Source organism: Lycium ferocissimum, chromosome 8, assembly GCF_029784015.1.
Source record: "Lycium ferocissimum isolate CSIRO_LF1 chromosome 8, AGI_CSIRO_Lferr_CH_V1, whole genome shotgun sequence".
Taxonomy (NCBI): domain Eukaryota; kingdom Viridiplantae; phylum Streptophyta; class Magnoliopsida; order Solanales; family Solanaceae; genus Lycium; species Lycium ferocissimum.
In genome coordinates, this window is record NC_081349.1 from 37,306,934 (window position 1) to 37,373,088 (window position 66,155).

The 66,155-nt window shown below is 34.4% G+C and overlaps 4 protein-coding genes across 4 annotated transcripts; 2 read left to right on the top strand and 2 right to left on the bottom strand.

Moving 5' to 3' along the window:
* The first annotated feature begins 3,207 nt into the window (after positions 1–3,207).
* Positions 3,208–4,802, top strand: LOC132066895 (large ribosomal subunit protein eL29z-like). Its single transcript, XM_059460091.1, has 2 exons — positions 3,208–3,342; positions 4,572–4,802. The coding sequence occupies exons 1-2, from the start codon at positions 3,241–3,243 to the stop codon at positions 4,650–4,652; spliced, it is 183 nt and encodes a 60-aa protein (XP_059316074.1). The 5' UTR covers positions 3,208–3,240; the 3' UTR covers positions 4,653–4,802.
* A 1,497-nt stretch (positions 4,803–6,299) lies between these two features.
* LOC132068308 (dihydrolipoyl dehydrogenase 2, chloroplastic-like) lies at positions 6,300–15,277 on the bottom strand. Its single transcript, XM_059461868.1, has 15 exons — positions 14,840–15,277; positions 12,312–12,458; positions 11,476–11,610; positions 11,249–11,366; positions 11,021–11,145; positions 10,559–10,684; positions 10,399–10,479; positions 9,254–9,316; positions 9,098–9,172; positions 8,946–9,024; positions 8,741–8,841; positions 7,806–7,919; positions 7,296–7,409; positions 7,052–7,123; positions 6,300–6,766 (listed from the first exon to the last, which is right to left on the bottom strand). Exons 1-15 carry the CDS (start codon positions 15,161–15,163, stop codon positions 6,719–6,721), a joined length of 1,722 nt encoding a protein of 573 aa, XP_059317851.1. The 5' UTR covers positions 15,164–15,277; the 3' UTR covers positions 6,300–6,718.
* A 12,259-nt stretch (positions 15,278–27,536) lies between these two features.
* LOC132068309 (scarecrow-like protein 30) lies at positions 27,537–35,835 on the bottom strand. The gene is given in 3 exon segments (XM_059461869.1): positions 27,537–28,499; positions 28,502–30,223; positions 35,798–35,835. Coding segments are annotated over 2 exon segments (2,367 nt in total). The 5' UTR covers positions 30,219–30,223; positions 35,798–35,835; the 3' UTR covers positions 27,537–27,849.
* On the top strand, positions 30,700–33,081 carry LOC132066316 (uncharacterized). Its single transcript, XM_059459647.1, has 6 exons — positions 30,700–31,039; positions 31,082–31,365; positions 31,738–31,885; positions 32,146–32,387; positions 32,480–32,575; positions 32,800–33,081. The coding sequence occupies exons 1-6, from the start codon at positions 30,700–30,702 to the stop codon at positions 33,079–33,081; spliced, it is 1,392 nt and encodes a 463-aa protein (XP_059315630.1).
* Positions 35,836–66,155: the final 30,320 nt, after the last annotated feature.

The window sequence follows — 66,155 nt, forward strand, 5'->3', positions numbered from 1 at the left end:
TATATCATCTAATCTTTAAAGTTTGGTTGAGAAATAGGCGACTAGCTCAAATATATATCAGAGTTAGAACCCTTTTGTGAATGATGATAAAAATTCATTAATCAGAACTAACAAAAGGGTGTCTTTGAAAAGCTCAATGTAATTATTAGGAGAGACAAATAATTAAGATTATCTTATATTAATTGTACTCACATTAGATTTTAGCTTACAGTGAACCTTGAATTGAACTAGAGTTACGCCCACTTAAATATTTGACGAATCATTGATGGAGTATTTTTATTGGTATTAAATTAAATTATGTCATTCTTGTGAGACGTGAAGGAAGAAGCTATCGTAAACAGAATCAGAGTAAAATGTCTGTAATGTCTGAATTTATGCAATTCATCAACATTTTATTTTTTAATTTTATGACATCGGTATTTGCATTATGTGTATGATGGAAGTTTTCCTATTGTTGATTTTGCTAAAAATATAATCGACATTAATCATTTTAAAGGACTTAAATTAAAAAAAATTATTTTATAATTCAAATACATTATTTAATGCTATTTCTTTTATTTTTTGAATTGTATACTTATTAATATATTTGCGCGTGCTCTAAAACTATTCCATTAAAATACGACTAAATATTGATTAATTTTGAAAGGGTCATTTGCACTTTCGCCACTGTTTTATGTTGCTCTTTAATTTTGGATTAATTACGTGATAGAGCAAACATATACTCTTATTTACCCTAAGTAGCTAGAGTTTTTAAAAATTACGGATCCGCAATCTTCTCCACCCCTCCCCTTGTTCATCGTCTAATCTTCTCCATTAAAGAATATTTCCCTTTTTTTTTTCTTTCTATCTCCTCCTCTCATCTCTTTCTATCAAGAAAAACAAATTAAGAGACCCACATAAAATAGTAGATGGTGTTCGCGGTGAAAAAAGTTAATTTCCGCGAGGTACTGATTTTTGTGTCTTGTTTTTTATACGGTACTTGACTGTAACAATGGTTTGATGATGAAAACTGGAAAGGGAGGTTCTGGTCTGACTGTATTTGATTGTATTTTTGGGCAAAACTAGATGTATTTGACTAATTTCCATTCAATTTTAAAATGTATTTGATTGTTTTTTCCTCAGATCTGAGTGTATTAGTCTGGCCAGATACATTCGAATACATTCAACCTTGCGACGTCATGCGGCAACCTTGCTAATCGGAGCTCAAATGCATTCAAATACAATCACGACAAAAGGATAGATCAATAAATAAATACACTAAAATACACAGCTCCGTCGTGTATTCAAATGCACAGGAATACAATCACTTTTTAATACACATGTATTCAAAGAAATTAAGGTTGCATGTATTCAAATACACACGACATCAAATAAGGTTGGATACAACTGAACAATGTATTCAGATACACTCAAATGCAGCTAATTGCCCTAAACTCAAAGGCGGACCCAGGATTTTAAGACGGCGGGGGCACTATTATCTTAACATAAACGCCAACAAAATTTTTAATGACGATTGAGGGATAATACTGTGTCGGACCGGTCACTAATAGCGTAGCAGTGGCGAAAATATAAGTATATAGGTCAAATATGTGTAATAAATAAAATTTAACACAAATGAAGCAAATGAAAGAAACGAAATCGATGGCTAAAAATTTGTGCAACATGTGTTGACAATGCAGGTTCGAATCGAGACGAGCTCATTTAACGCTTATTGTTTTCCTAAAAATAGGCTCAAAAAAATAATTAAAAGCGACATTCGGTAGGGGTGGGCGTTTGGGCCATCGGATTGAATATGAAATTTTTGGTTTGGATATTCGGTTTTCGGATTGAAGAAATTATAATCCAAATCAATCCAAATAAGTTCGGATTGGATTGGATATTTTAAGTTCGATTTTGGATATTTTTGGATATTTCGACTCTTGAGACTTGTGCAAACTTATTAGGAATGAAATTCATGTGTTAGTTCCACATAGGTAAATTCAAATCTTAATTGCTCAGTAAAAAAAGCCTTCCAGTTCAAGTTAGGATTCACAAATCCAAGTCATGTCCAACATAATAAATCCATACTAAATAAAAGCATTATGGAAAAGTGGAAATGAACAAAATAAAATCTAAGTAGTCATCTGGAAAAATAACAAAGAACATTGCCTTGGGTGACACTGACGTGAGACTTTTGAGACTTGAGAAGTAAGAAAACCCTATATTATATTTGATTTAGTAGAGAATTGTATATTGGATTTAATATTTTAATGGGTAGGGCCTTAAGTACTAATCTATTGGACCTTTAGAAACTAGACTTATTAGTACATATGATATATGTAGGTCTAGATAAAAAGTCTAAAAATTTGGATTTTCGGATATCCAAAAATCCATAGTATTAAATCCATATCCAATCCGAAATCCATAAATTTTAAAAATAAAATCCGAAGTCCAATCCATAATCCAAACCAAATATTTAAAAAGTTCGAATTTCGGGTTGGCCCAAATTGTGTCCACCCCTAACATTGGGTTCGATCCGGGGTGACATGTAAGGGAAGCAACAGTTGCAATCAACGTGCCCCAAAGACACTTTCGTTTGTTAGAGTGCACAATTAAATATATACTAATTTCTCAAGGTATATACACATATATATACATAATTTTTTCCGAAGGGTGGGACTGCACGTGCACTCCCACCTTCCATGTAGATCCACCTCTGCCTAAACTAGCTACGAAATGTAAATACATAATTTTTTTCCCTTTATAACAATAATTTTTTCACGAGCCATATGTTTATACTTTCACATCATAATATCTCACAAATTATAATCCGCGTCCTTGAAGAACTCTTGCTTATAAGTTCGAATTTAAAAGGAAACGTGCAATTTCTTCTATTTTCCCCCATATTTTTACGATTGGGCTCACTCATGGATTAAAAAAGCCCAAAGGCCCAATCAGAGACAAGACAATCAAGCCTTTCCTTTCAACTCAGACGTTTATATAAACCAAACTAAAAACCCTAAATCCATTCTGATAATCACTTCAGAAAACCCTAACGCCGTCACAAGGTATCCCAATCTCTTTCTCCTCTTTTTCATACATTATTATTTAAAGTAAAAAACTGTTATTCTGTTCTTAATTTGTTGGATATTGCTTTTTTCTTACCTTGGTGCATTTTTTTGACTGAAAAATTGTTATTTTGTAACTAAATTTAATTGGCGCCCTTGTTTGCAGTTTGGTTTGTGAGAAGGAAGAAGAAAAATGGCAAAGTCAAAGAATCACACAGCACACAATCAGAGTTACAAGGCCCATAGAAATGGGATCAAGAAACCCAAGTCACACCGTCACAGCTCCACCAAAGGGGTATGTAAAAAATATACCCCACTTTTTTAACAATTTTTATTTACTATTTTTATTTTGTTCAAATTTCACATTTTTATGTCCAAACGCTCACTTTAATATTTAGTTTTCACTATTTTGTTATGTATTACTTAGCAACTTATAATACTCTAGGTGTAATTTTAGAATATCTAAATGTTAATAATAGAAAAAGAATAAACTCAACTTTTCAGTATATCCATCGATACCCGATTGCGTAAATGTGTCAAAACGGTTATTTTTTTTGGGAAAATTATGCTTTATGTCTAATGGGAGAAATTTGCTACCGGTTTAGCCCGAATTTGTGTACAAACAGCTTTTATACACTTTTATACACGTTGATACATTATGTATAATGCTTTCCCCCCCAAGTACAATGTTGTATAATATTGTATAGACTGAAAATATCGCCATGTGACCTAATATATTATGTTAGGCTGTATAGTTTTGGATTTTTTTTTTTTTTATAAACTTTATTTACTGATTTTGCTTATGGTGATAATTTTCCGTTGATTGCAATTTATTTGGCATCTTTAGCTATTGAGTGTCAATGGCTGAATTGAGAAAATGAATTTATTCTTGTTTTAAGAATCACATTTAGATACTTGAAAATTATGCCAAAGTACTATAAGATGGAAGTCTCTTCATAACAAAATAGTGAAAAATACAATTTAAGATGTTGAATAATTTTATGACTTTATTATGATGTATGGTATGTAGAACAAAATAGGGAAAGATTTAGTTTATAATGTTGAATATTTTGGGAATTATTATGATGTATGGATATGTAGCACAAAATAGTGAAAGATATAGTTTATGATGTTGAATAATTTTGGGATTTATTTTGATGTCTGGATATGTAGCTCAATATAGTGAAAAATTACAGTATAAGATGATGAATAATTTTGGGAATTATTATGATTTATGGATATGTAGCATAGAATAGTGAAAGATATATAGTTTATGATGTTGAATATTTTGGGATTTGTTATGATCTATGGATATGTAAGTGTTTTTTGGTTCATATTCTAAGATTGTTATTGTTTGGGTATGAATAATTTTGGGAATTATTATGATGTATGGATATGTAGCATAGAATAGTGAAAGATATATAGTTTATGATGCTGAATAATTTTCTGATTTGTTATGATCTATGGATATGTAAGTGTTTTTTGTTCGTATTCTAAGATTGTTATTGTTTGGGTAAAATGCAGATGGATCCCAAATTCTTGAGGAACCAGAGGTATGCTAGGAAGCACAACAAGCAGGGTGGGGGATCTGCTAAGGAAGAGTAGAATGTTCTAGCAGTAATAGGGTTTTCTAGCTTTCTGTTTATTGCTGGCACTGTTATCCAAATTTGAGTTTTTAATTTTGTTTGTTATGCGAATATAGTGGCTACTATGGAAACCAGTTTTACTGTTTAACGAATGCCTCTTTGCAATTCATTTTATTATTAGTCACCAAGTCCTATTTGTTTCTGTGTTCAATCTCGTTATCCTCATTTGGATGTGTTTTGCTTAGTTATATCACAGTGATGAAATGCTCTAATTGGCAAAACACGAAGAAAAACACTAGCTGGTAATTTAGATGTGATGAGTATCAGCCTTGTGCAGTGAACAAAGGGAGATGAGGTGAGTGACTGAGAGAATTGCTGTGTCTGTTGAAATTGTTTGCAGTGTGATTATTTGTGGAGTTTGTGTGAGGGTGGTGTGTGCTTGTGACTGAACTGTTGCCTGTGTAAAATCTGAATCTCTCTGTAAGATTAGTGAACTCAGTGATTAATTGTGCGAATCTGCGTGGGAAGACCCGTTCGTGCTGATTGAATTCCGCTCTGTGAGTGTGATCAGGTGCATTCGTTTATGTGCAGTTTATAGCGTGAATATCTACCGACTCGAGTTATTTCAGTTCTCTGAGACTAGGCAAAAGATGCATGTGGATCATATTTTGCGTGAGAGAATTTGTTTAAATATTGTTAAATGTTTTCAGGCATATTTTATTATCATGGAACTGTAATTCCTCAACCAACTCAGAGGTCAATAACTTCCATGTTCACTTTGATCTCTAATATGCAGAAATGAGGATGAGATTGGTACAATCTCGAAGTATTCTTTTGGCTTTTTTCATGTCCCTGATTATGATTTCGTTGATGACTATAGTGATAGCTTACTCTCTTTGCTGGTACAAACTCGTTGCATCTTGTGTATGTACTTTACAACTTACTAATGCTTAAATTCTGTGTGACCAGAAGCAGTTCTTCCAATCCCCAGTTAATTTAGCTTATGGGGATGTTGACGTAACTATTTTTTGCTTAAGAAGTTTGTTAATTTACTTGCTTCATGAGCAGCCTGTTCTGCAAATTCTCAATCAAATGAATGGTACTAGCTTGAAGAAAGGGTATAACATTAACCATTAGAATCAAGTTTTTTGCTATATTACATGCTAAGATTGGGGCGAAAGGAAGGAGAAAATTACACTGACAAAATCAGGTCTACTTTTTCTATGCAAATCAATGGAAGGGAGTGTTTAATTAGTCACCCCAGAAGTTCGATGAACTAATTCACCAAGTCACGTTTGCGATGTGATAACATTTCAAGTGATACGTTTTTAGTTTTTCTTTCTTTAGCCTCGTTAACGGCTAATGAAAAAAGAAAAGAGAGTAAGGGTAAGAATATTTACATCGTTTCTAACAATGGCAAGCTATAATTACCTAGATAGTTGTAGCTTTGGAAAGTAGAGAGGTATTTCAGGGAATTTAACCGATTTTATCTCAAGGATTTTGGTAAATTAATGGCATGTCTCTGCAAGTTTTCTATATTTCGTTCTACATGTTATGCTTAAGAAAGATTCAAAAACATAACTTGCTGATGCTCTTTTTAACGTTTAATCTGTATCATTTAGAAATGAAAATGATGCAAAAGAGTCTTCAGTATACATGTTGCAAGTTGGTGCCAATCTTTCAGTAATTTACTGGACCTTCACTTGAGAAGGAAAGATGGGAAAGCAATCCCCAATTACACAGACTATCAATACAAAGCATAAACCAAATACAGGCAGAGCCAATGAGCCTCGTCTATTCAGTAATCACAATACAGTTCATCTTCATATATAGCGTAAAAATTATATGAGAAGAAAGGCTTCTGGGTGCAGCAATAGTTCGAAAGTTGATGTGCACTTCACCACACTATCACCCAAGGCCTCAATAAAACACCCTGGGATCAGTATGGAAAGCCATTTGCCACTTGCTTGAGTTGCAGCAAGTCATCCAAATCTATCCTTGTAACATCTCAATGCTCTTTTTGAAGATGAGCTCTAACAAGATCGGTAATGCAGTAGTTTCCTCAGAACTTCTAGGCTTTGGAATTTAGACAGCAACTGGTTCACTAAGTGACCGAAGGTCGTGACTTGTTACCTGGTGGAAAATGTTCCCAATTCCTTTAGCTAGTGTCAGCAAAAAGTTTGTAAAATTAGCAAATTCACAACTAGTCTGATTTACTTCTTTGCCTAGTCTATCCTATAATGTCAATACACATTATGCGGGGGAGTAGGGGTGTTGGAAGCAAGAGCAAGCAAATCTTATGTGCCTAAATAACCAGAGTTTTTATGGAGAATGAAAGGCTTGGGAAAGGGCATCATTTTAGACGTGCCAAGGCGGTAGTTCCCAGGAACAAAGAGATCAGATTTTAAGACGGGTTACCTTAGCTGATTTGAATAGTTCATCAAGGACTTCAGACAATGTTGGATGTGCATGCACCGCAAACTTTATATCCTGCCAGGTATCAGAACAAAAAAATAATGAATGTTCTGCTGTTTTTTCTCTCAACACTTCAACAGTATCTCTTCCTCTCGGGAAAAGAGAAAACTAAAGTATGTTATTATGTGAGTTTGAAGGAGGAAGAAATTTATAAACTTGAGATAAATAGCATTGCGTAATGAATAACCTGAATGGACGTTCCCAATGCCATGGCGTTAGATGCTTCATGAATGAGGTCAGCAGCATGCAAACCAAAGATATGAACTCCAAGAATCTCCCCGTTGTCTGGTCTGTATATCAACTGTACCAAAGAAGCAGTGAAGTAGTTAGGACATCTTTGACCCAAACACAATTGTATATGGCAGATTAATGACATATGGATCCACAAGTCAGATCGTATATTTAACCAGATATCCAGCCATATGAACTCAACATTTGATGAATGCATGAATCTCAAGCATTTTGGTTTCTGATGTTTGAAATGCAATTGATTGATTAGTATTAGGCTATTAGATAACTGATGAAATGAAAACACTATCCAAGAGCCTGCAGAATTTTGCTTAGTGATATGATGTAAAAGGAAAAAGGAGCAAGATAAGTAGGAAATTAGAATCATAAATTGGCCATCTACAGAGAGAATCCATTGGGAGCTAGAAGATTGTGTTACTTCAAAAAAGAGATACAAGAGAAGTAGAACCTTTGCAATTCCTTCCCCTTCATTTTCTGCCAGCGCCTTTGTGTTTGCCTTAAAGCTTGTTTTTGCAATGCTTATCTCAAATCCCTCCTTTTCAGCTTTCTCTCGAGCTTGTGGCTGCAAAAAAGCAGAATTCAGTTAACGAAAAAACTAATTAAAAGCAGTTTGTTACCATAATTCACCCCATCGACCATGGAAAGAATGATTTGTGAGCATGCTGAGGTATTTAAATTTGTGAGCATGCTGAGGTATTTAATATCCTATAATTGTTACTAAACATCCATAGACGAAATAGAAGCAATTCATGAAGGCAAGTTTGTGAAGGAACTTGAACATAATGAGAGTATTATCAACAGACAGACCGCAATATCTAAGTGGTCAGAGAATTAAATGTCGAAACGAGCTAACAAACGAGAAAAGTGTTTTTTGGTAAATTGAAAGACCACATCCTGAAGAAGAAAGGTTCAAGTTATGGTGTTTCGTTTACCTGTAATGACATAGCAACTATTTGTGCAGCATATATGCAAGTATAAAATGCACTTTTCTCTAAAAATCAAGCTAAACTGTATTCATGCGATCCATTTTTGGTGTAAAGAAGAACATGTAAATGATGCAAAATCTGTGATAGATCTCATAGAGTCCCTGTAAGAATCTGTGATAGATCTCATAGAGTCCCTGTAAGGATAGGAAGGGTCATACTATTCCTTTTTGCCATGTAATACTTGCACAGCACAGCCGTAGTGATACATCAACAAAATTCTTACCTTTTCAAAAGAACACTTTTCCCATTTAAATGGTTGAATTCACATTCAATTCCCCCAATGGAGAAAAATGGACTCCAATATGTCTACTCAATATCACAAGCCTTTGATATGAAATGAGTATTAGAAATAATGTCCCTCAGTGCAAAGCGGTCCAGAAAGAAGTTTAGTTTTCACCTCTGTCAAGCCCACCATGCTGATTTCAGGATGAGTAAAACAAGCAGCTGGAATGCTCAAATGGTTAAGCACGTGATCTCTTCCAGAGACTTGTTCGACAACTATTTCATAAGAAAAGGTCATAGTGAGTTGTAACATGATATTGATTTTGAAGGAAAACGTTTGACTTGTATAGAAGATACTAGTAACCTAATTCCATACGCACCAGATATTCCCTGAGCACTGGCTGCATGAGCAAGCATCATTTTACCATTTGCATCACCTATGCAGTAAAGGTGAGGGACCTAGTGGTAAAAATATTATTAGAACAACATTAACAGCCATGAAGCATATGACAATAGGGTCGTTCCAACAGACCAATTTTCCATCAGCATCAAGAACTCTCATGCGCTCATCAATAGGAATAAAACCTCGTTCTGTCAACACGTTAATCTGCAAAAGTTGACCATTAGAATGCACAAAATCCTGACATAAGATGTAGACTATTGCACAGGTTTTTATGCAAATACATACATTTTCCAGGCCTAGACCTTCCGTGAAGGGAGCTCTACCAGTTGCAATCAGAGCTGCATCAACCTATAAAAAGAAAACAGTGGTCACTCACTCGTGAATTCACAAACTGCAGATTAATAAAATATCAAATTCCATTTAGGTCCTCAGGATTTATGAAGAATAGTGGTCACCAAATGATTGAAAACAGCCCAAACCAAATGAATGATTTTGGATTTAAGGACGAGCCATTAACACTAGGTCTGTCACACAGAGGTCAACAGGCAAGATTCCTATTCTGGCCAAGTTAAGGGGCAATAGGTCGGTCAAATCCTAAGCACAGAGTGCACTTTTAAGCTCTAAACCATTCTTGTTTAGGTGTGATGATTTAATATAAGAATAAGTGAGCCATACAAGTGGACGTGCCCTCGGAGTTACTGAACAGTGATTTGGACTCAGATATGGAAGGAGTTAGGCTGCTGAAAATATGGTGCTTAGATACATTTAAGCTTGAGGTTAGTCATTTTGTTTCCCTAAATAATTAGGCCCTAGTAGTTACCATTTCAACCAATGATAAAAAGGACAGGGTGGTGCAATGTAGGAAACCTACTGACACAAACATCATTGGTTGACTCATTTCATCTAATGTTACTAGTCATATTTATTAGCGTCTAGCCGCAGGATCTCTCATTTCATCCAATGATACTAGTCATATTTATTAGCGTAGGATCTCTGGCATGCGTACCAGCTTTTGCACTCCTCAGCTCTCTATGGCTAGGAGGCACAATATCTGAAATGCTATATTTTCTTTTGAAGTTTGAACATGCTGGAAGGATGTCTCTAGTTCTATGACGTACCAATTTCTGAAACCATGTCAGATACATGAATACGAAGACTACACTTTAACATACATACTACACTTCTAGGCTTACATTCAATAATAATTGAGCCACCCATTGATAGAACAAGCTCCCAAGCAGTAATGCTTTTCATGGTAAGGTCTGAAGAGAGTTGTCTGTGGTAAGGCGAAAATTTTGTCACTGCATTACTTAGCTTTGTGTACCGAACAATTATAAACCTATAGCAATGTCCTCCAGACAAAATTCTGTGAAATACCTGTACCTGTTCTAATAAAAACCAAAAAAGCAACCATAACAATATTGTGTTACCTCCAAAGTCTCCTTTAGTTCTTTTGTCTTGGCATCAGTTAGCTCAATAACAACTGGTTTCCCATCCTTTGCTGGGGTGATCTGTACAAATTATTAGGGAAGATAGTTTAGATATTTGGAAACTTGTAGTGGTACTTACATCAAAAAGAGTGAGCAATACCTTCGTTGCAAAAACTCCAGTATGATAATCAATTTTCCTTGGATTTACCAGAATCCTTTGAGCTAACTTACTAATCTCAGGATCAAATCCGGGCATAAGTTGATCTAGAGCTTCAATAAAGGTAACCTGTGAAAAAATGACTCTTAGGCTGCTGACTTTTTAAGGAGAATTTCAGAATCATTGTGGTATTTAAGCTCTATGAACATTTTAAACAGGCAAAGTTCATGGCTAAATAACTATTAGTGCTCAAATAGTGTTTATAGTTATAAAAAGAAACAAAAACTCCACCACTTGTGTGAGTTTTTCATTGCTAGTAGCTTGATTTAGCCAAGTTTGCCTAACTACAACATTCAAAAGCAAAAAGAATTATAGAGAAGGAAAACAGATAAAAAGAAAAAGAAAAGGAACAGCGGTCTTAAGAAAATGAATTGCAGAGAAGAGATGAACAAGAGGTGAAACTACCTCACTACCAAGTGCGGTATACACATCACTGAATTCAAGTCCAATATAACCACTTCCTACTATAGCTACCCATTCAGGGACAAACTCCAGTTTGAGAGCATGGTCACTGGTAATCACAGTCTTCCCTGAAAATGGATATGAATTGTATGACTAATATCAGACCACAGGCAATTTGCAAGGAATCTTGACAGCAATTTAGCAAGAAGGGAAATAATGAAGAAAATGTACCATCAACCTCAATGCCTCTAGGAACAAAAGGGACAGAACCAGTAGCGATGATTATATCCCTTGCAGTAACTTCATTGTCGGAAAAACCAACTTTTCCATACTTGACTCTTTGAGGACCCTGAAATATTTATGGAGTTCAAAGACTGAAACCATCAGCATGTAGATTAAGATTAAACCTAGAATAAGTTCTTAATGGATATTCGTTTTCACCGCACAGGTTGACTTACCACTATAGTGCCCACTCCTGTCAAAATGTCCACACCAAGTGCCTTTAGTGAGTTTGTCAAGTTATTACGAATTTTTGAGGCAAGATTATTAGCATGATCAGCCACTGCTTGTCTGTCATAGCCAGCAGCTGAAACCTGTCATTAGACACGGAAGAGATTGGTCAATCAGCACACACTCATCAATCAACAGACTCGGCCACATTTATGAGGTACTCTCAAAGTGATGTGGATTATTCAAGAATCAAAGTCGATTTTCTTTATAAAAAAAGGGAAATAAGGTATTTAAACAAACTGAAAAAGTTGGGTTGGAAGTGTAGGCGCGAACAGATAATATTTTCCAATTTTCAGATTAGTTGTTTAAATGGCATACCAAGTTCTCCAAGATGACAGCCAAATGACATGTAGGGTGTCATAGAAACATAAGTGACCAACTGTGTATATTCCCCCGGTTCCAATTTATATGACACTTCTTCATTTTGGGACATATCAAAATGTTTGACATCATTCCACTAGTAATATTACTTACTCCATACAACTTTACAACTTTCAATAAGTCATATCATCTAAATATTCAAATTTAAAACGAGATATGATGTTTCTCTATCAAATTTTTTGGCCACTATAATATTTTCTTCTGCTACCACTAATATAACACATAAGTCAAATTAGTAACTTAATCCATGTTTGTGTTCAAACACCATAAGATGAAATACAATGGAAAGATTTAATTTCTTTGTCCAAAGTACTAATATAAGCAAGGTCGAATATTTAACTGCTCGTGGCTGCAGATACATCCCTAGTCAAGCAGAGATATTTAGCATAATAGATGGAATCACCTGTAAACCCAAAGCCTTCAAGTGGTGCTCATTCTTAAGTTCCCGCATCCTACCACTAACTGCAAGAAGTGCTTTAGAAGGAACACAACCTCTGTTTACACAAGTTCCGCCGATTACATCTCCTTCAATGATAGCTGTTTTAAGACCCTGAAAGGATAGTATAACTTTCCAGTCATCAGAACTACGAAGAGCTAACAAGTAACTGTGGATAGTCAACATGCTCAAAGGTCAATAATGTTATTAATGCGAGTGCAGTGCCAGAGGCATGAGGTTCTAAAATTATCTTTACAAAAGTGCACTTTGGATTTGAGTCACGTAGAAATTTTTTCTTTCTTCTAACAGTTAGTTCCCTTCCCATTTCCTCCACCATGAAACCCAAAAAGGTGAACAGTAAGTCATTGTTGCTAGGATTATGTTGGTACTATCAATTCGAAAAGGCCTAGAAACAATCCTTTTAGCCTGTAAAAACCATGTTCTAACGAGAATATGAGACGAACCGTACTAGTCCAAAGAATCCTAATGCCAACTAGGATATTACTAAGAATATTTACTTCGCAGCAGATTGGTGATACCCAATGAACAAAGTTCTACAAATGTGAGAAAAGTATAGAAAAAAAGGAAGCAAAAATGAGCTGTATTGAAACTAATAATTCCAAGTGCACTGTGGATTTTAATCCATTAGCTTAACGTTCCCTTTGTATATAAGTCTCTTTCTTCTACCAGTTAGTTCATTAGCTTCCTATTCCCTCCACTACATTAATTTTGACCTGAATACCCAAAAATGTTCAAATTTCATAGTGTTGGATGTTACATCTGTCATTACTACATTTTTCTAGGATAATAAGTTATTTAGTTATCATTGTTGTTAGGATTATGTTGGTACAATCAATTTGAAAGGGCCTCAAAACAGTCCTTTTAGCCTGTAGAAAGCCATGCTTTAATGAGAATATGAGATGAACCGTACTAGTCCAAAGAATCCTAATGCCAAATAGGATATTACTAAGAATTTACTTCGCAGAAGATTGGTGATACCCAAAGAACAAAGTTCTACAAATGTGAGAAAAATCTAGAAAACGCAAAATGAGATGGAAAAAACTTGCACCCTCAAGGTCTAGATGGGATGCGAGAAGGAGCCTATCAATTTAGTTTTCCTTAGCGCTTTCTGCGCTGGGGTTCGTTAATCACCCAGCACGCGCATGAGGACACGCCGGGGATCTAAGTTGCACGGACTCACCAGTTTAGGTGCCGTCCCCGTCTCGACACGGGTCGGGTGTGAGTGCTGGGACGGCAAACGTCCGGGATACGGTCAACTAACTCCGGATACTTTGACCGGAGTCCGTCGACAAATTTGGGGAAAAAATTTGAGATTTTGATTTCTCAAAATTAAAAATAAAACAGATTATAAGGAAAATGACAGATTTGTAATAAAACAGATTTAAGATAAGAAAAATAAAACAGATTTAAGATATAATTAAGAATAATGTCATAATTAAGAATAATGCCCATCTTGGAAAGATTGAATTCTACAATATACATGTAATTTTTTCATAAGAATATCTCTCAAAATTTGTAATATCTTTATAGCTCTATTTTTTATATAATTTTGAATTTTCTTAGCCGAATCCCCACACCCGTATCCATAACTAGATACGCACCCCCGAATCTTAAAATTTAGATTTTGCCGAATCCGACACTCGGATCTGTACCCGTATCGGATACCCGCACCCGAGTCCGTGCAACTTAGCGGGGGATAGGAGGGAAATGCATGAAGGGAGCCAAAGGAAAGCCGCCACTCCCCAGTGGTTAGACAAGTTCGCGGGTCGTTCTGCTTTACAGGTTTCAACAATGATCCTTTCGTAGGTTCACCTACGGAAACCTTGTTACGACTTCTCCTTCCTCTAAATGATAAGGTTCGGTTCTATTACTCTTTATTTCCATTCATAAATCCTTTTTGCCCCATTAAAATGATCAAAAGTCATACTCCCTCTGTCTCAATTTTGAAATTTGAAATAACTAACTTTCGGAGCTAAATCAAACTAGATCAACTTATTTTCTTAAAAAATAAAAGATAGATATTCAGAAACTACACAAAGCAGAGTTGCAATGCTCTTAGTATCAAATAGCAAAAAAAGTACTTTCTCCTGTCCATATTAAGGGGTGGTTTTATCTTTTCATTTTGGTCCAAAATAAGTGAATTGTTTTCTTTCAAATTTACCCCTATTTAGATAAGTGATTTTCTATGTAACCAGGAAATTTATATTAAATAGGTAGGAGTCTATCTAATTAAGAATAAGTTAATAAAAATTACTTCTTAGTACTTATTAGGAGTGAGTAGATTTCTTAAGGGGTGTACCTAAGCTAAAACATCACTTAATATGGACCTGAGGGAGTAATTATTTTAATAGTCACTTAAAGTTACTTGGTTTGAATCACATGAAACGAAAAGTACCAAATTTTTTAATCTCAGTAATTACTTCAGGAGTATAAGATAAGATCAAGTTGTAACAATATATGGCACTTATATATACCTTCTCCACAGCATGCAATGCAGCACCATGACCACCAACACCAGCACCAATTATAACTAAATCATAATCAAACGACGTAGGAGCACTGCCATTATCAACCACTGAAGCTGATACAATGTTATTTCTGAAAAAACTCCTCACTCTCTGAGTCTCACATCGTGTTTTAAGCTGCGAAAAAGAAAATGCTAAAACCTCCTTTCGTAATCCACAAAATGGAACATTTAAAGGCTTAACAGAAATTTGCTCAACATGATTTTTATGTAATCTTTTAAGTAGTGAACAATTTGGAGGAGGAAGAGATAGAGACATTGATGATGAATGCATTTTAAAATGAATTTTGTAATTCAGAATATAAGTATAGTCCGAACATTCACTTGTAATTTATCCAAGATTATATTTTATGTGTCAATTCTGAGTTCGTGATACTGATGAAACTAATGCTATGGATATTCAGACAGTAAGATAATGGAGATAAGTCCAGTGGATAACAATGGTGATGTGGCATGCAACTAAAGTCCACCTTCCTGTATTTAATTTTTTTTCTTTCGAAAAAGGAAAATATCTAAGTAAGCGTTTGGACATGCGATTTGAAATCATGATATGAGATTAGCTTTTGGACATACATTTCATCTCATAATTTCAAATCATGGTTTAAAATCCCAAATCATTCAAACGGCATGATTTGGGGTTTCAAAATTTTTAAATATAAAATTTGACTCATAAGTTTATATTTTGTAAAAAAAAAAAAAAAAAAAAAAAAAAAGATCCATAAGTTGATAGATATTTTTAACAATTACTTCCACCAACCATTTACCAACCTTTATTTATGTCTACCATGTGGAAGAATTATATTAAAGAGTAGTTACATTATTATTCATGTTAAATTTTCTTTTTTATTGAATTAAAATTTGAACAGTTGATGTTGTATTTTTTAAAAAGGTCTTTTAGTAAGCATTAGTTTTGTTATGAACTATGATTTCTTCATTTGATAAGATTGTATAATAATTGAGAATATTTTAATAGTTTTCACAACTTGTGGAGTTTTTATGTATAAGAAAAAATACAACTTAAGAAATTCAAATGCGTATAAACATGGTTTTGAAATCATGGTTTCATCACATGTGATTTCAAATCATGATTTCAAACCATGTTTAAATGGCCCCTAAAAATTTATCACGTGCACTTTGCAAAATGAGTTAAATTTAGAGTAAATTACACCTTATGTCAATTAGGGTAGCAATGGTACCAAAATTGACTCATTTTTTTTAATCTTTCAAAAAATGACCCACTCCCTTCTCCTCCCTCCCTCTCTCCATCCACTCCATTCTCCTCCCCCCCCTCTCTCTTCTTCCCTTCGCCACCATCTCAACGACGGCTCCGACGATCGGCATTATCGGAAAAGATAGACGGAGAGAGAGTTCGGCGTCTCTCTCTTTCATTCTCTCTCTTGCTCTCGTTCTCTCTCTCTCTCTCTCTCTCTCTCTCTCTCTCTCTCTCTCGCTGTACTCTTTCTCCCAGCACTACGATTTTCGGTGGCTCGGATACGACGCCTCCTCCCCGGGTGGCTCGGATTTAGAAATTTAGATCTATCATCTATCGTAAAAACTCATCGAGGTGGTGGTGGAGCGCAGGTGACAACAGTGGGGTTCGCCGGAGGTAGTTGAGGTTGGTGATGGAGAAATCGAGAGGGCCAGGGGTACTGAAGCAATAATAGTGTATAATATTGTATATGGGTATATGGGTTATAATATTGTATAATATTGTATATGGGTGTAGATGGGTGTATATGGGTGTTTATGGTGTATATGGGTTATAATATTGTATATGGGTGTATATGGGAGTGTATGGGTGTTTATACATATATGCGTATAAATATGTATACACCTTCAAACAACTATATACATAATGTACTTGTTTTTTGTATATAAGTGTATAATACTGTATAAAAGTATTTTTGGGTTAAAACTTTACAATGTAAGTTTTGAGCTATTTTTTTATAATATAAGTGAGCAAATTATATATTTATGAAATTTCCCCTTAAATTTATCCTCTGTTAATAATTGAGGTCTCACTCCAGGTCTCAGTCACACACAGCGTTTAAGTTGCGAAAACGAAAACGCTAAAACCTCTTTTCGCAATCCACAAAATGGAACATTCAAAGGCTTAACAGAAATTTGCCGGAGATGATTTTTGTGTGATCTCTTGAAGTACTGAACAATTTGGATGAGGAACAGATAGAGAAATAGACGATGAATGCATTTGAAAGGAATCTCTAAAAAATTATAATTTAGAATCAGAATAAATCTAGCTCAGAAACAAATCAATATGATCAAATGCTACTTGATAGAAAGAATGAGAATTTCACTTATATTTTATTATCTGTCAGTTCTGAGTTGGAGCAACTAATGCAAGGGGCATTCAGTCAGTGAGATAATAATAGATGAAAACATGGAGATAAGTCCAGTGGATAACAATGCTGACGTGGCATGCAACTAAAGTCCACCTTGCGGTTTATTTTTTTTTCTTTCAAAATATCTAAATTTGTCAAGTGCATTTTGCGAAATGACTTGTCCACGGTTAGTAATCGGGTCTGAACTATTCTTATCATTACAATACAAAATGCCCTATTTATTTAAATAAATAAAAAAAAATCTAACACGTAGACCTTTTTTACAAAGGAAAAAGAGCCAAGTTTTCCACGTGAACTAAACAAAAAAAATAGTCCATCATATTTGCTCCTTGAACTTTACTAATTAAGATTTGACCATTATTTTTCTCGATTTCTTCTAAGTTGATCACCTTGATAATAATTTTTTGTCAGACCTGCATATTCTTAGATTTGTCAGAATATGTTATTTAGACACGCGTACTATGCATTGTTCCAATTAAACATCTCTACTCCTGTTAAAGCATTTCAATTAGACACTTTCGGCTCAAATGTTGATTTTTTTTAGTTTATGTTTTCATTCGTTTATTAGGTAATTAAGTTAATTATATAAAATATGTCATCTTCGTTAATATCTAGTTGTCAAACTCAGAGCTGTCTCAGGGCCAGGAGCCTAGTCTTGCATCGGAGCCGGGTTCTCATTGCCGGTTTCCGGTGCTTTGATCGGAACTTCTTTGATCATGTCCTTCTTTGCTGTACTAAGGCATTAAAAGGATTGAGGCTTGGATTTTTTTTTTTTTTTTTTTTAATTTGCTTGCATGATTTGGATTGGATTTGGGAGTTTATTGTAATTGGAGTACTATTGATTCTTTTGTTTTTGCTGTGTATGGGATTATGCTGTATGGTGAAATAACATAATCATTTGATTCTTCATAAATAGACATTGCAAGATATTCATATTTTATTCTCTCTTTTAATTTTTATCTGTTCTCAGCTAATGTGTCTCCAATATGAAAAAAGAAAACTTGAGCAGAATTAATTTCAATTAATGTTGGTAAATGCAAAATGCTAAAGATAGATAAATAACATTGGTAGTATCGGTCAAACTCAAACTTCAAACTTCCAAAACGTACATGGAGAGAAAAGATGAGTTAGATGTTGAAGTTATAGAAGCATAATAATTAATAATTCTTTTATTTAGGTTGCGTTCATCATTTAGAAGACAGGCTGGGAAGAAAATTGAATATATTTCTCTTACATATATATTCTTCTGCAATTCTTCTGGAATGCAAACTTCAGCCATTTTGGTACTATTTTGAAGTCCTATTGCTACTTCTAAGTCATAAGTCGACAGGCTGATTATAAATTTTAATTTGAGGGGTTCAGTTTAAAGATTCTTCTGAACTCATTATACTTTTAAAATTATGAGTAAGAATCGGTTATTCTTAGTATTCGAGAATATTGGTTTCATATACATCGAGTTCTTCTATTCTCCATGCTCCCCTTCCTAAGTCTCAACTTTGAGCCAATATTCCTTGGCATTTGATGGTTCAATATTTATGTGTTTACTGCTAAACTCATTAAACTTTAGAAATATGTGTTCAACATTTGATTTTTATTGAAATTTTAATGACTTTTTAGAACATTGAATTAGTTAAACCCATTATTATGGGAAAACTTTCAAAAATATCCCTGGGGCTGAAATTATTCAAAACTGATTAATCATGGTTTTATATTTACTTGCATGCAGTGGCGGAGCCAGGATTTTCATCCAGGGGGTTCAATAATTCTAAAAGGTAAATACACGAAGAAGTCGGGGGTTAAACATCTACATATATACATAACAAATAATTTTAAGCTTTGAAAATACAAGTAATTTTTCTAGAGAACAACCCATGAGCCAATGTGGCTCCGCCCCTGCTTGCATGGTCCACTTGCCATTTCATCCATAAAGCAAAAAGGAATGGAATTATCAGTTTTTTTTCTTTTGGAAGAGAAAGAAAACAACAAAAAACTAGCTTGAAATTTGGCAATGACATGAAACTATATCAACATCTCTCGTAACGCAAAGAAATACTAGAAGGCGCAAGTGCATATCATTCAAAATGAGACTCTTGACTAAAGGCTAAATTAGCTAAACAATGGTTATCGAATTAGCCACCCTATAAAAGCGTACTTGACCATTTGATATTCTAATTCTCTTGTCTTTCAACTTTTACACATAGTTTTCAAATTGGAAATATTGAAGATTTAATTGGGGAATTATGATCAAGAGGCCAGTGAAATTCGAACTCTTGATGACGTTACTATACAATTTGACTTCTTGGTTATTGGGTTATTCCATAGGGACTTCTTTTGACTTTCATTTAATTTGTATGAGCTGAATTGCTGTTTATTTAAACTATCCATTAATGTTAATCACCCTAGTCAGGATTAACTATTTGCTGAAACAGCAATGCAACAAAAAGTTTGCCAAACTAACTTCTTTTGACTTTCATTTAGTTTAACCGGATGAATTGTTGTTAGTTAAATTGAGTCAGGATTTGCTATTTGCCGAAACAACAATGTAACAAAAAGTGTTTCGGCAAACTTTTTGCTGCATTGCTGTTTCTGAAAGTTTTTGAAATTTTTCCTAAATTCAAAGCAACAGTTGAAGAATACTTTCAAAAGTCAATTATCTCTATTTATAGTGATAATGGGGGCGAATTTCGTAAACTTCAATCATTTTTGGAAATACATGGCATATCCCACTTTCTTACACCACCTTATACCCCCGAGCATAATGCTTCGGCTGAGCGACGCCATCGTCATATTGTAGAGATAGGGCTTACAATGCTTCATTTAGCTAGTCTACCATTATCGTTATGGTCGTTTGCTTTTTCTACAGCCACATATCTTATAAATCGCATGCCTACACCAGTGTTAGATAATGACTCACCTTATTTTCGCCTTTTTGGTCGAGACCTAATTATCTAAAATTGCGGGTCTTTGGTAGTCTGTGTTACCCCTGGCTTAAGCCCCTTAGAAAACATAAATTAGAAGCTCGGTCTGCGCCGTGTATATTTTTAGGGTACAGTAAAAATCAAAGTGCATATATTTGCTTTGATTTTACTGCATCTAAATTTTATATTTCACGGCATGTTAGATTTGTAGAGGATACATTTCCCTATAAAAAAAGTGATTCTACATCTTTCAAATTAGACCAAGACCAAGTGCAAAGCTGGCTACCCACGCATAATGAGATCCCTTCTTCTTCTTCACCTCTCCATCCTATATCTCTACCTTCCCATTCGGTTGGCAACTCGAGCACTCCAGAATCTGCAGAGGATTCTCCATCGAGCGGCACCCAAGGTACAAATACGTCACACAATATAGTGGAAACTAATCATGAGACAGTATCGTCCCCTTCTTCTATTGATGTTCCCAACCCCGACCCTCATCCAACCCATCCTATGCAAACCAGATCCAAAAGTAATATTTTTAAGCCTGTCTCACGCCTTACCTTAATTACTCAAACCACTGCTAAATCTCCATCCACTACTAACTTGACTCCTAACTCCTCCAATTCCCAAGTTATTTCTTACCTTTACCTGGAACCACGAACTGCTAAGGAAGCCATGAAAAATCCCAAGTGGGCAGCGGCCATGACTACTGAGCTTGAAGCGCTCAAAAAAAACAAAACACATGGACGTTGGTACCATCCGAACCCTCAAAAAATCTGATTGGGTGTAAGTGGATTCTTCGAGTGAAATATAATCCAGATGGGTCCATCAACAAGTATAAAGCTCGTTTGGTTGCCAAAGGATTCAACCAACGAGCCGGTATCGATTACGGTGCTACGTTCGCTCTGGCCAAGCAAACCACCGTTTGCACCTTCACTTCTTTAGCCTTCTCTAATGATTGGGTTAATCAAGTTGACTTTAACAATGCATTTCTCAACGACACCCTTCGAGGAAGTCTATATGACTCAACCTTCGGGTTTTGTTGACCCCGTGCATCCCACCCATGTATGTCGCCTAAACAAAGCTATATATGGACTTAAGCAGGCACCCCGGGCTTGGTACTCTGCGCTTAAGGACTTTCTGGTTCATTTTGGCTTCACTACAGCTCATTCGGACCACTCTCCTTTTCTCTACAGGAAGTCAGGAGTCACAATCTACTTGATTCTTTATGTAGATGACTTGATCATTATTGGTTCTAATCCTGATGTTATTAACTAGTTTATTATGCAGCTTGGAAACAGGTTTTCAATCAAAGACCTCGGGGATCTTGATTATTTTCTTGGTGTTGAAACTAGGCGTACGCCTGAGGGTTTATTCCTCTCTCAACATAAATATGTGTTGGATCTCCTGGAACGTGCCAATATGTTGAATGCAAATGCTGTCTCGACGCCACTAGCTACAACACACAACTTTCGGCATAATGATAGCCCGCATCTCAATAATCCTACTGCTTATCGAGCCCTCCTCGACCTCCGTTTCAATTCACGAGGCCGGACATTGCGTTTGTTGACACCCAATTTTGTCCCTCCTTTATTCCAATTTATTTCCTTGGGATTTTAAATTTACTAACGAGCTAAATATTTTATTTTCACTGCTATTTTTATCTCTACTACTATTAATACCACTACCTTCATTTTCACTATCTTTACTAGTATTACTTTATCGCAAATTTCAGAGGGGTTCGTCATCACTTTATTTTCGGATTTTGTACTCGTTAAATTAATTTTACTTTATTAAATCCTTTACTTTCCACATATTAATTACTAATTGTCTTCATATGTATATATTGTACTAGTTATTGAATTAGAAGCCCAAGATAATTAATATGGAAGAGAATTTATTATAAATGGTCCAATGGGCGACCCGTATACTAAATTTAATAGCCCAAGTGATCAAGCCATTATCCACAATTTACCCGGCCCCACTATTCTTATAACACTAAAACCTAATGAAAGAAATTCACGCAACGGTTGTCGTCTTAACACCGCGTCCTTCTCTATACATTTCTAGCAAAAGCTCATCTTTAGCCCCAAGCAAAAGTGTCTAACCATTTCCATACAAGATTTGTCTCCATCTTTGCTTATGGTCATATATTTGGTCATCAACAGAATAGATTTTCCATTTTTGGTTTCGAATCACGCGGTAATCTTCAAAGACCAGTTGGTCGAACCATCTTCGAAAATACCAAAGCCGAATCACGTGATCATCTGCTCCTTTTTCTGATTTCTTACTGGCGAATCCTTACAAAGTCTCAAACGTTCAAATTTTTGAATTGGTTTTGACCCGATTCAAAATCATTCAAAACCCCGCCCTAGATCTCAGTCTGTGACCCTCTTTCAAAACCCTAATATTGCCTATAAATATCGCCTTAAGTCATAGCCGAAAAAAGGGGAGGAAATCTGATAGCTAAAAACATAGCTGTAGCCTTACGAAAAAAAAAAAAAGAAAATAATCAAGACATCACTCTATTTTCATTTTTTGGGTTTGAGACTCAGTTGATTCAAGCGGATCTGTATTCGTCGGCTTCGAGCGTGGAGTCATGATCTAAGCCTCAGTTCACTGCACCTGAAAAAGGTCAGCACAATTCTCTCCTCCATTTCTTTTAAATTCGTTTCAATTTTGAGGCATGTTGGCGTTCTTTGCTTGTACACTTACCATGTTTTCAGTTTCGAATTGGGTACTGTGTCAAGATTCGTTGTCTGGTAGTATAAAATAGGCAGTTAGGTTCGACGTCGCAAAGAATAAGAAATCATATGTGTCTTTTGGTAATGGTCAATGCTCATACGTATGCTCGGTGTCTCGTTCGAAATGAGGTTTAAAACATTGCTTTAGGAGTTATCTTAATCTGGTCTGTCTATGCTAAGCATGTATTATATATTGGTTTAACCATGATTCATAGGCTATTTTGTTAGTGTTAATTGTCCAGTCGTTGTATAGTGAGAATTAGATGTTGTCATTTTCAAATCTGGCTGCTAAATGAAGGATTGGTTTAAGTTCTTATATGCCATTTGTTTAAAATGGGTGACCTTGTTATCAATCTTGTTAGGTTGGGATCATGATTCTCATGATAGGTAGGTGATACCATAGATAAAGATTAAATATGTGAGAATCTTGTTTGAATCATGCCGTTGCCCTGATAAGTCGTTCCATGATTGAAACTGTTACCCTACCCCGTAATACTTTATGTCTTTTTTCCATTTTCTATTGCATTCTAGGTGTTTTGGGCTCTGTTGTTTCTTTCCTCAGCATGTGTATCTGGAGATTAGCTCAGTTATGTGTTTGTTGTTCAGATTCTGTTTAGTTTATTGACCATGCCTAAGTTTAGTTTAATGTCATTATTTGCTTAGCTTAATATTCTCGATTTGCTTAGCATAGTTATTATATGGCTCAGTTTCATTTACTTATCTTGTTCTGAGAATGATGCTAGTTTCTTGTTTTAAATCTAGTGAACATATGAGTGAGAGGTTAGAATCCTATTAGTGTGTCCGAGTCCCAGTTTCCATTATTTTTGAAAATGGTATGGATTTCTATCTAGGCTGTTTGTTATATGTTTGAATGAAAGGTCGGCCCTCTCCCCGACTGAGCCTGGTCGTTGTCACCACAGTAGGTTTGCCCTGTTTCGTGAAAATGTTGATTTACCGCCTCTGTTAGCCTAGGAAATCAGTACAATCAGTGTTTCGAATGCCGTTTAACGTAAATCATCGTGGTATCTAAATTTTGGCTGTAGCTGCTTTTTTTTTTTTTGAGTTCAGCATTGAATGATGACCTTCCTGTAATAGTTGATGTTTCAGTGGTTAAGTGTTGAATTCAGTTTCTTTACGTATTAGTGACTAGTTTGTCATGTTGAAAAATCTGATCCTATTCCTACTTTTCTCTATGTCAAGATTTCTATACTCGCTTATGAAAATTATATTTCGAGGTCCTGTTGTAGTCGAATAACGGCAGTTGTCTATTAGTTCACGATGAATATTATAAGTTTAATGTCATTTGCAATGGAACCGAAACTTAAGAACTGTCCAGTTGACAAAGAATTAGATTTTCATGATTCTGGTTACCATGACATTTGTAAATATTTGTTTCGGTCTGGGTTTGCAAATTGCGTGTTTAATGTTCATTGATTATATACTAATCCTTTTCCTTTTCATTTTTTATGCATGAACATCGCGTATGAGTCCGCGGGGATTCGTCTTCTTTCGCATTCGGTGTTGGGCTAAAAGCCCAACGAAATCTCCTCGAGTCATTCCCATCAGCCCATCTACGGCAATATACAACAAACGGCTTTACTGGGCCGAAGCCCAACAGCAGTGGATAATAGCAATCCTAAAATGGGCTGAGCCCACTTAGATCATTTTACTCTTCCATTTTTATTTGTGCATTTAACTTGCAATTACATGACTGACACTTTATTTGTTTTTATTTGCTTAGATTAGGTGAACCTTAGCAGAATTAGTAGAGTAGTACGATGGGTAGTTAATTTAAAGGAGAAACCGGCAATTAGCCCCATAGATTTCATTCCTCTTTTTATGATAAGATGATTCATAGTCTATAATATTTAGAATGATGGTTTTTCAAAATAGCATGACAATATATTTTGAGTAAAAGAATCAAGATTCACTCTTACTATTTTATAAATTCAAAATGTTACATATTTTACACTAACGTTAACTTATAAAAGGCAAACTACTTCTGTGGATAACATCTCCATTTTAGCTCTTTTCGACATTTGAAACATATTCCTTGTTAAAACAATCTTTACATAATCTACATTAAACTAGTGGCCTTTTCTATAAAAACTTTAAACTTTACTTTAATCTTATGATAACGCTTTTAAATTGGTTAGTCATCATAATCTACCACACGTAAACGTGATAGATCTCACTTCTTTCAGTTTGTTTATAACTAAGCTTTACGCACATCATTTTTACAAGTTTTATTTATAATAGCATGTTTATATTATAACCTTAGCAATACTTATAAAATATTTCCTTAAATATTATAAAAACGTTACACTTACACTTAGCCTAATTAGATTTAAGTCCGGTCGGTTAACCATTGTTAATGGATCTTAGAGGATGCCTAATACCTTCCCTCTAGGTTAGTTGAACCCTTACTCAGATCTTTTGGTTTCGTAGATTTTAAAACAGAGTTGACTTTAGATAATTATTTTAATTAACCTTAGGTGCCCTAATTCACCATAAATAATTAGGTGGCGACTCCTTTACTTTAAAATAACCCCGGAATTACCCGGATGTTGTAAACTATTTTGACCCCGGTTAAAATAGGGTATGACAGCGTTTGCCGTCAATAAATTAGCCCAGTTCTCCACTCAGCCCACTGACCTTCATTGGTATTCCCTTAAACGAGTCTGACGTGACTTGAAGGGCACGTCTGAATATGGCTTATTTTACAGTCGACACTCTCCAATATCTCTCCATGCATTTTCCGATGTTGAGGCGGGGAATCATGATCAAGATCACTAGTGCAAATTGGTATATGGGCCGCAACCTTATCTCGTGGTGTCTATGCTTTGCGACGGTGGCTCGATCATCTACCGAATATAATCGTCCTCCACTACTGCCGAAAATTTGTTGGCTTATTAATTTGTTCAGAGCTTTCATTCCACCGCCTACTGCTCCTAATTATGATAATCTTGCGGCCACCTTGTTTGACAACCAGTGTTCCACTAAAAAATGAAACACATTGAAGTTGACGATCATTTTGTTCGCTTCCAAGATTGCGCTAAGGTTCTTCATGTGACACATATCTCATCTAAAGAGCAACTAGCAGATCTCCTAATGAAAGCTCTTCCGCGAAAGGATTTTGAGAATGTCTTCGTGTCAAGATTGCAACGTTTCTTCGCGACCGCCATCTTGAGGGGGCGTAATATGAAGGCACAAGATTGATTCTGATTGATAGTAGCTACCTTAATTAGTTGATTCAATCTTGATTTTGATCTTCTTTTGATTGCTTCTAGAATGTTCATATTCTGATTTTATTTCTTTCCTTTTCTGTTGTATATTTCCAATTATTATCACTCATTGTATTGTATATAAACACTACTTGGTTCCGTAAATAATACAACAACTTCTCTGATTCTTCAACTCTCATAAAGTGCCAAAATAATTCTCTTACTTCCAATTTAAAAAATACTGTACCAAAAGCTTTGTTCCATCTGTCACAGATCAAACTAGAACATAAAAAGAGCCTTCAAAATATATAATTAATTAAGGAAAAAAAAAAAATGAAGTCAGGTCCCGTTGCTGTAGAAACTAGACCTTGGCATGTGATTCGGAGAGTTTTCATGCATTTCTGAAGACTAAAGATTAAAGAATTCATTTGCGTCTATGAATATGTAAGCAGTGTGACCTATCGTTTACGTTAGCAAAACCATCTATAAATTTTTATAATGATTGTTGTGTCCAAACTAACTTGCGCGTAATTCGACTATTTTATCGAGTACCTGTTACGTAGCAGCTGGCATGAGAAAATATACTTATTTATGATGAAATTAATAGTTTAGTGGCTGAGAGATCACAAATTGCACAAAGTCCGTGAGCTTAGCAGAGGAAAAGAAACTGTAAGACTTAATTAATTCAGCCCTAATAGAATCTTGTGAACCAGGCATACTATTGCGAAGTGTGAAGCCATATCGTACTAAAGAATGAAAAGTTTTCGAAAATACAAGACTTTTGAGAAGTATCAAAAGTAGAACGAAAGACAGTCGATTTTAAAAAAAGAGTTTTTATTTTGTGAAGCGGAATTCTCCTTTGACTCTATCATCATCTAAAGATTCTAGAATACAACAATATTGGTACTAGTATGGAATTGATCAGTAATTACAATCCCATTCCTTAGCTCACGAGAAATTGACCACAAAAACTTTACAGCCACAAATCTTGTTTAATGTACTTGGTCATAAAAAAAGAAATCAACATAGAAGTAAACATTGGGTATCTAGTAAAAACATCTCGTGCACCTGTCCAATTAAGCCTCAACAAGAAAATCTGCTCCGAGGAATAAGAAAACCATCAGCGTTTTGGCAAAATTCAACCATCAACATCAATGCCAAATCCTACTTATGAAATCTAACCAGGATTGAAAAGAAGATGTAAATGGACAATAAGCAAGTCGAAACTCAATCGCCTTTATTAGTAGAGATACCTATAACAACAACATACCCAGTGTAGTCCCGCAAGTGGGGTCTGGGGAGGGTGGGTTGTACCTTTGTGGGGTAGAGAAGAGAGGTTGTTTCTGATAGACCCTCGACTCAGGAAAATCGTTTTTCAGAAAATGGTTTGAAATAAATTCAAGAATAAAAAGCTATGATGCAAATATTGAATAACGAAAAGTGCTGATAGTCGAACAGTACAAATGGTACCAGAAACAGTTGCTGCTTCAAAATTCTTTTGTCATTCCTCTATAAGCAAAGCAGTCTTACAAACATAGCATTCACCATTGTACTTGTCGAATTAACACTAGAAAAGTGACAATTTGTTTGCAGGGCACTAGAAAAAAAGTGGCCAGATAAATGAATAATTAGCACTTGGAGAAGTGATTACCATTCATCAGCTCATCATTTACAAGGGGCCTTGGCAGAGGGATATCATGGCTGCTGAACAAATTTAATAAGCTGCCTTCCATGTTGAAAGTGCAAATCCGATACGACCCTTCCATCCCTGCAGTAGCCATTCACTATCTACATCAATCATAAAATTCTTGTCATACACCTTGAACCGTTCTGTTGTCATTCTCATGATCTCCTCATCCAAAGGAAGCTGCCGAAAACCAGCCTTCAGAATTCGTACTTGCCACTGCTTGTATGTTTCTGGCCTGTCAATTCTCTCAGCACCTTCGCATGCGATGGCATTCATTGCCTCCCACCCAAGTATATTCTTTTCAATCAGCATTCTCTCGTGTACTTCCCGGGGAATAATAGCATCAAGCATATCAAACAACGACGAGTAGTGAAAAATAGCCTCGCGGAATCGTGAGATAAAGAATGGGGCATTATAACCACCACTTACAATCCCCAGTATGAAAACATCTGGATTCAACCTCCTGATAAGATTCAGAACAACATCTCTTGGACTATTTACCACCACGGTCTCATCAAGTAGATTTTTAAAACGGTACAGACAGTTTACAACAAGAACCTCGCCCTTATTGATCTTAAGATCCTCGAGTTTAACCGTTTCCCACTTCTGTGCTATAGCATTGAACTCGAAAGGAACATTGAAGCTCTCTCCAGCATAATTAGCTAACCGTCTCCCGTTTCCTCAACCCTTTCGGCTGGTCGGAAACCAGGATTTGGAAAATCAATCCCGGTTATACGAAGCTTTGGAGGTCCACCTGATCTAGAAGAGAGACGTTGTATGAGGCCAGGCCATTGAAAACCGTACATAATGCCAATGTCTATAATATGTACTGTCGAAGCCTTTTCAGCTAGATTCATAATTGTCTTATTCGAGAAAAAGCTAGCCATCGTCCGAAACGGGCAGGCAGCAAGCGGTAGCTGGTAAGCTTTCAATACATCAGATGCTGATACGGGCCGTGTAATAAGGGCTTTATAAATATGTGTACCGGAACCAGCCATCCGGGCTTCAAGTCCATCTGCGAAATAATGGGCCAGCCTCTGCATCCCATCACCCAAAGGAGAAGAACATTGCCTGATCTGCTTCAGAAGCTCATTTGCTGTCCTTTGATTACCTGCAGCAACAGCTTGTGCACAATTTGTCAGGAGTGTTGTCAAGTCTACTACATCTCTTTTAATCCCTTTTTTCTTTCCTTGTAACTTCTTCTTACCATTAGATCCCTTTAAAGGGCTATTCTCTAATGCATTTTTTTGCCTTGATATAGCCCGCAAGGTCTCACGGAGAGCAGATTCATTTTTTCCTGCACTGCATAACAGCACCCTGTCAAACATCTCTGATCGAACAGTTGATTCAGCAGAAACTGCAGACTGCTTGTTATTTCTCCCTTCCGTTGAATCTACTGCAACAACAACAACATGCCCTGTTGAATCTACTGCATATTCATGAAAGGCGTTTTTCTTCCCTCTCGACCTTTCAGGAGATTGTTTTTCCCCATACTTTACTACTGCATCTTTTCTCTCTTCATACTGCTCCTTTCCCACTACATTATACCTCACATCAGCAAGCAAGCTATAGCCCGTTGGAAGGAACTTACTAGCCTCCTCCACTCCTTTCTTAAACTGCATAATAGACTCTCTGTCAGTAAATATTTCGGGAACTCCAAGTGTGCTCACAGGAGAATCCACAGGCACATCCGTGACAGTGCTTGACAAACTGTACACATCCTTGGGAACACGAGGCACATGTGACACATCATCCTCACTGAGATCATGAATCCAATTCGGGCATAATAAGCGATTACTACCATCATTTCCACTAGAGTAAAAGCTGCTATGTTCCGTAGTATAATGACCTAACCCGGATGGTTTCTCATGATCTAGGGGAGGAGGATACTGCTCTCCGATAACTTCATAAAACGATTTTTCTGCAGCTTGAAGAGCTGCAGACTCTTGAAACATGCAATTCTTCTCTTCGATGTCCTCTTCCATAAGCATTTGATTTATATACTTAAGCACCACATCACTGAAATCATAATCCTCGTGAAAGTCATCTGCAGTTGATGGGACTAACGTATTTGGTTCCACATCAGATTGAAATTGACTGATGCCAACATTGCTGTTGACTAAACTATCACTAACTCGGAGATTATTAATCAGATTCGGATCAGGGAAAAATGAACGGGCTTCAGTAGTTGGTTCCATAACAGATTGAAATGGACTAATGTCAACATTCCTGTTGACTAAATTATCACTAACTCTGAGATTATCATCAGGGAAAAATGAACGGCCCTCGTTACATGGTTCCACAACAGATTGAAATGTACCAATGTCATCCTCTAGTTTAATTGTTGGTCCTGCCTCGTAATCATATAGCCCCATGAAACCTTTATCAATTTTCATCTAGTCTGCAAGAATCAAGTATTCAAAACCCCAAAAAGTCAACTTGCAATAAAATCCTTGTCAATGATAAAAGTAGCGATAAAAAAGAAGAATTTTTCAGATCAGCATGCTAATAAAACACGTGTGAAGTTGAGAAGATATTCAAGCCAATTCCTATTCGAAAGCGGAAAGAAATAAAAGGAAATTTTTTTTCTTTTTGGTTTTTGAGTGTTATTGGGATTTAGATCCTTTCTAGGAAAAAATTAGACCTAGTAGTATAAATGCATGCTAGCTAAGATTTATTAAGGACAGAACATAGAACCTAAGAGTATTCAATCTTGTAACTTACTTTCTCCCTTGATATTAATAGAAGTGCCGACCGTTCTCCGTGGACTATGATCACATCGATCCGAACCACGTTAGTTACTGTGTTTTTATCGTTTCCGCGCTAATAATTGACATCAGAACCTACAGGTCGTGAGATCTAGGAGATGAGGAGACTATGGCATCTATAAAGTTTGAGGTAGCGAATTTTGATGGGCGAAGTAATAACTTCAACATCTGGAAGATCAAGATCATGGCGTTGTTATGGAGAAAAGGATTAGTCTATGCTTTGGACGACTCGTATCCCGAAAATACGAAAGAGGCCGAGAAACAGAAGATTGAGATGGATTCGTTTAGCGCAATTCAATTATCCTTATTAGACAGCGTGTTATATGAAGTTAGTACCGAGAAAACAGTTGCGAGTTTACGGAAGAAACTTGAAGATCTCTACCAGAAGAAATCAGTAACAACTAGAATGTTGTTAAGGCAACGTTTACACACCTTCAAGATGAAGACAGGTACAACTTTATAGGATCATCTTGATGCTTTTAATAAATTAGCTATGGATCTTACTCATGCTGATATTAAAGTGGGAGATGAAGAACTAGCGTGCACTTTACTATTTTCATTATCACCAGCGTACAAAGACGTAGTTAATTCAATGATATACAGTAAGGAGGTGGTCATGTTACAGGTGGTAAGACATGCATTGAATTCGGATGAATTAAGAAACAATATCAACAATGGTGAGAAAGAGGACTATGGTGAGGGTTTGACGGTTAGAGGTTGCTCGAGCCAAAGAGGGAAAGGCAAATCAGTAGCAAGGTCAAAGTCTAGGAAAAAGGTGAGTAGGAAGGATGCTGAATGTTAAGGTTGTCATCAAAGGGGTCACTTTGAGAGGGATTGCCCGAATAAGAAGATTGATAAAACAACAGCCAATACATTTTACGGCTTCGGGTAGCTCGGATATCCGGAGAAGATTGTGTTTTCCGGTTCAACATATGACATTCAAACACACAAGTGGATTTTAGATTCACTTGTACCTTTCACGTATTGCTTCGAAAAGATTGGTTTACTAGCTACGAGCAATCGAGGAGTTTAGGATCTTATGGGTAACGATGCGATGTGTGAAATACATTTAGTTCGGCCGGTATACGGTGTCATGACGATCATAAGAACATTGTCTAATATTCGACATGTTCCTGATATGAAAAAGAATCTGATCTCTCTTGGTACTCTTGATAAGCTCGGATATAAGCATGCGGGTGAAGTTGGAATCTGCAAGGTGACCAAGGGTTCCATGGTCATGTTAAAGGCCAAACTGGAGGGTAGTCTTTATGTACTTGTGGACAACACCATTCTAGGTACTGCGAATGCTGCAACCTCATAGTTATCAGATGATGACAAGGCTAAGATGTGGCATATGAGATTAGGTCACATGAGCGAGAGGGGGTTGGTAATTTTGAGCAACCGAAATCTTTTGAAAGGTGAGAAGATTAGTACACTTGATTTTTGTGAGCATTGTGTCCTTGGAAAGCAGAAACGGGTCAGATTTAGCATGGGCAACCACAAAACTGAAGGAGTACTTGACTACATTCATTCAGATTTATAAAGTTTATCTCAGGTTCCATCCAAGGGTGGAAGAGGTATCTTCTTACTTTCATTGATGATTTTTCACACAAGGTTTGGGTATACTTCTTAAAGGCTAAAAGTGATGTCATTGAGAATTTCATAAACTGGAAGACATTAATTGAAAATCAGTGTGACAGAAAGATTAAGTGTCTTCGAATAAATAATGGCTTGGAGTTTTGCAATAAAGAATTTGACAATTTCTGCAAGATTCATGGTGTATTGAGACATAGAACTGTTAGACATACACCATAACGAGAATGGAGTAAGGCGAAAGGATGAACCGCACTCTTCTTGAGAAAGCATGATGTATGCTCTCTAATGCCAAGGTGCCTAAGGAGTTCTGGGCGGAAGCAGTAAATACTGTTTGTTATGTTGTTAATCGTTCTCCAGCATCGGCGATTGAATTCAAAACTCCAAATAAGGTATGGTTAGGTAAAACATCTGATCACTCGTTCTTAAGAATCTTTGGATGTCCCGCATATTATCATGTAAGTGATGGAAAACTAAACCTAGAGCCCGAAAAGGTTTATTTATGGGATATGCTGAAGGGGTAAAAGGATATAGAATATGGAGTTTGGATCCTCTTGAGTTTGTAATCAGTAGAGACGTTACTTTTGATGAGGCTTCTATTGAGTTTGCAGGACAGAAAGTTCTTACAACAGAAACGATGGAGGAAAATGTGAAATTCATCGAGCAGGAGGATCAAGTGACTCAGGTGGAGTCAGATAATGTAAAATCTCACACATTAGTACCTGAAGGTAAAACATACAGTATAGCTATTGGAAGGGACAAACGAACCCCGAAGCCTAATTCAAAATACTATCCTCAGCCTTCGCAAACTAATCTTGTGGCCTATGCATTAGCTACTGCCGATGAGGAAATAAAGGATCTGGAACCCTCAAGCTATACAGAAGCTACTGTGTGGTGAAGCTGATCAATGGCGTTTAGTCATGACCGAAGAGATGGAGTCTCTGCACAAGAACGAGACATGGAATTTGGTGAGTCGACCAAAAGGGAAGATAATTTTTGGTTGCAAATGGGTTTTCAGAAAAAAGGATGGCATTCCGGGCTATGTTGCACGGACTCTTCAAAAAAATCATCGGGTGCGTGTCGGATACTCCAAAAGTAGTGCATTTTTGGAGAATCCGACACGAGTGAGGCAACGAAAGTGAAGAGTCCGCGCAACTTAGATTCCGGGTGTAGAAGATGCTAGATACAAAGAGAGATTGGTTGCTAAGGGCTTTTGTCAAGAGGGAATCGACTACAATGAGATTTTCTCACTAGTCGTGAAGCATAGCTCAATTCGTTTGTTACTAGCTTTGGTTGCCACTTATGACTTGAAGCGTCATCAGCTTGATGTCAAGACTGCATTCTTACATGGTGAACTTGAAGAGGTGATCTTCATGAATCAGCCCGAGGGTTTCCTTATTGAAGGAAAAGAAGACCAGATTTGTCAATTGAAGAAATTTTTGTATGGTTTGAAACAGTCACCACGACAGTGGTACAAGAGATTTGGTGCGCTCATGATTACTAAAGGTCTTTTGAGAAGTGTATTTGATAGTTGCGTGTATCACATGTCAGTATCTGGTAATTCAAATATTTATTTACTATTATATGTTGATGATATGCTTATTGCTGCTAATAGTATGATAGAGATAAATGATTTGAAGAAACTGCTAAGTAAGAAATTTGATATGAAAGATTTAGGTGAAGCTAAGAAAATCCTTGGAATGGAAATTCACAGGAAGAATAGTGAGGTACATCTCTCACAGAAAATGTATATTGAGAAGGTAGTTCAGAGGTTTGGCATGAATAAATGTAAACTAGTTACTTTACCGTTAGCAAAACATTTCAGACTTTCTTCTTTGATGACACCGCAATCAAAGGAAGAGCGGAGTACATGTCAAAAGTTCCTTATTCTAGTGCAGTTGGTAGAATTATGTATGATGTGGTTTGCACTCGGCCTGATATTGCTCAAACAGTGAGTATCGTAAGTCGATTCATGTCTAATCCGGGTAAGACACATTGGGAAGCAATTAAGTGGATATTGAGATATCTTAAAAGTTCTTCGAATGTTGGTCCAACTTTTTGTAGGATGAGAAATGAAGGCTTCTCGGCCCTTGGTTATGTGCATTACGATTTTTTGCGGGTGATCTTGATAGAAGGAGATCAACAACAGGCTATATCTTTATTCTTGCAGGTAGTGCCATAAGTTGGAAGGCTACTCTCTAGTCTATAGTTGCTTTGGCCACAACAGAAGCTGAATATATGGCGACGAGCGAGCAGTAAAGGAGGCTATAGGGTTGAAAGGTTTGGTGTCAGAATTGAGTAGGGTTCAACGTGAACCAACTCTAAAATGTGATAGCCAGAGTGCTATTCACTTGACAAAAAAAATCAGAGATTCCATGATAGCACAAAACACATTGATATCAGATTCCATTTTATTCGTGATGTTGTTGATCAAGGCACAATTAAGGTCTTGAAGGTTGACACAAAGGACAACGCAGCGGATATCTTGACCAAAGTGATTCCTCTTGTCAAGTTCAGTCATTGTATGAATTAGGCAGGAGTTCCCATCAACTGATGCGTCAGGATGGAGAACGACAGGGCAAGGTAGAGCTACTAGTATGTACAAGGTTTCGGTTAGTGTCTCTTGTTTCCTACACAGAGTTAGCTCAGGTAGGCTTAGAGACATTAGACTGAATGACGTTCATATGGAAGCTCAAAATTCATCTCAAGGTGGAGATTGCGAAGTTGAGAAGATATTCAAGCCAATTCCTATTCAAAAGCGGAAACTTTTTTTCTTTGTTGGTTTTCAAGTGTTTTTGGGATTTAGATCCTTTCTAAGAAGGATTAGACCTAGTAGTATAAATACGTGCTAGCTAGGATTTATTAAGAATAAAACATAGAACCTAAGAATATTCAATCTTGTAACTTACTTTCTCTCTTGATATTAATAAAAGTGCCGGCCGTTCTCCGTGGACTATAATCACATCAATCCGGACCACGTTAATTATTGTGTTTTTATCGTTTCCACGCTAACAACATGAAATATTAAAGTTTAACCTACATCACCAGAATTAAATTGACTATCAATTCAACAAAAATCAAGTATTCAAAACCCAAAAGTGTCACCACCAAATAAAATCCTTTTTCAATGATAAAAGTAGCGATAAAGGAACACTTATCAGCATGCTAGTAATACATGCAAGAAATGAAAATTAATTAAAGTTTAAGCTACATCACCATAAGTCAATTGATTATCAATTCAGCAAAAGACAAACTTTTTTATCTTCCACATAAAAAAAAAGAAAAGAAAAAAAGAAAAAAAAAAGAATTCACCTAGATATCCACCACCCAACCACTTAAATTAAAAATAGCTAATGAGATACATAATATATGTATAATCCATAAATAATATGTGTATAATTTACATATACCTGCTGGAAATCCAGAAATACTTGTTGTTTGTACTTGAAGAGTGTAAAGGAATCAAATTCAAACAGAGAGCTGAAATTTTGGTGGATGAATTCTCAAGAAAATACATAGCAAATAAGCTATATATGTCTCTGTATTTTCATAATAGATAGACGTGGTTTACGAGTATGTACAAGATTATTTGTCTGTGTTAAGGAAGAATTCACCTGCAATTCTGGTCAAAGAAGGGGGCAGAACAGAAAAAGACAGAAATGTACTATTGACTGTAAATCAACGGTCCAGGTCTTTACAGGAAGTAATAAAAAGCAAAAAAAGTGTCACAGTCACTATGATTATTTTTCCACTTGTGATAACAGTGTACCAGGTGTCAATGGATCTTTAAAAGGGCAAACAACATTCTGTCTCTATTGGGAGAAAATACTTATCCGAAATAGCTCATATATCTAATATTACGTGAAATAGTAATTTTATATTTTATTAGTGAATTAACTCGTGTTTCGCGTTGTGAAACATCTATTTTTATAAATTTAGGTAAAAGGGTTAATATTAAAATAAAAAATAAATTCTGTAATGTAAGTCATACAATAATTATATTGCAGTTTCAAGCAAAATAAAAACACATATATAGTTAAAATTTACAAATCGAAAATGAACAGTAGCAGATAAATCTATATAGCATTAACTTCCTTTTTGTCGTTTTATAAGACAATGTTCTGATTAGCCCCTTTCACAGAAAAAAATATGTACTGTAATACAAACTCTTGCCTTCCCTGCCTAATTAAATTGATGTGGCTCACTTACATGCAATATCTATTATTGTAAATTATGAAGTAATATTTATTAGTATAGTAATTAGAATTAAATAGCACCTAAAAACCATCATGTATCCATCCCTCGTCTCAAGGAATATTCTTCATTTCAGAACTCATTTTCAAATCCATGAAAGTAATAAACGCATGGAGAAAACAAAGTTAAGTGTGTCAAAAAATATGAAATTTGAAAAGAAAAAAAGGTCAATTTTTGAAATAAATTTCTACTATTATTTTGGCCTAGCAGAGGTGGTAGAAAAAACTTACAGAAGAATATATTACCGTTTTTCAACTTATATATAATTACACACACAGATAGACGATCTTTACGAAAGTGAAAGTGATTTTATTCAAGGTCTCAAAGGATTCAGGGAAAAAAGATTTTAGCAAGATAAAGAGAGAGATATCAACATGTATTATGTTTTTTTTTTCCTTTTTTCATTTGTCCTTTAAACAATATACTGTTGTTGCCCCCAAACGCACGTGCAGGTATACGCGGTCGTATAAGTAATATAAGATTGTTAAGTCCAGTTATCGTACCCACATAGACTTATGATTAACTATTTACTAAATTAAACGATCATATTTATATAAACAAGAATTAAAATCCAAAGATATTATTATCAACTAACTAAAAATATGAGGAAAACAAATAATGAACTTCAACCAAGAAAGAGCGAATTTTTATCGGAGAAGAGATAGATCTAGGGCTATAACCACTAACAATCCAGTTGAATTTTCAAATCGTTCTACCTATGGGTTACTAGCTGACGGGTTAATTGTAACTTTATGATATTCTTTCGAACTACTCACAAGTCTGTAGATGCTACTTAACGCCTATATTTCTATGGTCGCCAGAGGTAACAAGAACGCATGTATTTCTCCGTAATCAATTAAGTAGGTCTAAAGGATATATCTCTATCCTCAGTAGCGAAACGATTAAATCGAACAAACTCTATTTATGCTTATTACGTACGTGAATTCTCTCTCTCAAGTCCAATTCACGCACCACAGATAGTGTCTAACTATTGATCAAGTAATCAGACAATTAAAACCAAGAACAAATAAATAACCCAAAGATGGAAATTTAATAGATAAACGATAATCAAACGTCAACTTTCATTCTAGTGTCAAAACCCTAGAATTATAAAGTTTAGCTACACATATACATGGAGGAAAAATAATAAATCATCCGAATAAAAAAACTTAAAAATAAGTATTACAGAGAAGAGAAGGTAAAACCCTGTAACTACGGCCTCAACGACGGCTCCAAGCTCTCTCTAGGTCCAAAGTTCTAAACTAAGGGTTTCAAGTCATCCAAAGTTATGTAAAAATTATGGCTTATGGAATATTTATAGGTGTAGAAAAAAGCACAAATAAAATAATTGAATCTAAAGTGAATTGGGAAATATCTTAATTCCAAAATCAGGCCAGTGCGTAAATTGCCGCATTCACTGTTGCGACATAGAGAATTCCTGCTTCTTTTATCTTTTTTTTTCCTTTAAAATTCCCAAACATTACACCATAAATAGGCAATGATTAGGCATCATGATGTCTGCCACTTCTTGTTTCTATCTTTTCTTTTCTTCATTTTTTCCTTTTGTAATTTCAATCCAATTTTTGCTCCAAATTTCTCCTCTACACACCGCTTTGTTCTTACATAATAAAAATATAATATTACGCACAAATCAATATAATAGTACTCAAAAGATGATTAAAAATATTAAAATGTGAGGTAACTAATGAATAAATGTATGCATTTTAGGTCGAACATCACCACCCCACACTTAAAAACTCTTGCTCGTCCTCGAGCAAGCATTAAAACCACTCTCAATAAATCAAGCCTAGAAACACCACCACTTTGGTTGATACCAACAATTAAGCCTTATAGCAACTCAAATCATCAAACATACACTTCCTGATCATCATGCAAGGTATACAAGCTAAGACAAACAACAAACTCCTAACCCCCTATACTTAGAGACGGACTCTAACTCATCAAATTTAAGCTCGTTCACCTACTCTGTCAAATAAAACTAATAACATCACCTCTCTATCATGGCACAAGTGCTCTCACAAGAAGAAATAGTTCACACACTCAATTTAAGGGATGAATGTAAATTAAGGACTTAGCATCAAAGCATAACTTTCGCTCTCAAAAGAAATTCACAGGTATGCATAAAGAACCATAGGCTTGCCCATTATGTAAATCTCTACTAATCAAGTGTGCTCGAATAGAATCAAATAGGACTTTAACGGGTTGTAATGTTAGCTAGGGGACAGGTAGGAAAACTATATAATCGTGACTTACACTTCCCTATGCACTTTGCACTTTTAGACTTCATCACTCATTATTTTCATCTCTTAGCTTTTATTTTTCAGCCCTCTCCTCATCAATTGTTTCACAAGTATTTCCCTCATATCAGGAACGTTTCAATCATTTTTAGGCAATTTTTCCTTTTTGTCTTTTCTTTTTTCTTTTCTTTCATATCACATTCTTTCTAAGAGGGTCTTTTCGTCACCATTTTTTTACTTGACCATCATTTTTCTTCAGATTTCACAATTATATCACAATCTAAGCTACAGTGCTCAAGGAAGCAGGGTGCAAAAACTAGGGATGCAAACAAGGATCATGGCAAAAGTATGGCTCACAAATAAAAGGCTACATGCTCAAAGGGCTAACTAGTGGTACAATTTCTGAAAAGGCTAAACATTCACAAGACGTATCAAAGAAAGCCTATTATCATCTTTTAAACAGAGCAGCACTTTTTATTTCGCTTCAATAACATGTAGGACAAGTTCTAGACTAAGATGCAAAACATGGATTAGATGTAGAAATTCTCACCACACATGGCACAAGTATCAATCAAGATGGATCAATTCTACTCTAAGACAAAGAGGATCATGACAAACTAAAAGTAAGAATAAGCTATATACAGAGTCACTATTTTGAGCCTAGGTGTCAGAAAGTCTGTTGTCTTTTTCATTACTTAAGCACTCATAGGAAAGTACTACTCACGCTCAGGCCCGAATATGCTAGTATCAAACAAGTCAAAAAGGGTTTTTCTTCTCTCTCCTTTACTACTCCTAAAAAAACTAATCCTAAAAAAGATAAAAAAATTCCCGGTTCAAAGGCCCCCCCCCCTCTCCCCCCAGGGCAAGAAGCCATAAGAAAACCCAAGGGGTGGATGATCTATGTCGCTAATGAGGGACAAAAAAGCTATAAGAGAAATAAAAGAAGGTACAAAGCAACATCTTTTTGAATTTATCTTGGTTTTCGTTTTTTTATTTTTTTAATATTTTATAAATATATAAGGCTAAGAAATAAAAAAAATCCTATGACATAATCATCCTTGACCTTAAAAATCAGAAGTACCTACCCCACACTTAAAAATATGCATTGTCCTCAATGCATGTATAGCAGAGAAAAAAAAATTAAAACGAGGGTGAGAAATACTCCCCGAGATCCTCTAGGGCCTAGCTAGCAGCATAATCCTCAACATTAAGGGTCGGGACGACCCCACACTTTAGCCCAAACATGCTGCTCAGCGTCAACTTCGAGTACTCAGACTTCCCCTAATCTGCAAAAAGAAAACAAAACAAAACGTAACACTATAAAAAAAAATACAACTGGGTTGCCTCCCAACAAGCACTTGATTTAACGTCGCAGCTTGACGTGAAACAACTTTCATTACTTTTCCTTCCACTTTGAGGATATGAATTGTGGCCCCAATTTTGCATCAAATTTTCTATCACGCTTCTGGGGCGGTGGTGTGAAAATAAAGGCATCAAGCAGTAGGTGTCGCATCTTGCACTTCTTGGCCCTTAAGTGAGGAATGTCGTTTTGTCTTTTCGGTGTGGCAAATTTCAGGATGTAAGGCTCTTGTACCCCATCTATACACTTCTTCATTGGCGTGGAGGGATCGATTTCCATGTCGCCAATCAAACATAATGTAGAAAAATGTTTAGAATGAGGACCAACATGCCCCAACTCAAAACTGCATTATTTTTGACATCCTCACTTTTGTACACTTCCTCAACATTGACATCATCAACAAAGATCTGATCAAATGATTGGAATTCCTCTATCTGCTCCACATGCTGGACACTATCCAAGATAATATGTAGTTGCGCATCAGACGCCTCAACCTTTTTATTCAATTGAGCTTGCAGGTTATAGATATCTGAGCCAAATTGGTCTATCGCTTGTTCGAACTTTGTTCTTTCTTCCATGAAGTATGTCATGTCACTTGTAATTTCATCAAGATATTCCCCCCCATACCTCTAATCGTTGAGATCGAATCAATAGCCAAGTATCACTCACAATATCCACTTTGTGAAAATCACTTGAGAGACTAGGACAACACTTAGGACACTCTTTCCACTGACCAACACACCAGTTACAAAAGTTCCAATCATAGAATTTAGAAGGGTCACACATCACATCCCGTATGATCCAAATTTTAGAACAATTTTCCCATAAGTGGGATCCTCCACAAAGTGCACAAAAATCATTAAAACACCCAACATTCGATAAATTTTCGTTCCAAGATGTTGTTGACACCCAATTTTGACCCTCCTTTCTTCCGATTTATTTCCTCGAGCTTCTAAATTGGCAATAAATCAAATATCATAGCTTTTACCATTTTTACTAGTTACTATCGCTATTATTATTATTATTATTATTATTATTATTATTATTATTATTATTATTATTACTATTATTATTACTATTATTACTATTACTATTACTATTATTATTATTATTACTATTACTATTACTATTACTATTACTATTCTAGTTTTGCACTTTATAAATAGCTACTATAGTATTTTTACTATTGCATTTTTATTTCACTAAACCATGCAACATCTCATAATTTATTTAAGTGAAAAGTGACTACAGTATCTTATAGCATATTCGATAATTTAATTACTTAGTTAAGATTAGTATCAGTGTAATATATCACAAAATTATTTTTAAATCTAATTTAGAAGCTCGAATGGAAATAGGAAGGAAGGGTTTAAAAATCCAACATCAAGTCCACAATTCCAGCAAATTAACCATAAAAAGGACCTCTAGATCTTTCTCAAATAAACAAAAATACCATGGCAAACAAAAACTTACCTATTTCTCTAATCTTGCTCTCTTCACTCTCCCAAGGCAGACATCTACCAACGTCAAAAGCGGTAATGTTACCGTTTCAAATTCAAAGCCACCAACGTAAACTCCCGCTCAAAAGATCCAAAAGCCTAACCTAACATTTGCCTATAAATACATCTCAAAAGCTCCAGCCGCAAAAAGAGAGGGGAGGAGAAGACTACTCTTGCTCCTTTATTATTATTCATATCTAAGAAAAATCTTATCGCTTTTGGAAATACAAATTTTGTATTTTACTCGTTTTGTTTTTATCCGTGAGGAAGGTCGGAGTTCGTCGGATCTAAGACCCAGCAACCTAGTTTACTGCACCCGCAAAAGGTCAGTGTCGATATCCCTCTTTGATGCTGTTAATATGCGGTTTGATGCGTGTTTTTACCAACATGTGAAAATTATTAGTTTGCTAGCCATGTTTCTGCTCTTAAAAAAGATTTATGTGTTAAAAGTCTTTATTTTAGTGTTAAAGTTGTACTTGTTAAAAGATTGTTTATTTGATCCTCTTTACTTTTGAATGCTGTACAAATCTCATTAGAACCTTTTATGTTTTTTTTTTTGGAGAAAATTGGAAGTAAAATCTGCTGCGTTGGAGATACCATTCATTAAGCATTTAATTGATAATCGGTTTGGGTGTTATTATAAATGATTTGTTAGAAAACATTTCTCTAAAAATACCTTCTACTTGCAGCATACTGTTTCTTTCAAGCCGATTGAATGTTGTAAAATGTTGCAAAGTTTATGTTAGTCATTGTGAGTGTAGAAGAGCTGAAGAGTGTGTTTATATATATTCATTAGATGTACTATTTTTGAGCCTGAAACATCTTTGCTTGACATGAATATGTTAAAGGCATAATGCATTACTCATAGATTCATATGTTAAACTACAGAATTTGGTTAGCTTTAATGTATTCAAACTCTTTAAAACATGTTCATAAGGTGTTTTGTTTGCTTGTTGAAAGATTCTTGATCTAAGTTTTTCCTTTCAAATATTATAAGTCACGTCGTTAGCAATTATACTATCTCTGTTTGAGATTCCTGTACTGAAATCTATTAACATGTGTATGTTCTAGCGGAAAAATGGTGCAAACCAATCATTTATTGCTCCTTTGTTTTCTTGTTCTAAATCTGTTGTAGTAATAGTAGAGGACATGAACATTAGGAATTTTTTTTTTTTTTGCTTAGACACTACTTCCTTTTAGCATTTTTACGCATGCTAATCTATAAACTCTAGGAGAAAGCCTATTAAATAAGCTCGTAAAATGTTAATTGATTATGAGACTTTGTTTTAAGTGTGATGTAATTTTAAGGTGCATGACTTGGTGTAAAAAAATTACTATGGTCAATTTACTCAAGAATATTATTGCATCGAATGTTTCAGTGTACTTTAGTGACATATATATCCCTGGTTATCAATCGGGACTGTCCTCTAATTTTCTTTATTTCTCCTTTCTTTACATGTACACTTTGGAGCAAAAAATGGAGTCTTCCTACAAGACTCATTGCTGTAAGAACTCTCGCTTTCGAGATTCGGTGTGCCGCTAGACTTGAAACATGCATCCCTCTTGCGCCCATCTCCCTCGCCTCCTCACACTGCATCCGAACAAAAGAAACGAAAAGAGGAGCGAGGCAATGCAAGCTGTCCGCTACCTTTCTTCCCTGACTTGAGTGCACAAAGGTCGTCCAAACTCATTTGCATCTTTATGTTGGCTTACTTATGTGTTTTACTTGGATGATTCTAAAACTCCCTTTCGATTATCTGTTATTGTTAGGACACACGCGATTAACAGAGGATTAATAATGAGGTTATATTTAACTATTAGGAAGCTAATTTATCACGTATAATATGATACCCTTTTTCTGTTAAGGCTTTAAAACTAGTGTTTTAGTGACTACTTTTTGTCCTAATGATTTTCAGCTAAATATGTATTCAAGGTTTTTTTTAACATTTACTAAGCAGTATGGGAAGCTATCTTTAAATGACATTCTTTGCTAGCTATAATTAGCTTTGGTTTAAATGTAAGTCTTATTTTCAAACTCATTTCATGACCGATCACTTTTGAAAGTAACGTCCAACTACTATCTTAATTAAACTGAACATATATTATTTACTTTATATACTTATATATCTCATAGAGTTTTAGCAATATTTTCAAAGTAAAAGTACTACATTTCAAATTATAAGCTAGTCTTATATCAATCATTGACTTTATGAAAAGTTTCATATATTTTATATAACTATCGTATAATTGTCTTTAGAATAATTAACCCAAGTTTGGCAGGTTAACCGTAGTTAACTGATCTTAAAGGATGCTTAACCCCTTCCCTTTAGAATAGCTAAGAACCCTTACCTAGAATCACATTAGTTAAGTAGATCATTAATTGGAGTTAATTTTTAGCATTTACTTAGTTAAAATTGGTGTCCTAATTCACCGTTAAAATAATTAGGTGGCGACTCCTTAAGTTAAATAATTAGGAATCACCAATATGTTGTACTCCGCTTTGACCCAGTTTAAATGGGGTATAACAGATGCCATGTCAAGAAGAATACCATAATATTAAACAAAACAAAAAACATAAAAAAATAAAACTTGAATAGACAAAAGAAAAGTCTAATCTAGATAAACAATTAATTTCTAAGTCCCCGACAACGGCATCAAAAACTTGTTGCTCTCAAACGCACACGCAAGTATACGCGGTCGTACAAGTAATATAAGATTGTTAAGTCCAGATATCGTACCCACAGAGACTTATGATTAACTATTTACTAAATTAAACGATCCTAATTATCTAAACAAGAATTAAAATCCAAAGATATAATTATCAACTAACTAAAAATAAGAGGAAAACAAATAATGAACTTCAACCAAGAAAGAGCGAATTTTTATCGGAGAAGAGATAGATCTAAGGCTATGACCACTAACAATCCAGTTGAGTTTTCAAATCGTTCTACCTATGGGTTACTAGTTGACGGGTTAATTGTAATATTATGATATTCTCTCTAACTACTCACAAGCCTATAGATGCCTCTATAACGCCTATATCTCTATGGTCGCCAGAGGTAACAAGAACGCATGTATTTCTCCGTAATCAACTAAGTAGGGCTAAAGGGTATATCTCTATTCTCAGTAGCGAAACGATTAAATCGAACAAACTCTATTTATTCTTATTACGTACGTGAATTCTCTCTCTCAAGTCCAATTCACGCACCACAGATAGTGTCTAACTAATGATTAGGTAATCAGACAATTAAGACCAAGAACAAATAAATAACCCAAAGATGGAAATTTAATGTACAAAAGATAATCAAACGTCAACTTTCATGCTAGTGTCAAAACCCTAGAACTATAAAGTTTAGCTCCACATAGACATGGAGGAAAAATAACAAATCATCCGAATAAAAAAATGTAAAAATAAGTATTACAGAGAAGAGAAGGTAAAACCCTGTAACTACGGCCTCAACGAAGATTCCAAGCTCTCTTTAGGTCCAAAGTTCTGCAGTACGGGTTTCAAATCATCCAAAGTTATGTAAAAATTATGGCTTATGGAATATTTATAGGTGTAGGAAAAAGCCCAAATAAAACAACTGAATCCAAAGTGAATTGGGAAATATTTTAATTCCGAAATCAGGCCAGTGCATAAATTGCCGCATTCACTGTTGCGACATAAAGAATTGCTGCTTCTTTTTTTTTTAATTCCCAATTATTACACCATAAATAGCCAATGATTAGGCATCATGATGTCTGCCACTTCTTGTTTCTTTCTTTTCTTTTCTTCATTTTTTTCTTTTGTAATGTCAATCCAATTTTTGCTCCAAATTTCTCATCTTCACACCGCATTATTACTACATAATAAAAATATAATATTAAGCACAAAGTAATATAATTAATGAATAAATATATGCATTTTACAGAATGAATAAATAGTACTCAAAAGACGATTAAAAATATTAAAATGTGAGGTGACTAATAAATAAATATATGCATTTTAGGCCGAACATCAACTGTACAGTGTATACAAAGGTATATCTTCCTATTTACCTTGTCAAATGCAGAAAGATAAGAAGGCTAAGAGGTTTTTAGACTATTCAAGTATTAAAAGTATAGCAATATTTTGTATATAACAACAACAAAAGAAATTTAGATTGTGACGACAATAGAAGGTAGAGAAAGCATAGAACTACTTGATCGGATATTGTATAAAAAATAGCAATAATACACAATAGACAACAATAATTTGCAATTCAAATGAGTCAAGCCGAAACGACACCATTGACATGTAACAACCAAAAATACATTAATGGTACAAATTTGAGCCAAAGACGCAAAAGAGCCCAAGTAAACGTAAAGCAAATTACAAGCTTACTTGAAAGGAAAGTTAAGAGTAATTGTTGTTGTAAACAATATTAATTTAGACAAAGGACATATGATCCCTCTTTTATGTGAGAAAGAAACACACAAGTGACATACATTTGAGTTTATTTAGAACAGATACTTCTATGTAATGGAAGGTAAATTACATATTCTTTTTGTTCAAATAAATTACATATTCCTAACAAGGGTTACTTAAATTCTGTCTAATTAAGAAAGATCCGAAGAGCAAAAGTAAAAAATGCGTAAATGTCATCTTAAAACTACTACGGAGTAATCTATATCTATATATTATTAAAAAGAGGATAGTTTGTCCTAGGATTTTGACAAGTGGCAGCGTAGGATAAAGCCACATGGTAGTTTTAGGACAAAAAATAGTTAATTAGTTAATAATTAGTTATTAATTTTAAAATGAATTTTAAAATAATTAATTATATATCTATATATTCTATTTTAAATTGGGAAGTTACCAATTTAATTTTTTTTTTTTTTTTAAAAAAACTGCCAGATGTGGTTACAACTTTTCCACGTTCAACTTTTAAGAATTTGTAATTCATTTTCTTTTAAATTGCATTTAGGAAGGAAAAAATGTAGTGGAAAAAGAAAAGAAAAAAAAGGAAAGGTGGTTTAGTAAGGAAATCTATCTATATAGAATAGGAGAAGCAAAAGAATAGTAGGATGACAAGAGTCATCACCATGAAAATCACAATTTTAAAAATACAAAATAAGAAAATAAAAAAATGTAACACTAAAAAAAATGCAAAGAAACGGGATCAGTTAAAAAAAAAAAAAAAAGCGCCGCAAAATTTCAATTTAAAACACAAAATAATTTTAAAAAAAAAACTGGTGATTCATTCAGAATCAACGCATACCCCATTCCCCACTAACTCAATCGTGTCCTAAATTTAAGCTACTTTTACAGTTTTACTCATTTTAATTAATAGTTTTAAAAATAAAATTAAGTACAATTGTAATGTAAATTTATATCTTCTATGATTTCGGTAACTAACAATTCTGCTTTCTCAACTTAAATCCAAGAAAGAAAAGTGACGGTTACAATAGTTGAAAGAAATATTGGCGATAGTTAAAGTGGGAAATGAACAACTTCCTGAAACCTAGCTATGACGGTTACATACAGTATCAACAATTACAAATCATATTCTTTCATTTCGTTTTCCTCTTCATAAATGTCATCACAAAGAACATACTTACTCTTAGTGTATGTTTTGGGACGAGAGGAAAGGTTATGTGTTTGAGATTTTAATATTTTAAATTACTGGGTTCCAGAGAAATCATCCCAGGTACTATATATAACTGCAACTTTTCTTCTAATTCTTCCCTCTTTTTTTTTTTTTTTTTTTTTTAATGTTTAACAGTCCTATGTATATGAGAAAATCAAGTGCTTGCTATGAGTTTGTGAAGCTATTCACTTCACTCTTTCTGAGTATGCTTCAGTACCTGGGTCTAAGAGAAACTTAGATATGAGATTTTCTGTGAGGAAGAAACAGTAAGAAGAAAGAAAGGGAGTAATTGACAAGAAATAGAACAAAAAGGTGACGTCAAATTGACAAATTCAATATAATAATTTATATTGCAAACTGGAAAAACATTAATTTTCAATGTATACCAGAAGTACGAAAATCTTATCCTAGATACTTGATTATTTCGTTATAGGTTTTAATTGAAATGTCGATAGTTTCTTGATTTTTTTCTCTGTCACATTTTGTTTGTCTTGTGAAAAATAAAATATCACTTGCAGCTTATAAGGGTGTTTGATGTTTGAAGTACAATGAGAGGTTATATAACTTCAATTTAATATATAGATAAATTTGTTGGGAAGAAACAAGCAATAACCAAATTGCACGACGAGGTAACAGCGGAAGAAATACCCAAGTCGAAACTTCCCACACTATTTGAATCAAGAGAAGACAATAAACACTAAAGACAAACTGAAATCAAAGCAGCTAACTATACCAATAAAATAAAGAAAGCAAGAAAAATAAATTGAATGGAAGACACCAATTTTATTGCGTAAAACTCCTTCAAGGTGAAGAGAACATCCATGGACCTCCGGCCCACAAAAGCTCCACTATAAACAACAAGAAGCTTACAACAATGTTTCTCCAAATGGCTACAACAACAAAGCCAAAGACGAAAGAACAATACATAAAAAAGATAAAGACCAAAACTAACAAGAAAGGAGAGAAATCACCCCCAAAAACGAACTACTGTTCGTACTCGAAAATTGGAGCTACAGATCACAAAATCCGATCTTCACCGTTGAAATCGAAGAAAAAGATGTTGAGAAACCCCAGTTCAAATTTCAGCACGATCCAACGGTTAACGAATCGAAAAACGCAATTTAATCGGACTGCTTGTGAAAAATTTTGACGAAAATCTTTTCTCTCTCACGTTTTTCTCTATATGGCTGCTATGAATTCACTTGTGTTCTAAAAATAAGACCTAAATTGATCCTATATATAGAGGAAATTTTGGGCAAAATTGGCTCCGTCCAAATTGATTGAGTTTTATTAATCCAATTCCACATAGGAAGGGAAAACCCAAAAACCTAATAGGATTGGGTTTTATTAATGTAATTCCACATAGGAAGGGAAAATCCAAAAACCTAACAAAATTATGGTATAAATCGTACTTATTGTGCTTCTTTATCTTTATGTTTGTATATATGTGTGGATTTAATTTAGTCATAAATTCTTTACTTTGCAAAATAAAAAATAGTAGTACAGTAGCTTCAGTTTTGTATATGCATGGGTTTGTGATATGAATTGTACTTATTACGTCTGCCTACTTTTATGTTTACATGTTTAGGTACAGAATTGGATTGAAGGGAAGAAAAGAAAGCATAGGTTAACATATAAAACAGAAGATTTTAGTCGAAAGGACTTTCTATTCCAATTTATATTTAGTCAAAAATTTAATTTAGAATAAACTATGACCTTATATGGATTATAGCACTAAATGATTTTTTTTTTTAATTAAGATATTATAACAGGGAAAAGAAGTATAAAGATGAAAATACATATAATGTGAGGCTACTTTTCCATTAAATTAATTAAACAATAAGATAAAGTAATCAAATAATACTAAAAATGTTATGTAATAGATAATTTAATAACGATAATGATATACAAAGAACAGCGAAATAATATTTTAGATTATAATTTTAAGTTAATTCCGAAATAAAATAATTTAAATAAATAATACTCACAAATATTATTGATAAATTCAAATAATCAAAGAACTTTGAGTAATATGATAATATTTTAAAGATATCCGCTATAAGAGAAATTATATATATTTTATCAAAATTTTGTTAAATGGGGAGTTTGGATATTATGTCAAGTGGCAGACTGATTAAAAAAGTCTCAGTTAATATAACAATGCTCACAATGAATGATACAATAACATTAAACAAAGAACAAAAAAAAAAAAAAAGGACAAAAAATTAAAAAAGAGAAGTCCATTTTCTCTCTAACCTTTCTTCACTAAATTCCTCAAATTCTTCGTCTCCAACAGTCGATCCCAACAATCTACAACTTTGTTTGATTCCATGAATTGAATAGAAATAGCTTTTTTGGGTACGATATATTACAAACCTACTAACAAAAACTTTTATCTCTAGCCAAGTGGCAAGATAATAACAAACCACTTAATAATTTTAAGAAAAGTTATGTCATAACATTGAATTGAGGTGTAAGATAAAAAATTTGAATCCACAAAGAAAAAGTTTTGAATTTGAAATTAAATTAAAAGATAGTTCATTACTTTGAAAAAAGTCTTTTGGATATCTCATTATTGTGAAGAAGAATAAAACGATGACGATTATATAACTTCTTTTGAGAATGAGATTGAATTTAAACTAATAAAAGATAAAGTTTTTAATTTTTACATTTAAAAGAAAAAACAAAAGAAGAGAATGAAAACTTACTAACTACATAATACACGTATCCCATTTCCATCCCACGTTCTTGGCAAACGTGCATGCATAACATCGAAAAGATTTTGTGAGCATTTTCATCTTCATCTTCCTCTGTTAGCGTTCAAGTTTCACCAATTTAAAATGACGCAGATGTTTCTTCTTCTCCACAATTTCATTTAACAAATAACATCGTCACCACTACTCTTCTTCTTCTTCTTCACCGTAATCCAACCCGCATTCCCTTTCTATTGCCCATGTTTGTTGAGATTCATGACACTTTCTTTATCTGAATATATCGTATTGAGTCGATAATTTATCACTACTTCTTGAAAGTATATTACTTAATATTTACTCTTAATTTTTGTATATATTTTTATTATCATCTTTAATGGAGTATGTTTATATTTTTTGTTTCGTTTTGACGGATGGATTGATCTAATGTGTCTCAAATCACTTTCAATGGCACACAAGAGGAAGAATTATTTGGAGCATTATATCAGGCTTGAACATAAGCAGGAAATGTATTTTACTCTTAATCCTTGCATATATTGAATATTTATATTTTTTTAAAGAGAACATATATGCGGTTGAAACAACTACTCCATGTATGCACAATGAAATCCTAAAACAGTGCAGCCATTTATTCAAGGCACGTTGAGGATTCTCTATCTTTTTTATTTTTTTTTTATTTTTTCATTGTTGGAAGTTATCATATTTTTATATTAACTATTTAAACTAAAAAATAAATTTTAATTAAACTAATCGTTGTTTAATATAAGTTAAAAGATAAATATTGAGTCCTAAAATCATGCACCCACAATCAAAGCCACGTTTAGGACTCTTTTTTAAAAAAAAAAGAAAAAAAAAAACTCCCTCCATTTCATAATAAGTGACTCTTTTAGCCCATGCACACCCTTTAAGAAATTGCTTACTCCTAGAAAATTATGAGTATTTTTACTAACTTACTCCTAATTGATGCTTAGAAAAAGAAAAGTTATTGAATGATTCTTGATTATAAATAAGGGTAAGTTTAGATGAATAGGATTAATTTCTTCTTGAAATCCTTGTTGACACCCGATTTTGTCCCGTCTTCCTCAAAATACTTATTCACATTTTTTAGCAATTTAAGAAATAATTAATTATATTTTTACTAAAATTATTAGCTTCTATTAATACCGGCATTTTATTATTTTGTTGCCGTCACTAGTTGTTATTATTTTGTTACCACAATTATTATCATCATCATCATCATTATTATTATTATTATTATTATTATTATTATTATTATTATTATTATTATTACCGGCATTATCATAATTTGCATTATAATCATTTCAGCATTTTTACCGCATTATGCACACGCATAGCATTTGTTTTCGCAAAATCAAATAATAGCGTTTATTTACTGTTGGCTTTTAAAATATTATTACACGGCTATTACGAGTTAATGTAATTTTATCTTTTTATCTGAGCACTAATAAACACATACTTTGTATGTTGGAACGCGGAGGTCATTTATGCAAATTTAGAAGCCTAAAACAAAGACAAGAAGGAAATATATTTTAGCCCATCTGCTCCAATCAATTTATGAACATTTTCGGACCAGCCCATACCATTTTAATTCACTACTCGCTCCATTTTAATACCTGCAATTTTTATACCCCAGCCCAACACTTTAACCCACTCACCCGGTCCAATACCCGACCCAACCCAATCCTATCCAAAACGGATGAAACCCATTAGTTTTCATGTTTTCTCATCAGCCGCACAACCCCCCCTTCCCCTTCTCTTTCCTCTCTCTCTCTCTCTCTCGTCTCTCTCTCTCTCTCTCTCACGCCTTCGTCCATTTTCTTTAACCGACGCAAATAACAAATACGGGGGCGCCTTTCACTTTCCCCGTGCCATGCATGGCCGGATTCGGGAAAGATATTAATGCTTGTTCCTTTCCTCGTCAGCTTTCAGCCGTTGATTAGGGTAAGGTTTTGTTTCCTTCTCCTTTCCCTTCTGCTTGTACCAGAAAACAATTAATGAGTTTTGTTCGATTATGAGCCCAGATCTCTTGTTTGCTTGTTCTTTTCCACTTTCGGGGTACAAGAGTGTTAATGTTTTTGTTTTCTTTCTACGCGTTCCTGATCATTGACAGAGGATTCAAAGGTTTTGTATTTTGAACGGAGAGTTGACTCGTAAAAGTCCCGCCCAATTTTCATTTTAGGACCCACCAGAAAACCCTAGCAAACCCTACTCCGTGGGTATAAATAATCGTCTCAGGGCTCAATTTGAAGGGAGTTCTAGCTAGCCGCGCAAGATCTTGGTAAAAAATATATATTAGATTCCTGAGCCGCGAAATTCCTCTAAGAGAACACGAATCCTTTAGTCACCGAAAATCCTCTAAAATATTCATTTTTAGAATTATTGTTTGATATCGAGTCAAAATTTAAACCCTCTTTTTTGTGTTGTTCGTTCTTCGTATTCCTTGAATTTGATATTGGTGACGTTTGAGGTATATCGGAGATTCGACGCCTCATTTCGCACGCACCCGAATCATTCTCCATTTGCCTTCTCGGTTTATTCTCAGTTTAGTTTGTTATTTTGTTAATAGACAAGTCTGTTTGTAGTGGTCAGGATTTAATTAGTCCTGTATAGTAGTTCAGTTAAGTATGTTTCTGTGTTAGTCAGTTTGTGTGGTTAAAGTGTGTTCAATGATAATTTAGTTTATAAATATGTGAGTTGTGACCCTGCCTTGTTAGTAATCCAGCTTTAAGATTATGTGAATGGTTGCTCGTCCTGTTTTGAGTCTAGCTTGTGATATAGATAGTTTTGCATCAGTCCCAGTTATATACATAAGTCCAGTACAGATTGTAAATACTTACTAGTATGCGTTTGAAATATATGATTAATTAGAATGTTGCTTCAGTAAGGGGCTGGAGGTTAGCATAAATTCTATTAATTGGATATGGACTTAGTTTAATATGGCATGAGATGGTTAAAAAATCCTTGTATAGTTCAAGTCATTAAGTCCTGCCTGATAAAGATTGAACAAACATGTTTTAGTTTTCTTTGAATCAGCATATGCTATGTATTTTTTATTTTATTTTTAAAAACGAGATATGCAAATGACTTATGCTTAGTGCAATATCATGTAAATTTCTTTCACAAAACAAAACAATCATTGGACTAAATAAACCTTAAAAGCTGCCTGTTTTATGTATGATCTGTTATGGTTGTCTTCACTTTGTTTGAGTTAATCTGTGATACATATTTCAGCCTGCAAATAAGTTAATGTTTGTCAAACTTATAGCTATGCTTAAAGAGTGATTAAAGAATGATGTTGAACTTGCTACATATGTTGGTGTTTGTTTAAAATGATTCAAGACTAGGAATCCTTTGACAATGCCTACATAGGAATCTTTATGTGTCAAATGACTTAGCATGATTGCTCTTTCTTATTTCTTTCTTCCTATATGACTGAATGGCTGTAGTATATAGGGAGTATATATATTCACATACACAGAGTATATTCAACTCTGTATATCTATCTTAACATGGATATGATGAAGTATCTAACGTATATTGAAGGTATCATCCTAGACAATTAGTTCTACTATTAAGTGTGATGACTTTGGGAAATTGGTTGCTGCCTCGTTTTTTTTTTATTTTTTATTTCCTTATGGGGCAGTCCAGTGCAAGTGTGTTATGCGATTGTGTATATATTGTATATGACCTGTATATCTTAATTAATACGTTGATAGGGAGGTTAGCGAGGTCATTATGGATCAAGCTTAAACCTCCTCGTGTTAGCTATGCATTCCATGCAGGGATTCATGAAATCCCTTGGAACTTGTGCAATATCGGGAAGACGGGGGCGAAAGCTTTCCGATATTGACCTTCTATATGTCCCTATGGATGTGTATACATGAGATATATTTGAATATACAATATATATACATAATCTATTGAATTGTCTTAAGTTTACATTTTTTATATTTGACTTTTTATTGATTAGATTCTAACCTTTTTCTTTCATTTTTTTGCATGACTACCGCATACGAGTCCGAGGGACTCGTTCTCCCTCGCATTCGGTGTTGGGCTAAAAGCCCAACATAATGTTCTCGAACCACTTCCTTATCGGTCCAAATCGCAAAAAAAAAAGATTGAAAATCGGTTGGCCAAAGCCCGACAGTTGAACGAGAGCAATTTTCTTCGGGCCAAAGCCCATATAGCAATTCTTTTCTCGGGCCAAAGCCCATATAGCACGTATTTTTTGGCCGAACCCATTTCAATAATGGTCCCCTCGCTTGACCTCTTTAAAATGGGCTGACCCATTTATATTCTCTACTCTTCATTTATTTTTTGTGCAACTAACTCTTTGTTTGTTTTTATTAGCTTAAATGAACCTTAGCAAGATTAGTGGGTTTAGTTTTAGTGACGGGTAGTTAAGAAGACCAATAATTAATTCCCCGAGCTTCTTTCTTTTTATTATGATTATTTATAATACCTATAATATTTATATTTCTTAAAATGATTGATTTATAAAATGGCATAGTTATATATTTAAGCTATAGGGAATCAGAATTCATATCGACTATCTTAAAAGATTTCGAACCATCATTAATATGGAGATAATAATATAAGCATATTTATAAACGTTGTTTCTTTCAAAATTCATCCACTAAATATATTTTATACAAACTTAGTTGAATAAAGTTAGGAAAAAAATAGAAAGAAAATTCATCGCCCTTTGCACTCTATTTATAAAAAGGGAAAAAGTTTAGATTAAACAAAGCATATCTAATCAATAGATTTTTAAAGCTTCATTTGCATTATTTTTATCTCTTTATATCAAGTCTAGATTTTCTACACATAATATAATTTTATGTCAAGTTTAAATTGGCTAATCATTATATTTTTGCAAGCTTCTTTTTATTAAAGTTTAGCAATATTTATAGCTTATTTTAAATAGCATTTGAACTCTCTCTTTTATGCAAATTATCCTCCAAGTCTTGATTAAAAATAACATTTTTTACGCTTTTAAGTCTTATTTTAAAATAGCATTATTATATTTTCCTTTAAACTTTAGTAATATTATAAGTTATTTTTCTTAAATTTAAGCATCATATTTAACTTTAATTAATTAACCTAAGTTTGACCGGATAACCGTAGTTAACGGATTCTAAAGGATGCCTAATCCCTTCCCTTTAGAATAATCTAGAACCCTTACCTAGAATTAAAATTTAAGCAGACCATTAACGGAGGTATAGTTAGGTTTTACCTTAGTTAATAAATTAGGTGCCCTAATTCACCTTAAAATTAATTAGGTGGCGACTCCTTAAAATAAGCAAAATAGGAATCTCCAATATGTTGTACATAGTTTAGCCCGTTTAAATGGGGTATAACAATCCTAAAGCGTCACTTATTTTAAAACAAAATAAAAGACCTAAAAGGTCACTTAATATGGAATGGAGGGAGTATCAGAGTTTTTATATTAGCTGTTTAAGATTAGTCTTGAAGAAATAGGAGCTAATATAAATTCAAATTGTTTGAATTCTGTAGCTGAATAATTTATCAAACTCATTGAGTTTCCAATTACGATTTACGAGAATTTATATGTTGAAATAAAGTTGTCAAATAATCAACCAACAAAAGACTTATGACTTTATTAATATAAGGAAAAGATTAATTATAGTTCAAGTAAACAAATTGATTATTATAGTTTTCATATCATTATATCTTAATATAATAATTTTTTTTTTGTCATACATGATCTTTACAATGGATAAAAAGAGTATATAGGTCACATATATCAAATATCACTAAACAATTGTCAAGGAATATTGTTCATGCTTAATTTAACTTTTTTTTTAAAAATTATCTTTTTATTGTTTACAATTAATACTACATTATCTTTTGTCACAGATAAAATTAAGGAATTTGAAATTTCTATAGATCTGATGTATACAAATAGCTCACAAATGCGAAAGGAATATTTGAAAAATCAACAAGCACAATGGAGAACATAAATATATAAAGGAGTTTTACTGAATCATTTGTGTAAAGAATGACTGTGAATATATTATGTATGTATATCACTCTTAGATGCGTCCACCATGTTATGTTATATATATATATATATATATATATATATATATTTGAATTACATATGCCTGATGAAAGGGTGTAGTGTATCTTTTTCAGAATTTTTTCAATCATAATTTTTTCTTTTGCTTATAATTTTTTTGCATAAACAGAGTTCCATCTTCTAGAATAAGTGCTATATGTAAATTAGTTTTTTGAATGGTAAGACAAAACTAATTAAAATAAGAGTCTTATGTCTTTACTATTTTTACTTTATTCCAATGTTGTTTCTTCTCCCTATTTTATTGATGATGATTATTAGTTCTATTTATGATTATCAAGTTTTTTTTTTTTTTAAAAGGAAATATTGGAGCTTATATTTGTGTTGAATGAAATTACGGGGACGTAATAAAAGAACACTCATAATCATTGATATTATCTCTAATTCAATTTGCTTTGTAATTATTTATTTATTCCAATGATATAAAAGACTTTATATTGTTTGAAGAAACGGTTAGTAATGAAGCAATATAAGCTATATATTTTAGTCAATTGATATAAAAGACTTTATATTGTTTGAAGAAATGATCAGTAATGAAGCAATAACAGCTACATATACATAGAAAATATTAGTCTGTAATAATACTGATACAAAAAAGAGACATAAAATTTGCAATATCACACATGATTCATATACATGTGTTTGTATTATTTCTCTTATTACTTTGAAATGGTCCGCGCATCGCGCGGGTACCTATACTAGTACACAAATAAAAACACTTAATCTGTTATTACTTGAGAATAAGAATTTATATCATGAAATAGTAATTTTTATTAGAAACTAAATTATCATTAGAAGAAGACTTCCTATTTCCTTGAAGAAAAAATTCTAACCTTTTAGTGCTGGATTATTGTTCTTGGAGGGTGCATATCTTCTATTTGGATAAACACTAAACTAAGCAACAAAAAAAAAAAAAATAGACTATTTGTAAATCATAAAAACTGGAAACTTACTCAATGCAATACTTACACTTATCAAACGCATATGTGATATGTGATATGACCACCTCACGGTGAATCTTCCACTGCCTGTGAACTTCCTTCTTCTTGATTGACTTATGTTTGCCAACATATATATATGACTTAAAAATTACAACTTCTCTGTCATTGGGACGCTGCACGTAGAACTTCTTTGTTTCGACATTAATATTGATTTTCTTTGTCATCTCACTATAGTATGTAGGGCTATAAAAATGGAAGAAAGAAAATATGCAGATTAATAAATGTTTAAAGATAACTGCTCCTTAAATGTAAAGCAAGCAGTGGTGAAAGTACAAGAGTTATAACTGTCTTTGGATACTTGTAACGATACCATGACTTTTGGGTTGTTCGTGAATGATGGGAGAAATAGTAGGAGAAATATAAGGGAAGAGAGGAGGTGTAATTGAGAAGTGACTTTTGGATTTGTGAATAAGACATAAAACAGGAAAATATGGAAAAAGTAAAAAATTGGAGAGAAAAGATAAATAAAAATCTTGCTCTCTTATGATGCCACGTCAGCGGGTCTTTGTGTATATATATATATATACACACTAGTTGCGGCCCGTGCTAAACCCAGGCCCAACCTCAAAAAAGTAAAATAACAATTTTAATTGAAATGTAAATTAACAAAATATTTATATAATTTTAGTTTAGTGTCTTTATCCAAATCAACTTAATAATGTTATAAGATTATTATTAAATAATAATTTAAGCACACGTATAAAGTAAAAGATTTTTAAATGTGGCTCCAAAGTTGTCTAAATTATACCAACCACAAAAAGATTATTCACATTATATTCGTCTCAAATTATACGTAAGCGTTATTTTTACACACCTATTAAAAAATATTAATTTGGAGGAGTAGGAGGAGTTTTACGCTTATTTATTTTTAAGATATAATACCTCTTCATTGAATATTTACTCTATTTATGTGTTATATCTCCATAATTGAGATGTTTTGTAATCTTCAAGAACAACTACTATTAAGCGTAAAATTAAAAAGTTGTCATAAAGTTGAAAATGACAAGTAATTTAAAATAACTGTTTTATTAATCATGACAAATAATTTAAGACGCGAAGGGTAGAATTACTAAGATCAAAAATATTTTAAAGGGATTAAAATTTACGTCATTTTTTAAATCTGAATTTTTCTCTCCATTCCCTAAAAAGTTGCCTATCTATCTTTATCTGATTAAAGACACAACAATCAATGAGCTCTTGGCCAGGTAGGAATGGCCTTGAATTTGGGCCTTACAAAACGTCTCAAAATGTGCCTTTATTTACTAAATTAGATAGTGGCAACTGAAGCAATAAAGAACTGAGCAAGAGGCAAATTAATAAAAGAGGGTCAAAGTGTAAAAGTTGGATAACACGTGTAACTCCTTCAGGGATAGTAAATGACAAAAATAGCCCTATGAGGACTACAAAAAATTCTCATTCTCTCTCATATATAGTTATAATATACAGGTTTATACATTGTCTACCTATTAGTGTATAATGTTGTATATCGTGTATATAAACACTGTTGCAAAACAAAAAAAAATGACTGTGCGGATGTAAATAAAAAATATGGCGACGTGGATGTAAATTTTTATGTTGGATCTAATATTATTGAAATTACCCCACTTCTAAAAACCGACTACTGAAACCAAATCACCTGTATCAACTTTTAGGTTTCTTTTAATTAAATTGTATGTTTTTTGATAATTCTATAAACATACCGAATAATTGGATGGATTTTAAATTTTATAAAAATAAATTGAAAAATTATCGCACCATACTGAATAAATTTATATATAAAACATATTTTTATATACTCCCCTTGTTTCTAAATAAATGGCGTTTTAGGCTTTTGATTTTATTTTAAAATAAGTGGTGCTTTAGGATTTGAATAAGGAATTGATCTTATTCTTCCAAAATTATCCTTATTTACGTAATCAAAAATCATTAAGTAGCTTTTCTTTTTCTAGGCATTTGATTAGAGGTAAATTAGTAAGAACACTCCTAATTTTCTAGGAGTGAGTACTTTCTTAAGCGGAGTGCAAAAGCTAAAAAAACACTTATTATGAAATGGAGGGAGTATTAAGTTTAAAGATAACAATATTCCTAAATTTTTCCCGTTGGGCTTGGTGTTTACATAAATGTCTACAGGCCAACATGTAATTAACACCCAAAGTCTCAACTCCCAAATCTATTCTACTACTCCTATCGAAACCAAATTATGTCCGTCATGTTGAGTAGCAAGTTAGGTATTTGATATCTTTCTCTTATATGCTTTAGATTTCTCTTGTTGGACACTTAATCTTCTAATATATTCTATTCTTGAGTAATTCTAGCTTGATTAATATTTTTCCACTTGAGTAATATATATCGCTGTTGTCTTTGCTAATTTATTTTAGTTGCATTAGAATATTGCAATGGATCTAATATCTATTAAGTCCATCTTTCATGTTACCTTGATCCATAACCTTTTAAAAAATAAAAATGTCTAGAGAGTTTTGTCAAAGCCCAATTCAGATATGCATCTTATCGTGCTAACTTTTACTAGTGACTCTTACAAAATATTTTAAGAAAATACCGAAAATAACTGAATTGTACCTACATCGAAGAGAAACCGATATGATTGGGATGGTATTGAAAAGTCTAATTTTAGTTATACAAAATAGAGTAACCGAAAAATTAGTATGGTGCAAATTTTATAAAATAATTGGCGGAACTGAATCATTAACGCCCCTAGTTTTAACCATTTGGACATAAGCAATTCAAGTATATGTAAAGATGGAATTTAAGCATTTATAAATATGTATTTTAGCTATGAGTATTTTAAAAAATTGAATTTCAGTACATAAATATATTTTTTGCTATCCAAGCAGAGTGTGATGAGAAGCATTTATCTTCAGTTATTGCCTATATTTTGCCAAAGGTACACTGAAAGACTTTGATATTCAAGAATGATGTCACACCAAAAGCCCAGTTCACAATGTGCTTACATCTAGAGGACAGGTTACTCACTGTAGAAAGATTAGCTAAATGGGGAATTCAAGTTAAACCTACTTGTTTTTCATGCCAGTTGCAAGATGAAACACTAGAACATCTCTTTGTTCAGTGTCCTTAACTGCAGCGGTTAAGGACATGTAAAACAACTATGGAACAAATCGCTTCACTGGCTTGATCAACCAGTTCAGAGCTTTGTCTCATGGGATGCTTATTTAAGATGGGTTGTATAGAGTGCTAAGGCGAAATCCAATTCTGCACAAACTTTCAAGTGTGTGTTTGTTGAATGTGTTCATGCTTTGTAGATAGAGAGAAACTGTAGAGTATTTGAAGGTAGGAGTACCACCTGGGAGGCAATAGCCAAACAAATTGCCTACACCCGCACTGTCAGAGCCATGTACAAACTGCAGATGCATTTCAACAAGCTCCAGTTCTGGATGCATGCTAGTGGCCTTTGTTCCATTGTATTGTTTTTTCCTTTTGTAATTGTTGTCTATGTAGGTTTTATTTGATATGGTTGTGTTGGCCAGGCTATGGTTTTGTAATTCTGCACTTTTGGTGATTAATGGAAACTCTAAATTACCAAAAAAAAAAAAAAAAACATTTTACAAATTGAATTTCAGTATTTGTCAAGTCATATTGAAATATAATTGTTGAAAGGTGTATTTCAACCAACATACACCAATTTTCACTCACAAATTTTCGACAAATTACTATTTTCTTGTCTATGTGAAGGATGTTAATATTACGGTTCGACAAGTTATTTTTAAAAAAATGTACCAAATAATATAAGATCAAGTTGCAACAATATATACCACTCGTTACCTTCTCCACATCATGCAATGCAGCACCATGACCACCAACACCAGCACCAATTATGACTAAATCATAATCAAATGATGTTGGGGCACTGCCATTATCAACCACCGAAGCTGAGACAACATTATTTCTAAAAATACTCCTCACTCTCTGAGTCTCACGTCTTTTAAGCTGCGAAAAAGAAAACGCTAAACCCTCTTTTCGCAGACCACAAAATGGAACATTCAAAGGCTTAACAGAAAATTGCTGGAGATGATTTATGTGTGATCTCTTCAGTACTGGACAATTGGGAGGAGGAAGAGATAGAGAAATAGACGATGAATGCATTTCCAAATGAATTTTGTTATTTAGAATATTTGTATAAATGACAAGATACAGCTCGACACATGGCAGGATGGTAATGGAATACATGGCAGTAAGAGGTGGAACGTTGTAAGTTGTCTCATTTAATTTGAGTGAGAAGCCCCGGAGACATCCGGAGTAAATCCACAAAGGCAATTGTACCGGGTCATTAATAGGAGAATAACGTTATAGGACCCGTCCAGATACGGAGCAAGCGTTACAATTCAGAATTAAAGTTGCATTTATTATTCATTATTAGAATTTAGTCACAGCTTAAGAGCTGATGTATTTGTACTATAAAAGGAGCCTAAGAGCCCTTGAAAAGGCATCAAATAACAATTACTTATACTCATTCTCTCAAAATCTTTCTTTACAATTAGCCATTTTAATTATTCTTTTGCACCGGAATAGTTCTTATTTTTTAAGAGCCAAAGCATATATTTGTTTTACCAGAGGAAACCCAACAAAAGATTTGCTCCAAGAATCAACAGAGCCCAGGCCTAATTATTACATTATTTCTTCTTTGCCATTTCATATATCTCTTATTAGATTGATCTTAATAATTATAATTGGCTTTATTTCATTATTCATAACAAATCAAGTCACGTATCCTTTAAACCACAAACAAATTCAGGGTAAATAGTTTGACGCCCACCGTGGGGCTAAGGATAATAGTGATATTATTTTGTTGCTCTAATCATTAGACTCATCACTCTTAAATTTCTATTACCACGTAAAAATTGAAAATGACGAACACTGGAAACCAAGTTGATGGAGTGTTGAACAACTCAAACACTCAGGAAAGAAATCAAGCAGCTGGAGAGGACTAGGAAAGGAACGAGCAAGTCCCGGTTTCACCTCGTGGATCCAAGCATGCACACTGGAGATGATTTCATTCCTAGCGATGATCATGAAGAAGAAGTGGTTGCAAAAGCATATTCGGGGATAGCAAAAATACTGAATCTATTGGAAAAACAGTAGAAAGCCATTGCGGATTTGCAAGCAGGGAAAAATAGTGATGGAGTTAATCCACCCAGTGTGGAGGCAGTGCACGGATAAGGCAGTGGTGAACCTTGTAGCAATAGGGCCGCACCCGAGGTGATGCAGTACTTGGAGGCTCTTTCCAATCGGTTGGAGAAAAACGAGATAAAATTAAACAGTCGGTTGGATCGGAGTGAAAAAGAGTTTAAGGCATTTAATTTTCGAATAGATTAGATTCCAGGAGCCCCACCAATACTAAAGGGACCGGATTCGAAAAGATATGTGCAGTTACCATACCCACCAAGCGTAGCACCTAAATGAATCCCAAAAAGGTTTAAAATGCTAGATCTGCCCAAATACGATGGGACTACCGATCTACAAGAGCACGTGACCTCATACACATGTGCCATTAAAGGAAATGATATGTAGCCGGATGAAATTGAATCCATTCTGCTCAAGAAATTTGGTGAAACCTTGTCCAAAGAGGCAATGACTTGGTACTCGTTGCTTTCGGAACATTCAATCTATTCTTTCGAAATGCTTGCGGATGCCTTTATTAAAGCTCATGCTGGAGCAAAGAAGATGTCCACAAAGAAAACGGATATATTTAAAATTGTTCAAGGTGATGATGAGTTGCTTAAAGAATTCGTTATAAGATTTCAAAAGGAGCATACGCTGCTGCCGGTTATTCCGGACGAATGGGAAGCAAAGGCATTTGCTAAAGAATTGAACCCTAAAATTCTAGTGCCTCGATAAAAAAGAAAACCTATTGTGATTCCCTGCTACAACATGGGCAGACATTCACATAGGTATGAGTCAAAAATCCGGGTGGAGGATGACCAGTTTGGATTGCCGGCTGGGTCAACTGCTTGGAGTCGGAACTACGATAGGCCAAGAAGGAATGCTGATTCTGATTCCAGATTTGGAAAAGATAGGTATCAGCCGTATGGTCATCAGGAAAGGCCTCACTCAAGGCAAGAATGGAGTCGGAGCAATCAGTATGAAAGACCGATTTCTAATAGGAAGGGTGAGTATAGTCAAAGTAGACGAGGATTGTAGCCTAACACATCAACAGTTGATTCTGTTACAAGTAAACGGAAAATTCAAGATTGTCAGAGTATAACTTTAATATTGATTTAGTAAAATTGATTGCGGTGATAGATAAAGTCGATGGCGTGAAATGGCCTAGACCAATGAGGACGTATCCAAGCCAGAGAGACATGAGCTCTTTTTGTGATTATCATGGGACTCATGGTCATCGAACGATTGACTGTCGACACCTCAGGGATGAGGTAGCACGATTGTTGAATGACGGCTACTTAAGAGAATTCTTGAGTGACAGGGCCAAAGATAACTACGGGAAGCATAGGGACTTAGTCAAGCAAGAGCCTCAGACTGAGCCTCGCCATGTTATTAACATAATAATTGATGATTCCGAGCAAACCAAAGAAGTACCAGAAAGGGATCAAACTGTTCTTTTTGATCAGCAATAGGAAAGGAAGGTACACCTTGGCACCGAATTATCCCCGGAGCTCAGTTGTAAAGTTACTAAATTTCTTAAAGATAATATCGATTGTTTTGATTGGTCATATTTAGGTAAATTAGGAATTTCGCTAGAAGAAATACCTTCAGTTATGAGAAAAGAGACGACAGGTGCTCTCGGGTGAAAGACTCCGGAACTGGAGCGGATGGATATGTTATCAATAGGGACCATAAGTATAAGGGAAATTTCACCTCGTCCTAATGATCTGGTGATTTCCGCTTTGATCAATAATATTGTGGTTTCCGGAATAGCGGTAGTTTCAAGAAGTGCAGCAAAAATTATTCAATGGAGAGTCATATAACAGTTGGCTAAAATGGGTGAAAATTGAATTGTTCAAGGATGGAGCCATTGGCTTAGTTCAATATGGAGTTGTGGAATTATTGGCAGTCACTGGAGGCGGAGAAGAGAATGCGATGTTTCGAGTAGTAGATGGAAACGAGGGTTTCAAGGTTGTACTGGGGAAACCTTGGATTCAGGATACAAACGCTGTGATCTCATATCCCTTCAATCGGTTGGAATTTTAGACCTCGGAAGGAGTGGAGTGCATCCCAGCAAGAAATTTTAATGAGTGAAATGCCCGATAGTGGCATAGTTGAAGTAGCTCCGGAAAAAAGAAAAAGAACTTGTAGCGAAATTGGAGGAATAAGCAATGAATTGAGTGAGCAAAGGATATAAACGAAGGACTGTTTGATCGGAGAAAACCACAGAGAAGAAAGTTGAGTCAAAAAATTTCAGGCCAAGATCATTTTCAGGTAAGCTTAAATTACTTGCACGATTCTTTTTCTAAAAAAGTTTTACTCCTTCCGTCCCAAAAAGATTGCCCTATTTTGACTTGGCACAAAGTTTAAGAAATAAAGGAAGACTTTTGAAATGTATGATCCAAAACAAGCTTTAGATATTTGTGTGGCTGTAAATCATCTCATAAAGTTAAATTGTTTCTAAATATAGAAAGGGAACAATATTTTTGGGACAGACTAAAAAGAAAAGGAGGACAATCTTTTTGGGACAGAGGGAGTAGTATTTATTGCAGGAGTAAAAGATTGATTTCGGAATGCTTCCCAGTAAGGATAGAGCCCGGAAGCAAGAGAAGGTCACAAAGATATTTGGAGGACTTAGAGAACACATGCTGCACTCTTTTTCCCTTTGCCCGGTTTTTATCCCTGAAAATAGAGAAAGGGTTTTTCCGGCAAGGTTTTTAATGAGGTAGCAACAAATGTGTTGCTCTGGATAAAAAGTCAGAAATCGAGAATAATCTCAAAGAAGCTTTCAAGAAGAGTGGCCACAAGAATTTGATTAATTCAAGAGTCGTAGCAATAACTCTAAAGTTAAGTGCAGTGTTTTAAAAGGCATTTTCGGGGCGAGTCCCGGGGCGAGCCTCGGGGCGGGGAGTATCAAAATTCCCGGAAGGCGATGGTTCGAGGCGAAAGTCTCAAAGGCTTACGCCCAAAGCAATTGGGCGTACGTTTGGGCGTTTGGGCGTAAGCCCGGAAAATTCTTCAAATTAAAACATAATTTGTTAAATAAGTCCTCAATATAATGCCCAAATTCTCAAAAGTCAACTAGTAATTACTCAAATATTTTAAAAAGGAACCGAAGCATTAAATTTAAGAGTCACGACCTTTTTTTATTGCTAGAATGCTTAATATATATTCTTTTCCAATTATTTATCTTGTCTTCTACTATCTCAAAAAGTAACGAGCAGTCACTTGTGCTTGTAAGTAGCGTATAATAGATTGTTCTGATTAGTTTTTTTGTTGGGATGGAGCATATATTTATAGTTTTCTTCAAATTTTTACGCTATTTTACCTATTTAAAAGTATTTATTATAATTATATCCATTTATGAAATACTAAAAATTAAAGTCCCATGAGGCTTATGCCCCATGCCTCGGGAGCTTACGCAAGTCTTTAACGAGGTACGTAAAACGTCCGCCTACGCCCCGCCTTTAAAACACTGGTTAAGTGTTGTAAGAACTGGGGACTGTTGACCAGACACTAAGCTTGTTAATCAAAGTTTGTACGATTGCAATGAATTTGTTTCTCAAATGCTTGATTTATAGCTGAAAAAGAATTATATTGGTCAAATAGACTTTTCAACCAAAACTTTGACTGAGTGTTATTCATGCTCAAGTTATATACAAACCTATAAGTTTGCATTTAAGCAAATAATACCCAAATGAATTGGAGACGTCTGATTCCTCAGCATAATTATATGGCCTTATTCATAAGAAAGAAAATTGAGTTGGATCATTCATTCCCGACCAATAATCAAATGTATTAAACTGCAAAAATCAAACTTGGAGATACATAAAACCCGAGTAAGTCAAATCTAGAAGCAATGAAATGCGAAAAGTCCGATACTGAGATATTCAAATCCAAAGGAATCAGGCTCATAGTCGATTGAACTCGAGAAAATTAAGTACAATATCATTTAAACTTGGAGAATTGCTATTAATTTGAAAAAAATTTACTCCGGATAACAACAGGATTATTTAAGCTAAA

Excerpts from the sequence above, each read along its gene's own strand:
- LOC132066895 (XM_059460091.1), top strand. The coding sequence starts at position 3,241 with ATGGCAAAGTCAAAGAATCACACAGCACACAATCAGAGTTACAAGGCC. Across the intron at positions 3,343-4,571 it reads GTCACAGCTCCACCAAAGGG|ATGGATCCCAAATTCTTGAG; the intron begins GTATGTAAAAAA and ends GGTAAAATGCAG.
- LOC132068308 (XM_059461868.1), bottom strand. The coding sequence starts at position 15,163 with ATGCATTCATCATCAATGTCTCTATCTCTTCCTCCTCCAAATTGTTCA. Across the intron at positions 10,685-11,020 it reads ATACCGCACTTGGTAGTGAG|GTTACCTTTATTGAAGCTCT; the intron begins GTAGTTTCACCT and ends ATTTTTTCACAG. Across the intron at positions 10,480-10,558 it reads CTGGAGTTTTTGCAACGAAG|ATCACCCCAGCAAAGGATGG; the intron begins GTATTGCTCACT and ends TAATTTGTACAG.
- LOC132066316 (XM_059459647.1), top strand. The coding sequence starts at position 30,700 with ATGGCATCTATAAAGTTTGAGGTAGCGAATTTTGATGGGCGAAGTAAT. Across the intron at positions 32,388-32,479 it reads GTGTATTGAGACATAGAACT|GTGCCTAAGGAGTTCTGGGC; the intron begins GTTAGACATACA and ends TCTAATGCCAAG. Across the intron at positions 32,576-32,799 it reads AATTCAAAACTCCAAATAAG|AAAGTTCTTACAACAGAAAC; the intron begins GTATGGTTAGGT and ends TTTGCAGGACAG.